Source organism: Lampetra planeri, chromosome 18 (assembly GCF_965212315.1).
Source record: "Lampetra planeri chromosome 18, kcLamPlan1.2.h2, whole genome shotgun sequence".
Lineage (NCBI taxonomy): Eukaryota > Metazoa > Chordata > Hyperoartia > Petromyzontiformes > Petromyzontidae > Lampetra > Lampetra planeri.
The window spans coordinates 9,684,111-9,756,199 of NC_136124.1; the positions used below are offsets into that span (position 1 = coordinate 9,684,111).

General features: G+C 49.6%; 1 protein-coding gene across 1 annotated transcript; it reads right to left on the reverse strand.

Moving 5' to 3' along the window:
• Nucleotides 1-463: 463 nt before the first annotated feature.
• Nucleotides 464-55,827, reverse strand: PROX2 (prospero homeobox 2). Its single transcript, XM_078602508.1, has 3 exons — nt 55,449-55,827; nt 32,690-32,884; nt 464-1,270 (listed from the first exon to the last, which is right to left on the reverse strand). The coding sequence occupies exons 1-3, from the start codon at nt 55,476-55,478 to the stop codon at nt 1,085-1,087; spliced, it is 411 nt and encodes a 136-aa protein (XP_078458634.1). The 5' UTR covers nt 55,479-55,827; the 3' UTR covers nt 464-1,084.
• Between the last annotated feature and the right edge of the window lie 16,262 nt (nt 55,828-72,089).

The following is a 72,089-nucleotide window of genomic DNA, read 5'->3' on the forward strand; positions in this document are numbered from 1 at the left end:
GGAGGTGAACGCAAAGAACACGGCTGGTTTAATTCATGAATCGCACAAAAAAACGACCTCCGCCCAATCAACGGCTCTTCCCCTGTTGTGCGTACGACGGGCGTAACTCGTACGGAGAAAGCCTCTCTGAAGCGTAAAACCCGCGAATGTTGCACGCAAGCCTTGCCACAGCCTGAGTGTACACGCACGGCCCATTCGCAACGACCGTAGGAATATATTTGTTTTCTTATCATCGTTTTAGTTTTTGCGTTTTTTTTAGTTTTCCATAATTGAGTACCAAATGTGTTTAAAAAACCCCCGCTGCTTTATGTATGTCGAGAGAGATATAAACTGCTGTGGACAGACGTCAATCGTAGTTTGAAACGTCGACCTTTTTTTGTCGATGCGGAAATTGACACCGCGAGAGCGTAGGAATGAACGACAATGGGGTGGACGGGGTGGGAGGGGTGGGAGGGGTGGGAGGGGTGGGGGGGGGGAATGGGAGGAATCAAAGGGAAATTCGCAAATTCAAAACTGACCCGTGATGCAATGCGGGACTGCAGGATTAATGATGCTTGAGCAGTTGGATTAAGATGCGGAATTTGGACATTTTATTCAATCCACGCGATGACGGCTAACTCATTATTATCACTATAATTCTCACTCTCTCTCTGATTTAAGTACTCGTAATCAGGGAAAATATGGTACGGTCGCACCCAGCAAGAGGGGGGTGGGGGGTGGCGGGGGCGTGGGGGAGAAACAAAAAACCCGAAGAAATGCTTAATTTATATCTATTCTCATCAAGAACCCCCGCAAACGGGAGTCAAGTCCATCGGTAGTGCTGGAACCGCCTCGCAGTGAGGGCCAAAGTCTCCCCCACCCTCGAAGCCCCGACCTTGCAGAGGCCTTCACAAACGTCATCCGATCTTCCGTCGGCTTCGACGAAGAGCTTCCCCCTCCGTGTCATCAAAAAGAGGCTCCGCTTGCCGGGCTGTTGGTGGTCGCGTCAGGAGATAATACGAGGCGGCGGTGGCGGCGGCGGTGGTGGTGGTGGCGGTGGTCGCGGTGGAGATTTTTTCCGCGGACGAAAAAAGCGAATGTTGTCTCAGTCGCCCAGAAGCTCGTGAAGGCAGCTGGGGGAGCGGAAAGCCTCGGGCACCTCGGCGTCCAGCTTGCAGATCACCTTGTAGATGGCCTTCTTCCACGACGGGTCCACGTCCTTACCTGCCTGGATCGCGGAGAAAAACTCGCGCAGGGTGATTTCCGCCACCTCCAGGAAACGCTCGGGAACCTGGCGAGAGACAGGGAGACACACGGAGAGAGAGAGAGAGGGAGAGACGGACGGCGACGAGGGGTGTCAGGATCGAAACGCAAGGATCGGCAGGGGTGTGTGCCCCCGGCTGGCTCTGTGAGCCTTGCGGCGTCGTCACAGAACCATGCGCCAATTATGCTGACACTGCGATCGAGTCTCTCACTCGGTTGCACCTCCGTTTTGCGCGGTTGGCTAAGTACGGTGTGAAAGAAGTTCCGCATGCGTACGTGCTGAAGAAACGTTATCGATCCCGGAAGATTTGTTGCGGTGCGTGGATCGGTCACGTGGACGATGACAAAAAGAGAATGGATCAAATTCGGAACTTCGCAAAGAAACGTTGGGAGGGGTGCGTGTTGGGAATTACACCGAGAGACTTGAAGAGGAAACAACGTGGACGGGACGGAAAACAGCGTTGAGTGTTTAAATGAAATGTAAGCGTGAATGGGCTGGACATCCAAAAGCAGCCAAAAATAAAGGGAAAATGTCCTAGATGACATCCGGCTGGGAGATGGAGCGATGAGATTATCTAGAGCCACGTGGAGTGTTGCTTCACGTGAGCCGTGAGGGAGGCCTTCATCCAGCAGTGGATAGGTCATGGCTGGCGATGGTGACGATAGGCTGTATATTCAATTAGTTGCTATAAAACTTTCAGCCACTGGATACTTTTCATATTCACCACAACGGCAAAAACGAAGTAGATTTTTGGATCAAATGAAGACCCTGAATCGGAACCATTGTGCACCCAATAACATCTCATATATATACAGGTGTGTGTATCTAGTGCTGTGTACAGACTTGCATAGAGATCCATAGACCCACGTATAAAATCATAGACTTGCAAAGAAACACAGAGTCTCACGTAGAAATGCATAGACATACATAGAGACCCATAGACTAACATATAAAATCATAGACAAACATGCTGGTTGCATGTGAAGATTTGTATTAGACATGTAAACATATATAGACCGCAGTTGCCAAGCTGAGCTCAGGCCCAAAGGCCGAACATCTCCAAGCTGCCAGCAACAAGCAGCACTTTCGAAGTTGTAATTAAGAGAGCGTCAACGATTTTCTTGCATCCGGCAAGGTTTTTATGTATGGTGTGTTGAACTTTTTTTGCACCGTACGTAGCCAACCGTGCTCATCGGAAGTGCAAGCTACAGAGGTAAAGACCTCACCCAGGGGAGCGCCCCCGTTACCCCCAAAGACAAAGATCCCCCGTATAGCCTCAAAAAACTGTTGGGGCAAGTGCTGTCAGCAAGCACGTCACACGAGTGTGCGAGTGACCAACACCACGCCGGGCCACCTTTGTCTCTCCAGTGCTGATATGAACACACCACACAAGGTACTCATCTGTGGCTGAGTAAACCTAGGAGAGTCTCAGGAACGGTTCAGATATTCGTCACCGACGTTGGCCATGAGTTGGGATCGAACTCGATGTCTCCGGGGTCTGTAGCGTAGCGCGCGATCCACTACGCTACCGCTCCCCCACCCCCCACCAACCACCCAACCAACCACCCAACCAACCACCCAACCAACCACCCAACCAACCACCCAACCAACCACCCAACCACCCAACCAACCACCCAACCAACCACCCAACCAACCACCCAACCAACCACCCAACCAACCAACCACTCGCACTTTTTGCTTTGAGTGCCGTCTCCTGCCGCGAGAAGCGTTGCACGCGGTCGGCGCTCTCGGCAAACTCTGGGCGGCTTTGCCTTGCTCGCCGCGTCCCCAGCGGCTCCCGAAGCCGACGCGTGTGGATGTCTTGTTATCACCGCCGCCGTGGCCGCTAGCACGGCCGGCGAGACTTTGATCCGGCATTATTCGCGGCGTTTCACACACTCGCTTTTTTTTGTGTTGCGCAGCGGCGTCGGGGGGCGATCAATAACGCGCTTAATCTTCACCATTAGCAGATTTGGTCAAAAGTGCCTGGGGTCATGTGTGGCCACACCTTCATTCGAAATCCCCCGACTAGTTACTGGAAACGCAAAAAGCCTTTTCCACTGAACTGAATAAATCAATCAGTCGCCCCCGAACCTGAGATGATAATCGCCCCAAAATCTCTAAACACAAACACGCACGAGGCACCAAAGCTTCCTGTAAATGGAATAAAGCTCGGGCGAGAAGACTGGGGCGCTGTGTGGTTAAGCACATGTGGTGTTAAACGATACAAACTTCCTGCTACGTACAAAAACAAACACCCAAGCGGGGTTCCATCCTGCCAGCCACGAATTAAAGTTGCAATGAAGAGAGGCGGGGGGGGGGGATGAAACCTTAACAGAAAACCTCACGGCAAACGAAAGCTGTGCCGAAGCTGCATTTCACCGTGTGATCTCGCTACCTGTGAGGTTTGTGGACTTGCTCGCGGCAAAGATCGGAGCGTCTGCGGTTCAGTGTTCGGCGATCACAGTCGTGGAGTCTGCGCCGTCACGCTCGATGCAATTTTTTTTGCAAAATCAAGCAAACTCTGTCATTTGCCGGTCCTTGTTGTTTTGTCACTCGAGATCACGAGATCAGTGTTCTTCATTGCAAGACCCGCAGCGACACCGGTGGGCCCCCTGACATGCAGGCCCCGACAAAAACACAAATTGTGAAAACACCCCCACATGGTGCTGCTGTCAAAACCTCCAATGGTTTCAAGTGTGTGGCGGTCCTCACTGATGATGTCTCATCCGTGAGAGTGCCCCCCCCCGCCCCCCACCCTCTGCAAATTCGTGAAGAACATTGCTCTGGAGATTCGTGCGAGGTGGCCAGGAGATGGCGGTGGTGAGTTTTCTCCGTGGAATCTCCGGGTTTTCTCCAGGTTTTCTCCAGGTTGTATTTATGCATGCATATTGGACTTCTTTCGAACTACCACCGTACTTAGCCAACAGTGCTAATCGGAGGTGCCATGGAAGGACAACAAACTAAACGCACAAAGCAGTTCTAAAGAAATTAGTTTTCAATCTCGATTTAAAAGTGCATAGATCCAGTGGTTTCCTAATACTAAACTATTTAACTATTTTTTATTATTTTACCAGATAAGGCGCACTGAACTATACAGCTCTTTTTCAGAAGCGACCTGGCCACAAATTATATCCCAACGAAGTGGCTTATCACATGGACATTTATCGTGGCCGAATACTCTAAACACGTGTGTCTAAATGCGGAGGGAAAAACCGGAGGACCCGGAGAAAAATCCACTTGACCACAGCGAGAACATCCCCTACGCCTGCAAATATACAGGCGTAGGGGATGGGATCAAACTCACGACCTCCTGTATACCAGGCGAGATAGTTAACATCTCGCCACCGTTAATGGAAATTTCCAAGCACTAATTGCAAAAAAAATAACTCTTGAAACTCAGCGAGGCTTCCCTGGGCAACTGCAGAATAACATTAGTTATTAATATTATTCTTATAATGACGCATACGACAATGTATTTCTATGAACCACTGAAATATGAGAAAACAAATCCCCAATTCTTCCCGAAATGAGATAAGAACAGAAAAGAAACAGATAAACCGGGGAGGAGGAAATGTTTTGAAAGTTTCGACGGCAGCGTACACAAGCCGAGGGCAGCTGAAAAAAAATGTTCACTTTAAAAAGTCGAAGGCAAGGCACCAACCCGTCGCGCCTCTCACCTGAGCGCATTAATTTGAACCCAATGCGCGCGGTGGACTTTCATTTAACGGTGGGAGAATCAGCCTGGCGAGCCAGGCAGCCAAGCCCACCCGCCCGCCCGCGGCTTTGTTATCCAGCTGCAAGTGTCGAAATCTTAACGTTTTTAAACATCGGCGTGCGCGCGTGTGAAAAAAATTGTGGGAGAGTGCCGAGCGATTGTGCACTCCCCGCAGTGACTCACTCTGGAAACCAAAGTCTCGGAAAAAGCCAAGAACCCTTCTCTTCACCCTTGACCAAGCCGAGATATTGATATAGTGTTTTGTTTTCGTGCTTCGGGGTGGGAGTGATCCACCCCCACTCCCACCACACCGACTACCCCCCACTCCGCTTAAAATGTTCCGGACACGCCGTGACCCCCCCGCCCCCCGTCTCTCTCTCTAAGTTACAACCTCAAAAATTAGCCAGCCAATAAATTGCAAACGGTTGGATCAAAAGGCAGAGTGGATTAAATGTGCTCTCCGTGTTGTGGGAGTGATGCTCCAATCAGTGAGTTACTTCATTTTTTGTACCCCCCCCCCCACACACCCCACACGCAGACCTTATATATTTAATGCTTCCCCCCGCAGACCCATGAAATGAGTTTGCAGGAATACCACAGACTCTTTGATTAAGTCGAGAAATCTTAAGTTCAAATTCCTTCTGCTTCTTTCCACCACCACCACCTCCTCCTCCCCTGTAATAAAATCCCCGCGCCTAACTAACTCCCACGCGGAACCCTCGCAGGCCATCCCGGTCCCACCCACGCCACCAGGCAGGCAACGGGGGACGAGGCCATAGAGAAGTCCTCTCTCTCTCTCTCTTCCTCGCCACCTTCAAAGGGATAGCGAGGGGACGGCGTTGAGGAGCGCGCGCGCGAGAGAGAGACATGTGAGGCCACCGCTGGCCTGTGAGGCCACAGCTCCGTGGTTTGAAATTATAAGTGTTGGGATCCACCGCGGTTGTTTGCGGCAAAGGCGCCGCCCGCTTTTGCCCCCGGGGGCCCTTTGATCACTCGTGGCCACGGTGTGCCCCTTGCCACGAGATAACTCGCCGCCCTTCGTGGCGAACGCCTCTTGAAAAGCTGCCCCACACTAAGGCGGTGCGCCTCCATAATTCGTATCAACTCTTAGCTATTCTAATCAATCGTTATTAGTAGTGGCGGTATATTATTCGGTATTTGTTGTTGTTAGTCTTATCGTTACGTGTCAAGGGAGAATTCTAAGTGCCGCGTTGTTAACTACCTCCGTGATATCCGTGTTCTGGGTTCTTGAATAAAAATAGATAAATATCAAAACTTTCTGGAACCTTCTGATTACGGGCAGCGTGCTGGCATCACAGCGCACCTCTGCCATTTCACTCGATTTTAATATTGACCGCTGCTGGCCGTTACGTCGGTCATTATATCTGTTACCGTGTCGATATAATTTGGGGCGGAGCGGTGCCGCATTGGCGGGTCCGTGTTCTTGTTGGCGAAATATCTGATATGGCCGAGGGTGCCACCTCTTCTCCCACCCACCCACAATGATGACCAGGATGGCGAAGTTTTGGTCTTACAGCCCCTCCTTGACGACCGACACAACAACGGCGTGGGGGAGATGCGAGAGATTAACAACGGGCTGAACATTATTATTATTAATGAATGACTCTTCATGGTCATCCAAGCAGCTATGCTGATGCAATATAGATCCACATTTGTATTGCAAAAACGTGGCGTGAAAGCTATCGTATAAAGTGTCTCGACGGGTTGATGTTGTAACACGCGCAATGCGTTGATCTCAGACTTTAAAAGTGTCGGAGTGTAAATCCCATTTTTGCGAAGCTCCAAGTGGCCTAATACGATGCACTCAATTATTGATGTATTTATAAAACATGTAGCCTTACTCACGAAGGTCCCAATGTGAATGCATTCGGCTAATGTACATATATAAAGCAGCGGGTTTTTAAATGTACGTGGGGAGTGGGGGGGTGGGAGAGGCCACAGGGTAGGCAGTTGCATTCACTCGAAAAACAAGTTGCTTACACCTGGACATTATAATAATCGTCATCATCCATTCCTCAATCATCATCACCATCATCACGTGCGTGCATTTTAGCTCTGTTTACACAAAGGCCACTGTCAAATGTAAAAACCTTGGAACAAGCTAATTTAGGTAAAACAAAAAGGCAAGATTGATGTCCTGCTCAAATGAGTACTGAAGCTGTGTGAAGCTCATCTCCTATTTACAGCCATTGAGCCATTGGTGGAAATTCCACATTCCTATGACGGGGGAGGGGGGGTCTACCCGATAGGACAACCACTACTGACTTCGTCACAAAGGTGGTACTCATTTTATTGACCCCGGAGGGATGATGGGGCTGGGTGAACCCCCAGTCTACTGTACATGTGAGAAAAAGGGCTTCACAGCTCATCGGATTTCTCCAGAATAAATAAAGATCAAAGATTGTGAACTTCGAACCTTCAACTCGCGACCTTCCGATTCTGAGCCTGCTTGCTCTGCCACCTTGGCTGGCTCTGTATCTTTAGGCGACTGTGCATAATGCAATGCGCGCGCGTGTGTGTGTGTACATGTGTGTTTGTTCGTCGGGAACATTGAGCTCATTTATAAAGTGTTCCACGTGGTGAGCTCATAGATCCACCTGCCTCTGTGCGCACCTGTGTGCTTGCGAGCACCTGGGCTAATTGTGCAGCTGACTTGGTTTAATTACAGCTGCCTCCCCCCCCCACAACTCCAAATAGCGCGACACTGATTTCCTCACCGAGTCCCTCAAGATTGCTTACCGGGAGTGGCTCTTTGGCCAATTTCTATTCTAATGGGTTGTTTTTCTCCGCACGCATGTACGTTGAACTTCTAGCCAACCGCGCTCATCGCAGGTGTGAGACAAACATCGGGCACAACGAGATAACGCGAGCGTTCAAGGAAGGAACGAAAGTGAGGAAGGAATAAACGTTAGAGCTGAAACAACTACATCGACTTACATTCGTATCGACTGCTCTTTTTGTGTTCCATTGCTCGGGCCCTTTTAAAAATAGCGCCCCCCCCTCCACATCCTGGCTCGTGAAAGCTGGAAACCCCCCTGCAAGCCACGCCCACAGTATGACGCGACCGACAATGCAAATGAAATCACCAAGTCCCACCCATCGCCACCCGTCCAGCGGCACACGTGCCAAACAGAAAGCGAGACTTGTTGTTTGCAACTATTTCCGTGTTATCCGATTTTAGCCGAGCGATCGAACCGACGATGGCAGGAGTAATCTATTTTATTAAATAATTATCGTACATATCCCGGTTCGGGTAAACGTACGAGGAAGGATCAACTGCACAGGGCAAAGTCGGAAAGCCTACTTTGCCCCGTCGGCAAACCGAGAGGCATTTGCTCCGATGTACACTTCGTTGACGCTCGTGCAATCTTTCTTGCGACGCGTAACCTTGGGAAATGCCAAAATTGAGCGTACTTTTTCGTGTGTAGTGCGATCATCGGCCAATCCTATTTTAAAGTTGTCGCTCATTAAAAAAACCAAAATCTAAAAACATCCCCGATTTGTTACATCTTTGCCTGTCCCTACACGTGGCGATGCTGCCTGTTTTCGCGCTTGCACAATGCCTTTCATCCCAGTGGGCGTTACGAAACTGTTACAACATTCTCATAACTCGCGTGTCTATCTCGCTCGCCCTCTCTCTCATCCTCGCCTGCGTCATTTGCTCCTCGCGACAACATTTGAACCTTTTTTGTTGTTTTGGGATACGACTTCGAGTGTGTTGTCTTATCGTATCGGTATTGGCATGTGACCCCACACCCCCCCGCCCCCGCTCCCGCTGGAGGGATTTGACCTCGTGCCAACCGTCGAAAGGCCCACGCTCGAAAATAAGATTCGTTTGCTTCGGAGCTGCGTGCCATCAAAGCGAGTTTTGTTCGAGTAAATGATCGACACGTGACACACACATCATGGCCATGTTGCCGGTCGTCGTGTGCGTCTAGGACACACGCGGATCAGAGAGCACGGACACTGACGAGAGAAAGCGCACGGAGCAAAAGCTGAACGTTGCGCGAAGAAACGTCGTAAGACTCCGTTTTTTTTTACAGAGCGCCATTCACACAAGGCCTCGCAGCGCTTTGCAACACAATCCCAGTAAAAAAAAAACTCTTAACATGAAAACGAAAAGTAAAAAAAGAAACCACACAGATGGATATGCAAGAGAAAATAAATGAGTTTTCGGACGAGCTTTAAAAACCTCGACTGACGGAGCATCCCTAACGGACATTCCACAAACGAGGCGCCTGACTACTGAAAGCTGTCACCCATTGAATGCAGATTTGTCCTCGATCCAATGGAGAGTTGCACGCTTGTAATTGCACTCGGAGGCAGGAAGGGAGACACGCGTATTAGGGTTTCATAGACATCGTGTTGAACGTCAAGTAAAGCACGTGCATGTGGGTGGGACACGTCTCCATGAGATATAATGACCGGTGGGCAGGACCAATTACGGAGTGGCAGCCGAAGGAGCGGAGACCGAGAGCACGTGCACTGTAGAGACGAAGTGATGACATCGGCTTGGGTACGTGCGGGAGTTGGATGGACGCCTGTATTGCGTGACTGCGAGGGATGGCGGCATCGTGGGGGGCCGACATCCAGCATCAGTGGATAGGTCATTGCTGCTGCTCATAATGATGGTGATCGATAAGTAAATTTTGTGCCTTTTTCCTTCGCTACAATAAATAATAGTTTTATAAGAGCCCATGTTTATCACTACACGTGTGTACAAAACATATATATGGAGGCACTGTGGTGGCTAGGCCCGCAAAGCAGAACTCCGTTTTTAAGTAGCAGCTTAAACTCTGGACGAAAAATTAAACTAATTCTCGGCCAAGTTTCTGTAACAGGCAACAACAACAACAACCACGAGTATGCGTCGTAGTAATACAAAGCATTGTAAAACACGGAACATCATCGGCAGATGCTTGTCCCCATGACTTAAGTTGGGATTTTTTTTTACGGCGAAAGGTCCACGCAGCCAAATTTTTTTTCAGTTCAAACATAAGCAAGCGGCAAGAGAGAAATAATGAAATTATAAGCAAATGCTCCGTTTGTTCGATAAGCAAAAACTGCAAGCCTCGGCAAAAGGTTCACGGCACACAAAAGGGGGCTGATAAAGCGAGCTGGGGCTTGAATGTTCAGTCCGAGGCCCTTGGCAGGCTGTCTGTCTGATGGCCCCCTTTTCATGTCCTTATCTGAGTGGGCAAACACTACGATCGAAACTTCGGGAACAAAAAAAAGGACCTCCGCTTATTTTTTTTTTATCATTATTCATGCACTTATTTATATATATGTTTTTTTTCTTCTCTCTCTCTCGCTCTATTTTTCCAGAAAAAAAACCCCGTGCCATTTGTGAAGCGGGCTCGAAGGACAATTACAATAATCATGTTTCAGGCAGACGGATGGCAGCGCCGTTTGTCCCGTTGGCAAAAAAAATATAGATATTGACCGTTTGTCTGAGATTCTTGCCAAGTGGCATCATTGAAATTCCCGACAGATTAAAAGTGACAACCCAATTAGGGCTTAATTAAAGGCCCTGTGATTCGGTAATTCAATGACGGGTGGCGGGGGGCTATTAAAGTACCGGAGCAAGATATGATAAAGAACTCATTTATCTGCCCTTAACGATTTGTGCTTACCAGTGACAAAGCCGTGGGATGTGTATCCAAAAGTGTACGCGGTTTATCATCGTGATCGCCCTGTGCGGTCAACTTCATTTATATCGGACCATAGGCAGGACTGTTTTGTCAGTGAGTTGGGGCAGCGGGTTTAGGGGTCCAGTGCCCCCCCCACTCCCCCCCCCCATCTCCCTCCCCAATCATCTATTCCATTGTCCATCCTCTTACACTCCCTAAACTTTACCCACACTGCCAGACGTTTTCAACTTCTGGCACAACTTCACGTTGCGATGTCTTCCAATTGTTTGTCGGAATTGAAATTAACAAGCTCAACTGCAGTTAAGGCAATAGGTAGTGAATGTAGTTATTTTTCCAAAAAGTTTTTCTTGAAATTATTATTATAATAATAATAACATTACAGTTGAATTGTAATTCTGCTACTATTGTCTGAATGAGCTGTCACTTAAACACTGTCGGACGAAGCCCCCCCCCCGCCCCCATGCGGGTTCGGTAAAGCAAGTTGTTTGATCATACTTCACTACGCTGGTCAGTGTTGGTTATGAAAAGGAAGGAGGGGGGGGTAGCCCACGACCGTGTTCAGACATCGCTTAGCACTAATGTTGGCCAGAATCGTGAAACAAACCCAGGTTGCCGCTTTCATATCGCGGTGCGCTGACTGCTGTGCTACCCCTCCCCTGCCCCATCAATATTAAATATAATATTATTATTACGACTACCATCACGGTGTTTACAGCCAGTCTGCAGCCCTTGGGTTGTATCTTTCTCCAGTTAATATTAAGAGACGAAAAAAAATCCCCCCCCAGCAGAGCAAACCCAACATCGCAGACGCCAAGGAATGAGCCGCCGTTTTATCTCTCTCTGTCAACTTTGCCTCTCGTCGTGAATTTTATAAAACGCTGCAGCAGCAGCGGCGACAGCGGCGGCGGCGGAGGAGAGATTACGGGACGGCTCCCACTCGGTATATTTATACAAAGCAGCCTCCTCCGGCACACGCATGGCACGCGCGTGAAGGGGCGCTTGTCACGGCGGTGGTGGACGTGGGTGAAGGCGACGGTGGCGGTGTGGTGAGCGTGGTGCGTGAAGAAGAGGTCACGTTGGTGATGGTGAATTGAGACGCCGGCAAATGACCAAAATCGCCGGTAGAAATGTGCGCGCCTGAGCTCGTCAGACGCAGCAAGCCGCCCTCTCGTAAGCAGGACTGAGCCTGGATGGCGATTTGATGGGCGACTGCCATGCATAATAGGTGTTATAGGCTGCGGGGGTTACATTGTGGGCAGAAGAGGGCAGTTCAGCAAGAAAGGTGTTGTCCTGTATTTATGAATTCCAGTTTCCTACGCTCTCCCCATGTCAATGCCGCCAGCATTCACCAACCGGCACTCATCATCGCGGTGAATGTTGGTCGAATAACCATCACAACCCACGAGCCGTCGCGAGGCCCCCACCCAGCAATGGATTGACAAAAGGGCTTTAAATTGTTATTTCTGTTATAATTTAACAAAGCAAGCAACTCTAGAACACAAACTATAAGAATTATAATAATACGTACAATCCAGGTACAGCTTGGCCTAGGCAGTGTGGCAGGAACTGGGTACATCACACGAGACCGGCTTGGGAGTGCCTTCATCTAGTAGTGGATAGATAATGGCTGATGATGATTACGATGTTAAATTTCGACTCATGGAGCAAACTGAACTGTACAAAGGAGTCCAAAAAACCCCAACAAACTGAGAAACAACACGCACGAGAGACGATACAAATGAGAAATGCGGTGGACGTGACGGCGGAGGGAGAGGAACACGTTTTGCTCCTGGAGGAAAAGTCACCGCGTAGCTGCTGCCACCAAACCCCACCGCTTTGGGGATTTAAGACGGCATTGTCCATCTCAAAATACACACATTCGAAGTACGGCGCTTCTTCTCGCGGAGGGGGGGTGGGCGTTGCTATTTACATTGGGATGGAAATTCCATCGTGAGCAGTGGCCAAATCTCCCCCCCCCCCCAATCCATCCCCCACCTCCCCCGTACGACGAACTTTATCGACTTCCCCCCCCTTACCCCTATGAAAGCAGTGCCAACTTGCAAAGATGAGAAGTTGGTACTGCTGCTGCACAACCAGGGTCCGGGTGCCAGAGAGGGCCCCAAGCACGCGGCCTAGAAAAACGTGTGGGAAGGCAGAGGGGGCGACAAGATGTCACCACACTGGTCAACAAAAAAAAAACATTTTTTTCTGGCCTGGACTTTTGCAGCTGTTTTAGACTAATTTCAGGGTGCTGATTCCAAATCTGATCTCAGATTTGCTCTATCACATCTCATTTTTATGCTATCGGCATACCCCATTTTCATTGATTTTACCCGAAATTAACTCTGTCACTTATTATTGCAAGTTGTTGCGAGTCAGTGACTGCTTTAGTGTTCAAATATGGTGCTGTGTTTTTCGGATAGTGTGTTTATAATATCATTTTATGTAGATATCCACATATATTTCATATTTTTCTTCTGCAGTTTTTATTGAAAATGCAATATTGAATTTCTCAAAATCCTGATATGATAGACAAAAACTGATTCCAGATTTGGAATCAGCGCCCAAAAATTACCTTAAAACCGCTGGAATACCTTATGCCAGAAAAAGTGTGTTGACCATTGTTATCCTCGTCGCAAAAGCAGCTACAAATGCTACGAGCCCCGCACTTTCAAGGGCCCCGCGCTAAATGCTTTCAAGCTAACAATTCCGGTTCAGTGATTCTGCACTTGCTCTATTACTATAGTACTATACCGCCTTCAACTTTTATGAACGACTGGGTGTTTAAGGTTAGCGATTTGTCGTTTTATCTGGCTGTATTGCAAATGAAAAAATACAATTACTGTACTGTGCAAGTAAAACATTTGTGTTTTAATATTTACGTGTTTTTATTTTATTTAGGGCCCCTTTATAACATCATGCTACAAGCCCCGCACGAGCTTTATCCGGCACTGGATGTCACGCCACGCACGAGGGGCCCCATGCCATCCACGCGTTGCGAGATGTTAACCACCTCGCCTGGTATGCAGGAGGTCGCGTTTAGAGTATTTGGCGGCTATACATTTCCACACGATAGCCACTTCGTTGCGCTATCATTTGCGGCCACGGGGCTTCTGCAACAGAGCTATATAGCTCAGTGGGCCTTACCTGGTAAAATAAAAATAATTTCATTCATAGTTTAGCTCAGGGGTCGGCAACCTACGGCTCCGGAGCCGCATGCGGCTCTTTACGGGCTGCTTCTTGACAATATGTACGTATGTACAGTATGTACTCAGATGCATTGCGGCTCTTGAAATACTGAATTTTGTACCGAATTGGAAATAAATAGCTCTTCTTGTTATTTTGGTTGCCGACCCCTGGTTTAGCTTCTATGCACCATTGCTCACTTGCACGCTCAACGGCAGCCCTGAAAATAGAATTATCTGGGCAAAAATCTTGCGTGGACCAACCGTTTGTCATAAGAACATTTATGACAGCAGAGGCCTCCCCTTGCATTAATTAATTGATTGATATCGGTTAATAAATTTGTGATACAGCGCATCAAGTCACTTGAAATAAAATGGAATGCTCTCCGATTAGTACACGTTGCATGTAATTGGTCTCCCTGACCTGCATCACCCACGATTGAAAAAAAAGTCACGTCCATTTCGAACGGAACCATGACACCCGATTCGTGACAATTCGTGGAATCCCTGGGGAGTGGCAGCAGGTGGGAGGGGGGGACAGGTGAAACATCGCACCTCCAACAGAAAGCTTCACAAAAGCAACTTGCGCGCGGCTCCCTTTCAACGGAAGCACTCGGCAGCACCTAAAAGGGGTTTAATGTCGGCGACGTCACGCCGATGCGCCGTCGTAAACCGGGCCGGAGGAGTTTGTTGAAAGAGTGGACGAGGCCTCCCCCGTCCTGTGCCACGACTGCCTGGGTATGTGTGGGTACTGCCTCGTCCTGTGCTGCTACTGCCTTGGCGAGTGTGAGTACTGCCTTGTCCCTACTGCCTTGCCGCCACTGCCTCGCCCACTACTGCCTTCTCCTGTGCCCCTACTGCCTTGCCCCTACTGCCTTGCCACTACTCACCCTGTGCCGCTACTGCCTCGTCCTGTGCTGCTACTGCCTTGGCGAGTGTGGGTACTGTCTTGCCCCTACTGCCTCGCCGCCACTGCCTCACCCACTACTGCCTTCTCCTGTGCCCCTACTGCCTTGGCGCATCCGCAGCCGTCTGCTGCACCTTCGCTCCCCGCGTGGCCCCCATCTCGGGCGCACGAGCCACTCCAATCGTGCGTGCCGAGTCAAAGTACCGTGCCAGCTTGCTAATGTGCGGTGGGACGGAGCGAGCGGTGGTGTGGCAAGGTCATGCGAGACGCTTTGCCGAACCCAGCCCTCGCGTCGGCGACACGAAACCAAGTCGGCGCACCTCTCTCGCTCCGCAGTTTGTTCTCATCCTCTGTTATTATCTTAATTATTATGGAAGTGCACGCCACGTCCATCGCTGATGTGTCCTCATTCTCTCGTCACCGATGGAAGGAAGCCTCGCTGCGCGGGCAGCCCTGCAACTGGCCGCTCATGCCACTGCTGGCGGAAAGGGGCTTCCACTGGACCCCTCTCGAACGAATTGGCCTGCTCTTCCCCGACATCTCGGCAGACGCGGGAGTACTCACACTTGACTGAACGACACGGGACCTACCGATTGAACCTACGACTGTGCTGTATTCACTTTTACTCGACAGAGGCTGAAGGGATTTTAGAAACTTGCCCCCGCATTGGGGGGATTGTTTGACTCATTTCACGAATGAAAGTTTGGCTTCGCGTGGGAGGAAACTCGAGGCGCTTGGAGAAAACCCGCCATGTGAACGCGGCGTTAACACTCAAAGCGCCACACAAATGGAGTTCGGGAATTCATCGCTGTGCAGCCATCTCCTGGCCGCCACGCAGCCCAAGCCTACAGCACCTTGGTAATCTGGGCAGTCACTCGTCCAATCGCTCACCAGCCTCAGCCGTTCATAGCCTCCGAGATCCGTCTTAGATCGCGTGCATTCGAGGTGATTTTGTCATACGTGCTGTTGGCGACCAGTAAGGGGGTTTGCTAAGATGCTAAGTGTAAAGATACGCAAATGCCTTCGGGAACTGAATCGCAACAAACGTGCAAGGTGACGTCTTGTTAAATTTCGATTTAAAGCTTTCGTGACTGCAAGAATTCATATTCTTGTTTTTTTTTTGGTAAAGTCACGTAGAAGGGAAACAATATTTTTTGTATGTGTTATTATTATTTTATTATTTCCCTTTTACGTGACTTTACCGAAAGAACCAAGAATGTGACATCTTGTTTTGTGAGCCTTTAGGAGGGGCGTGTAAGATGGCCAAGCCTTCACACCATGGCCCACTCTGCTAGGTGAGAAATCGCGACTCCTGCCATCGTCAACCCCAGCGACTGAATGATCAACGTCTTCCCGGTCTCCAAAGCGACGACCCAAGATCGTAGCCTACAAGCTCCAGTCCTCACATCCCCACTACATCATTGCGCCTCTCCACATTTACCAACAACCTGCTCCATTTCAAATACAATACGGAGCTACGCGCGGCGCACGCCTGATGATTGGCGAACACTGAGTGGACGATGGCAGCCTTCACGTGGCCCCACCCTTGTTGAGGGAAAAATCACGACGAACGCCATCAACGCGGCGACCGAACATCGATCATCGGTCTGCCGGCCTCCAGAGCAACAACAACACCGCAAGCCTCGCCAACGGCCCAATTCAGGGCCAAACAACAACAACGCGCTCGATAGTCCCCGGGACATGGATCCTTCAACTGAACATTGAGGGACTTTCCCGGGCAGAGTGCGAGTATCTCGTGAGCACAATGAACACGGATGAGACATCACAGCGATGCGGCTCAGCTACTCCTGACGCGGATATCTGGCTCGACCACCTGACCGTGAGAATTGTAGTTGTCGTTCTGCGTCTACACCAGCTGTACGAAAGGAGACGAAGATGGGCGAACACGAAGGCTGCTGCTGCTGCGTCATGGTGCGTGGCGAGGATTGGAGCTTCAGAAGCCAAGGCCCCAGATCCTCGGCTCACACGCACACGCACTAATTGGCACTTTAGCTGACGACTGACATTCGCCATAAGCTCTGGCCATCGGCCGCATCTGCCCGAGCAGCCGACGCAGCTCGCCGTGCACCTCGCTCCAGATGCAGCAAAGTGCCCAGAGCTCCGGAGCTCGATGTGCGCGCAGAGCCGGGCCGAAGTGCGGAGTCACCTTGTGGCAAGATCACCCACGCTTGTCCTCTCACGCACCCACCCACCCAACGGATGGACGGGCGATTGCGGGCAGACTGGCAGGGGGGGGGGCGTTTTGTGTCTGCATTCCGCCCCGGAGGGTGCGTGCGTTCGTTGAACGCATCGTTCGTTAAAGCCGCGGCGAACGACTGCGAACCAGCGGTCTTTTTGGGCGCTGTTGGGGGGGGGGGGGCGGGTTTGGTGAATCGTGCCGCAGCGGCTTCCGCGCGTGAGATTACGCGCAGCCTGCGTGGTGGCCACGAGGTTGTCCAGACGATGGCGGGTCGTGGCAAGTAGGTCACTCATCACCCTCTCTCGTACACGTGGAGCTCTCTCTTTCTCCCGTCTTTGCCCTCGCGGAATTGACCGAACATCTCGAGTAGCACACTCCGTGAAAAGACGTTGAGAATCTGCTAACCCTTTTCTTCAGTAAATTGACAAACTAGTAATAAGTCATACCCACGACTCAAAAGGCCAGCTGTAATCAAAATAAAGTATCAAGAAAAAAAAATGCTTGAGGAAGGAAGCGCTGGCTTTGGGGCAATTGTTGAAGTTGGTTAACTGTCCTGCATTGGCAAACATTTTAATTCCTTGTTGGTCTACCATCACCCGTCCGATTTCGCTTATCCTGTGACCTTCCAAGAGTCGTTACAGCTCTAATGAGACCACATCTGTTAATGCTCGGTAATATTTGCAAGGTAATATCTCTCCAGCGATATCTCTATAGGAAATACGCAGAGATAGAGAGAGAGACACTCACTTTGCACAAGTACACGTGCGAATAGTTGGTATCATCACGACTGACCAGTCGGTCGGTCAATCAGTCAGTCAGTTAGTCGATCAATCGGCCAGTCGGTCGGACAAACAGTCGGTTGGTCAATCGTTCAGTCAGTCGGTCGGTCGGTCAGTCGGTCAGTCGGATGACCGGCTGGCCAATCCGCTTAGCTGATTTGATGATTCACAGCGATACATCCCCCCCCCCCTCTTCTCATCGCTGCTCCCAGTGAAGGTGATGGAGCGGGCAAAGCGCTTAGCGCCCCATTCCCCGGGGCTCCATCGGGAAGGACCTGGCAGGGCTTTCGGACGCCGGCAACGCTGGCTTGGCACAAGCGTGCGCATCGCGCGAGGGCGTGGGGGACGCGCGGCAGTTGTCGCGCCACTTAGCGTAATGCCCGGAGCAGCACGTTAATGGAGATCTCGAATGCATCCGTCAAGCTGTTTTGCCTTCCAGCATTTCATTAGGGGACGGTGGGAAGTTAACTTGGTCGCCCTCCAACTCTCGTAAAGGAAAAAAATGAGAACGGGGGGGAGGGCGGGGGTGGGGGGGCGATGGATGGGTTCGATTTGTCGGAAGAATATATTTAAAATAAAAATAAGGACAGATATATTTGACCAAAAAAAAACACATTTTCAACCGGACGCATTCTGAAGCCACATTGTGTTGCTGACACTTATATGTCCCCCGTTGTAACGTTTTGCGGAAATGTAATTAATAGCTTTGCTTTCGTGCTGTCAAAACCCTCCGCTTTCTTGATCGGTCGAGAGCGAGCAGTTTTGATGTGCCGGAAAAGAGCGCGGTAAGCGAAGTTAAACAATGGGCTTATGATCTCCGAGCCCGTGAGTAACCGGGTAAAACTATCCGCGAGATTTAAGCACTTTTGTCCTGACAGCCTCAAGAAAATGGCCCCTTTGTGCGCCATGGCAGTGGGTCAGAATGAGGGTGATCCATCATAACATTCTACAAAGGGCGTCAGAAGTGGCAGCTCTAGTTGAGCGCGAGCTTGCGGGCGCTGTTAATACTAATGACTGTGGTATTGGCTGCCGGCTGCGGTGTGAACGGAGGATGTTGCCCAAGGCCCCGGAGGCCTTGCCCCCGTGATGTCGCCAAGCCGCCGCTTTGAAGGCCGAGACGAAGAGCGTGCCGAGGAGGTCACTGTCTAGGCCGCTGAACTTGTCAGGAAGCCGACAGCTACACAAAAGGCGGTCCACTCGGGGGGGCTGGGGGGGAGTAAAACCACTAACTTGGGTAGTTAAATAATAATGATGATGGTGGTGACGATGCTGAAGATAATAAGTTAGGAATGAAAACGGAACGGCGTCCAACAGGACGGAGTGTGAACAAATCAAATTCGTGCGCAGGTGCTTGGTGGGTATTGTTGTATCGTGGGGGTCATTCAGCCGTGGATGGACCATGGCTGATGAACAATAGTTTACACGCAAAAAAACTCACCGCACTCAACACGTTCGTCAATATATAACCGACAATGTTTTTTTTCGGGTCCTGGCCCTTCTTTATGGCATCGATATTGATCAACTGCAAAATTACAATCAACAACAGCCCTTTGTCAATCCAGCTCCTCCCCCATTAACGGTATTGTTAATTGGGGAGAAGCTGCTTGACCATACTTCACCATGCTGGTCAATGCAGGTTGGTGAAGGGAAAGAGGCCCAGGACTGGTTGAGATATCGCTCGCAACGGGAGTGAGCCCTGGCTGCAAATCGAATTAATGTTTGCCCGATTCGTTTGCGGAGTGTGCTCGCCACAAACTCCATCCACCCCCTCGGGGAAATGCGGAAACGAGAAATAAGGGCGAAAGTAGTAACGTGCGAAACGGAGCTTCGTTAAATTCCAAAATCAATTTCAACATCGTGATTATTTCGTTGAGGTTTTAACGGGGTCAAAAGTGCAAACGACGAGACAACCCACCGCGCATAGAAAAGATCGCGCGTGTGAATGAGGTTACAAAGTGTAGAAGTTCATCTTTGGTCACTGCTTCGCTCATTCCTTCCACCGCCGGTGCATGCCGAGGACGTTTTTGTCATCCGCACTGCGTTCTACCACCACCACCGCCACCACCGCCACCACCACCGCCACCACCACCACCACCACCACCGCCACCGCCGCCACCACCATCACCAACACCGCCACCACCGCCAACACCGCCACCACCACCACCGCCACCACCACCACCGCTACCACCGCCACCGCCACCACCGCCACCACCACCACAACCACGCTGCCGGTCTCCTCTCACTTCTCGATGTGCCGCCTCCCTCCCACTGCTGCACTCAGATCTCCGCCCACCGTCTCTTCTCCCAAGTTCTCACCATAGCGCTGCTTTGTTTGCGTGTCTTAGTTTGTTGTCCTTCCCCCCCGCGCCTCCGATTAGCACGGTTGGCTACGTACGGTGCAAAAGAAGTTCGAAATACATACACGGCCCACCGATGGAGTTGTACAGTCTGCACACTCAATAGCTACGCCGCCGCATAGCCAAACCTCTTCCTCAACTTCACGCCTTTGCCAGTTGTTCAAATACAACTTTCATCCCATGGGGTGTAATAACTGGTCCCTGCCATAGAAACGTGGAGCGACATCCCCTAATGGTTCTGAATTGCCAATGCAGATGAGTACAGGTCCTTGTGTATATATATATGAGCATACAGGACACTTTATATGGTAATCTGAGTTATCGAAAGATGTTCGCATTAAATTATTATTGCAAGAAGATCAACAATGACGACGTTAATTTATTAGCACGGTTGGCTACGTACGGTGCGAAAGAAGTTCAACACACCATACATAAAAACCTTGCAGGATGCAAGAAAAGCGTTAACTCTTTTATCAATTACAACTTCGAAAGTGCTGCTTGTTGCTGGCGGCTTGGCAATGTTGGGCCTTTAGGCCTGAGCTCAGCTTGGCAACTGCGATCTATATATGTTTACAAATGTCTACTACAAATCTTCACGTGGGCAACCAGAACTACTTTCCTGTATTATACGTACGTTTCCCATAAAATTTCCCAGACCACATTCCTGGAAATAATGGGTTGTGTTTTTTTTTTGCTTTCTGTGTTTCTGTTTTTTTTCCTCGTTTTTATACTTTCTTCCTCCTCGGGAAATTTTCCCGATTAAATTAAAATGAATGCCATTTTGGAGAGATCTTTATTTGAGAGAAATTTAATTGACGACAACAAAAGCAGGCGTGTGGAAATAATATCCACATTTTGGGGAATTTACTTGCAAACGTTTGGTTTCAAATATCTCGCTCAAATCAGCACGCAAGTTCCTGTGCCGATTAAGTATTAGTTTGGTGATTTTTTTTCTTCATATATTGAATGAAATAAGATTTCTTATTCAATTTTGCCATCAAAAGATCGCAGAAACGAGCTTAACGTTCTAGACTATATTATCACATCTATCGCATCTATACCAGTTCTCAGACAGTTTATTTTTTGATAGTGTGCCCGCATGAATAATCGGGGAACTGAGGTTTGATTTGTAACCAGCAAAACCCTGAGCTTGGTCAAGTGCAGTGACCGCTGATAATGTAATTCGTTTACCTTGCAAGCGAAAACACAACGTTTTAGAAAACTCCGCCTCTCCATTGCGTTGCTACAGAGCGTACACAACTTCACTCATTCCCCCCCAATTCAAATTCACTTATGGGTTTGCACCAACTTAATGCAAATTATGAATATGCCAGTGATGATGATGATACAATAATGCGAACAGATGATGATTATAGTCCTTAGCCATTCTCTAAAGAAGGGTCTGTGGTCGAAACATCAGCTATCATTTATTTTCCTTTTATGGCCATAGTGTTATTGACAAATGCGTTGAATAATAATTTATATTTTTTAAATATGTAAATATACGCTGGCAATAAACCTGGATGGTTTATAAGATGTATGATGATGATTTATTCATGGTAGTGATAATAACAATCCTAGGTGATTGATGATGATGGAAGATTGTTGACGATGATGACGATGTTGGAATATTGACAATCACGATGGCAATGATGTTACATCATAGCGATGGATTAACGTCAACTATACGATGGAAGATTAATAATTATTGCCACTGACAATGTTGACGAGCATACGACAGCAGTTCAACGCCAACAGCGACAACGACGACGATTTCATTTTAATCTTTACAACGACGATAACCCTGGCAATGAATGACACTAAGGCCCGATTGGCACGAAGATGAACAATTCATAATCAACATCTCCACAACAACAACAACGACACCACCACCCACCACCACAACAACAACAACGACACCACCACCCACCCACCCACCACAACAACAAAAACAACGCTCACAGGGGAAGGGGGTGGGGGTACAGCAAGCAACGACATCGCGTTCTTGTGGGAAAGGCCGCACGGGCATCGCGTGGGTCCATTTGGCAAAGATGGGGGGGCGGGGGGGGGGGCAGTGTGGTGGGGGAGGAGGAGTAGGAGGAGAAAGGGGGGGGGGTGGTGGAGAGGGCGTGGGAGGGGGGCGAGCAGATGGCACAACGTGCCCACACCGCGGAGCGATTGATCCGCGCCCCGCGCGAGCACGACGCACGGACAAACGCTCAATTGCCCGGCCCTGCGGGGTAGGTCGCCAACGACGGGTAAGGTCAGACGAGACATGATGTCTGCAGGAGGGGGGGGGGCGGGGGGAGGTTGAGGTGGGGGGGCGGGCGGGCAGAGTGTACGACTGTTGGGAGCGGAACCAAAGCTTTTGGGCATTGCCACTCCACATTCCTCCTCTTGTGTCGGATTATATTAACTATGAACAGTTTTTTTATGTAACCAAGCAAGGCCCACTGAGCTCTACAGCGTGATTTCAGAAGCGACCTGGCCACAAATGATAGCTCAACGAAGTGGGCTTGTCGTCGTGTGGACATTCATAGCAGCCCAATTACTCTAAACGCGTGATGTTCATTCTAAATGTGGAGGGGGGGGGGGGAAATCCCGAGGACCCGGAGAAAAATCCACTCGACCACGAGGGGAGAGACACGCAAACTCCAAATATACATCAGCAGGCGTCGGGGTAGGCAATCGAACCCACGAGCTCCTGCATACCAGGCGAGGGAGTTAACATCCCGCCACCACGGCACCCAAAATTAACAGCGAATGTTCGATTTTAATTCGTGTTACCCTGCACTCTCTGCCTCGCTCGATTGTTTTTCGTGCCTTACTTTGTTTTCCCTTCCCCGTGACGGGTGCTCACACTCAGGGAGTCAACCTCCGTGGTTGACGTCAACAATTGGACGTCTGCGCTCTGCACTGTGCTCACGATTGTTTGACGTAAGAATCGCCTTGCTTGTTAAATTACAACACGAAATAATGCAAATCTGAACAAATTTAAAAAACGAATCGCCGCTGGATGAACAGGAATCGAACTGTGGCCGTCAGCTTCGCAGCGAAGTGTGCTCACGACAAAGGCAAAGGCCCCCCATATAGCCTTTGCCAGACTACTGGGGCAAGTGCTGTTACTACTCCCGGGGGCCGCCTTTTGTCTCCACAGTTCTGATGCGCACACACACCGCACCAGGCACTACACTCATTTAAGGCTCAGTCAACCTAGGGACCAGCTCAAATATCCGTCACTGACGTTAGCCGTGAGCAGGGCGCCGAAGAGCGGTCGGCAGGCTCGGTGCGCTTCACCGCTGCGCCACCGCTCCCCGCACTTCACACGACTTGGCACGCACATGATTTGCAGTGACTTGGGGGGAAGAAATGTTCAAGGCTCTTCAAAAGGCTATTTTTTTGTTGTAAATTGAGCATTATCTTACAACCCTGGGCACTCCCGTGCCCAGGGGCGTGAAGAGAAATAACTGAGAGACGCGTTTCCCTTGAGGGGGAGGGGTGGAGGGCTGCAATCTTTCTTAGCTCGCGTCAAAGGAGGCTTGGGTTGCACGTCCAGCTGCTTGATCACAAGTCTGGTGTCGCGTTACAGCCGAACAATGCTCCTTAGCCGACATTGCCCCCATCCCCGTGTGCAAGTGGCGGTGGCGAGATGTTAACTACCTCGCCTGGTATACAGGAGGTCCTGATTTCGATCCCCGACCCTGACGACGCCTGTTGTATATTTGGAGTTTTATTGTCTATCTCTCTCTCCCCGTGGTCGCGTGGATTCTTTTTTCCGTGTCTTCCTTTTTTGGATTAAATCCTTTATATTAAGTTCACTTGCTTGCGCGCTTACGACCGTGCAAATCTTTCGGTCGTTTTTTAACCCACTTCCCGTGATCAAATCGAGCTGACATTTTGCACACAGACTCGTTGTGCGTGACAATCTATTTTCGTGAAATTTTTTTCCCAAAATTTTACACTTTTTAGGAAAAAATAAATTATATTTAATTACCAATTGCTTAATGGTGGCAGGCAATCATCTGACCCATAGGTGGCAGCCATCTCAAGCCAGAGGACGAGAGGACTCTAGCCGCCACGCATATAAAGGATTTATAGTGAAAAACTTTGTTTTTACGGGTTAATTTTTTTTCTTTCTCCCTCCACGTTTAGAGACACGCGTTTAGAGTATTTGCCTGCACTTGTTTACACTGTGAAGCCCGATGAGGATTTTTTTTAAAAATGTTTTCTGAAGACCGGTTTTTAAATTGGCTTATGAATAGATGCCTAATACTGTGATAGCTGTTGAGTAATAGACGAATTCTTCAATAATCAAAACAATTATTGCTAAATAATCTCATTGACATTAAAAGTCAAGCTATTACATCTTGCTATTGATGAACGAGTTTTTTTTCTGTTACTTATTCTCACGCACCACGCAGCAGCATCACCGAATAATTTACACAATTTAAGTTCAGCGTGGCGGGGTCAAGAGGCGCTACATCGTTTGGCGCGAATCAGCGAACCTGAGTTTAATTCCTGGCCAAGGTTAACATCAGTTGCTGAGTGAAATCTGAACTGGTCCTCTCGTGCCCCCCTTAACTAACCCGAGAATACATCTAAAGACCATTCCGTCATAGCCGTCGTTCAGTTGCCTCCCTGGTGTCACCAGCTACCGCCCTCCTCCTCCTCTAAAGACAAAGACTCCCCCCCGCCCGGTGTAGCCTTAACAGACTGTAGGGGCAAGTGCTGTTAGCGAGTACCCATGAAGGCCGGCACGACACACGAGGGGGTGGGTGGCCAGCACCACGCCCGGCCGCCTTTGCCTTCCCAGTGTCGATGTTTTTACGCACCGCACCAGGTACTCATTTGAGGCTGAGTCGACCTAGGGGAGGCCCAGGACCGTTTCATATTTTTTCACACGGGTATCGACCGTGAGCGCGAATCGAACTCGAATCGCGGGGTTCATAGTGCAGTACGCACGCCGCTACACGACCGCTCCGCGCCACCGCACCCAAGGGCATTGTGGGCGCGGGTTTTATTGTTGCGGAGGGATCGAGTCTTCTTGAAATGTAATCCGCCCCTTCCAGAAATATCATTGTGTGAGGATCATCCATCCATACCCAGACTATTGAGAACACGTATCCTGCCTCGGCACACTGAATAGATGGCTCAGAAGACAGGTGGAGGAGTCACACTGCCACTCTACCCCGCCACAGGTGATACGCAACTCAACCACTTTTCCAAGGCAACACCTGAGAAGTGCTTCCGCTCGAATGAGCCTTGGGCGGTGCTCATATTCACCGGTGAAACTTAGCCAGCGGTGGGTATTCCACATTGCAATGGTTGCGGGCAAGTACATCCACAGAACTATGGCTTACGACTTGACTCAAATTCATAAATACCCTCGTGGAGTGAGATTAGTGTCGAAAGGCAGCCGTGCGTGACCAAGATACACACACAAACACACGTGCACACTGATCACCAACGGGCTCAACATAATTGCTGCTCGAGTGACTGTGGGGCATTGATGGCTCCGACGCGTCACGGACTCGCGATTTGCGAGTCCGTGACGCCTGCGTTCGATTTCTTTGTTCATACTGGTAGGAACCTCCTGGTTACACCAGCCCACAGGGGATTATTGTGTCCGTCCGTCGTGCAGGGAGGGGCTGGGTGGGGAGGGAGGGGCTGGGTGGGGAGGGGAGGGTGGGGAGGGGCTGGGTGGGGAGGGTGGGGCTGGGTGGGGGGTGGGAGGGGTGAGGAGGGGCTGGGTGGGGAGGGGCTGCGTGTGGAGGGTGGGGCTGGGTGGGGGGTGGGAGGGGTGGGGCCGGGTGGGGAGGGGAGGATGGGGAGGGGCTGGGTGGGGAGGGTGGGGCTGGGTGGGGAGTGGTAGGGTGTGGCTGGGTGGGAAGGGGCTGGTCACCCTGTGGTACCCTTATAAAACTCAACGTTTAACCTACTCACGCCGCAGTCGGGCATATTTGCGGAATACACCACGCCGTCGTTGACCCTGGCCGTTGACCGAGCAACCCAACGTTCCTACCAGCTCCCTCCGCAGGAACGTGTTTTTCGCGTGGCGAACATCGGTGGCGAGTTACTTCTGCCATGATCCTGCCCCCACCCCCATCCCCCCGCCGCCCCTTCGCCAATCCACATTGACCAGTGGTTGTGAAGTACGATCAAACACCCCCCCCCCGTCCATAGCTGACATTGGTGGATTGACAAACGGCTGTAAATCATTGATGATCGTCGTCATGATCACGACGACGGTCATCGTCGTCATCATCACCATGATGATGACTTCTTTCACACCGTACAATTGGCCACGTACGGTGCCAAAGACATTCAACAAACATGCAGATACACTCGCTGCGTCCGCTTGAACTAAACTCTCCGGATTTAACAAGGATGTATATATATTCATTTTTTTTCTAATAATCCCAACGTTAGATTTGATGCGTCCTCGTTCGGGTTTATTTTTTTTGGGGGGGGGGGGGTACCTTGCGCTGGAAACACATTCCCTTCACACACGCGACGACGACGCCGAGTGTTTTGATTTCTACTCAATGTTTTATTTTATGACCGGCAAAGAATTCCGTTTGATCTGAGGAAAGCCGATTAAACGCGCGCGCGCGCACACACACACACAAAGAAATAGTATCCGCAAAAACCTTGATGAAGGTTGCGACAGGCCTGCCATTGTTCCCGCGCACACACTTTGAGGACTCTGAATGGAAATGTGCTTCTGTGGGAAGGCTGTCAGATAGAGCCTCTGCCCTCGATACGAACGTCTCCAGAGGATAATTTTACAGCCTCTGCCACTTCCATCACCCCCCCACCACCCCCCTCCAGCCCGCCCCAAAACTCTCCATCTCTCCCACATTACTTGGTGTTGCCACCTGTCCCGATTTTGACCTGGAGGGTCCGGAAAATTGGCTTCCGTGCGTTCGCGCGGTGGGAACCGAAGCGATTCGTGCCGAGATGTGCCGGTGGCGTTGTGTTGAACTCTGCTATGGTATCAATCTTGATTTGTTATGGTAATGCTGCTGCACTGTGGCGTTCGGTGACAGACGCAGGCTGGCTGAGAACTACGTCTGGCTTTGGCCTACAGTGGAAAAGGTGGCAACCCTCCACTGGAGTCCTCTTCCTGAGTCCTGAGCCGTCTATGTGAAAATGAGGAGGAGGGGGATAGAGGCAGCAGGTGAGAGAAGATTGCGTGTGGAGGCCTAGAGAGCAACACAAGAAACCTGTACACTGTTCACGGTCGTGCCGCGTGGCTCACTGGACTGTTTTTTTCGGTAAAGTCACGTAGGTAAAACAATAAAATAAAATAAATGAAAACAACTAAATTCAATCACGACGTTTCGGAGGCAACACAAGCCTCCCTCATCAGGTGGAAAGAGGCACAGCAAAATAACTGTTTTCGTTTATTTTATTTTATTGTTTTCTACCTACGTGACTTTACCGAAAAAACCCAAAGAGTATGAATCCTTGCAGTCACGAAAGCTTCAAATCTAGAATCGCTGGACTGTGTTCACGGTTGCTTTTTTCCAACGCGTGTTTGTATCGGAACGACGCACCGAGTGTTTCGCTCCGCGCTACCCGGGTCGATCCTGCATTTGGCTCCTGAACCAGAAGAATAAGAAGGAGCTTCTTCAGTGCGCGGCACGCGGTGCGAAACATCGGACGCGCTACGTCGCAACACGCACGGCGACAACCGGGAAGGGGGGGGGGGGAACAAAAAACATCGGAGAGCTGTTTCGAAGATACGTGCGCACTTCACCGAAATTTGACGGAAGGAAAAAAATGTAGATTCCGGGGCAGCGAAGGTTGCGGTGAGTTTTCGATCGAAGAACAAACCAAGCAGATAAATGGTTATACTGAGATGAAAGCAATTTAGGAGGTTTTTTTTCTTTTGTTACAAGAACACCAACAACAAAAACATTCCTTTACTTTTTGGAGGGGGGGGGGGCTAGGCAGCCCCGTGCGATGGCAGGGGACTGAAGCTATCTGACAGACGATCCCCTCTCGTCTTTCGGAATCAAACGCTCGCGGGAGAAATTTTTTTTTTCTTCTTTCAAAGCGCCTGTTTTTGCGATCACAAGCGGGCCACGGAGACAGTGCGAGCGTGTTGTAACCCGACTACAAAGCGGAGACTTCAGGATTATTACAGGATTGCAGCCTCTGGATGGAGAGGGGGAAAAAAAAAAGACTTTTATTTTATTAACTGTACTTTTCTTCAACGTCGTCGTGAAGATTAAAGTGTTGAATGGATGATAGCCAATACCGTGGCCACTTTAAATCGGAACGTTGTTTGATATTTTTAAACGCTACTTATTGTAGAGTTGCTTGAAATATATATTTTGTGTTTGTGGCGTTAGCTCGAAGCTTAGATTGCGTCCTTTTTTGTTTAAAGGGCTTTGCCAAACCACCAACAACAAAGTAACTGTGCTGCATCACATTACGCCAATAAAACGTACGATAAATGATTCCCTATATTGTTGGTCTATGCCAGGGGTCGGCAACCAAAATAACAAGAACAGCCATTTCTTTCCAATTCGGTACAAAATTCAGTATTTCAAGAGCCGCAATGCATCTATGTACATACGTACATATCGTCAAGAAGCAGCCCGTAAAGAGCCGCATGCGGCTCCGGAGCCGTAGGTTGCCGACCCCTGGTCTATGCTGACTATATTCCACTGATGATTCCTAACAAGGATGAAACCGTGTAATGCGGTTGTCTCGCCCTTCCACCGCTGCCGCCAAAATCAATACCGCTACACTTTTGTGTCTCATGCGTTGGTGGTCTAAACAAGGCTGTGTGGGCTATACCGCTGCACTGTGGCGATGTCATGCGACACGCAAGGCATGAAGGGAGGACGCAGCTTCTGGTCATAATCTCAAAATTTACACTTTAGCAGCCGTAGACAAAGCCGTACGCTTGGGTACTGTTTCTGTATGAACACGCTTGTGTGTTTTAGAATTAAACTTTAACAACAACAACAACAATAGTTGTTGTTCATAGCTGCTTGGTCAATCCACTGCTGGATAAAGTCCCTCCCCAGGCTGTGGGCCTTTCTTGACTATACTTCACCATCCTTGCCAGTGGAGGGACGGGGTGTGTGTGTGTGGGGGGGGGCTTGGTGAGGGGTGGGGTGGCCTAAGACTGATTCGGATATCGCCACTAGCGGTTAGCATCGGCCCGGAGTTGAACTCAGGTGCCCGGGGGTTCACAGCGCACAGTTACAACCTCTACCCCACCGCTCCACACGTTACGCTTTACATACAAACACATTGCACTCGCATGTTCTATGCAGTATGGATATTTTCAGTGCCCTTGGAATGGTTTGCTATACTACAGCACTATAAAAAGTGTCACTACTATTAATGCCATTGCATTGTGTGTTGCATGTGTAGGTCTGAACATTTGTCATCGCACACTCTTACGAATCCAGTCCATCACGGGTGCGCCGCGCTCATCACGCAGAGCCGCTGTTTTAGGCCGGCCACAAAACTGGCTCCGACTCCAGGATGGAGTTGGTATTCATGTGTACACATACATATATTTTTACGTTACAGGTATACATCCACACAGCGTATACCGGAGATACGAACGCATCCAGGGCTGTTGGCTCCCTGACCCCGGTTCAAGTCCAGGCTCCAGACCTTTCTTTTCTCTGCCGATGACTGCCTCGTTCTCTCTCTATACGCATATTGATGCTTATACGACATGGATACGGCCGCAGCACCTCGAGATGCGGTCACATTTACACGCTGTAGAAATCCACCTTTCAACCGCGTTGCACGATGATCACAAGCGAAACGCTCATCGCGGTTTCTCAGCCCACTTTAGAACGCGTTCATCAACCAAGACTCCCCCACCCTCTCCCGTTGCGTCACCGATACAGGGCAGCTCGGGGGGATTCTCCGCAATAAACACATTCCTCCTGCGGAGGGAGCTGGTAGGAACGTTGGGTTGCTCAGTCAATGGCCAGGGTCAACGGCGGCGTGGTGTATTCCGCAAATATGCCCGACTGTGAGGGTGGGCACACGCCGGCGTGAGTAGGTTAAACGTTGAGTTTTATAAGGGCACCACGGGGTGACCAGCCCCTCCCCACCCAGCCCCAGCCCTCCCACCCCCCACCCAGCCCCACCCTCCCCACGCAGCCCCTCCCCACCCGAGCCCCTCCCCTCCCCACCCTCCCCACCCAGCCCCTCCCCACCATCCCCTCCCCACCCCCTCCCCACCCTCCCCTCCCCACCAAGCCCCTCCCCACCCAGCCCCTCCCTGCATGACGGACGGACGGACACAATAATCCCCTGTGGGCTGGTGTAACCAGGAGGTTCCTACCAGTATAAAGGGGTCACCTGCGTGGCACTTGCCGTCAACGCGTGCACAGGTGTGTGGGCTTAGCTGACGACGCAACGACACGTGACCAGAGAGCTATTATGGACGTGCAGGTGTGCGCGGTCGTAAGCGTGTGCGTGTGTGTCAAGCACAGTTGTGCACCCTTGCACCTGTGTAACCCAAGGGGGTGGTAAGGTAGCGGTAAGCGCGCTGCCCTACAAACCCGGCCAACGCCAGTGAGGATTATCTGAGCCTCCCCTAGGTCGATTCAGCCTCAAATGAGTACCTGGAGCGGTGTGTCAACATCGCCACTAGGGAGACAAAGGCGGCCGAGCGTGGCGCTGACCACGCACCCCCTCGTGTGCCGTGCCGGCCGTCATCGGTGCTCGCTAAAAGCACTTGCCCCAAACAGTCTGTTAGTGCTGTACGGGGGGATCTTTGTCTTTGTGTCAAGCACACTTTGTGCACCCTTGCACCCGTGTAACCCTGCACACGCAGCGCTAAAAGCTGAAAATACCCACCCTGGTGCTACCGTGTAAGGATCCGTTCCGGTTGATGTTCACGGCTCTTATTTTACTTTGCGATGTTGTGACATTGTGTTGCTGCGTAAACTCGACGAGTTTGCGCGCGAGACTCGCTGGGTGGTTGGAGGCGTTGTGGTTACCGTTGCATTCCCAGACGCCTCGGGAAAAGATTTCCCAGCTGGTGTATCTACGTTGTGTTGAACTTGTAAGTAGCCAACAGTGCTAATTGGATGTGCAGGGGAAGGACAAAGACCTAAACACAAAAAGTAGTTTTCAAGAAATGAGTTTTCAATCTCGATTTAAAAGTGCAGAGCTCCAGCGGCCTCCTAACATCGGAAGGAAGAGCGTTCCAGACGGCCGCTGCTCATGACCCCCACACACCCGCTGGCTTTCTACTGAGACGGAATTAACCCGAACCGATTAAAATGTTACGATTTGAGGAACTCACTTTTTTTTCTACTTCAAAGAATTGTTTCTCCATAGTAGAGTTTTTTTTTTGGGGTTAGATCGTGTAAATATATAAATGTGTCGTTAAAACCCGCCACCACCGACACAGCCAACTAGTAAGGGTTGTCACGTAAACAGAACGTGGCCAATTAGTCACTAGTACAGCACACCGGTGCGTTGGAGAGCCAAGCCACCACATTTACAATGTAAAAGGAAGAGAGTTGCAGACAGGAAGAGAGTTGCAATGTAAATGCAGATGAGCACATTCAGAATTAGAAGAGTATTTCCCACCGACTAAAGCCCATTGAGATAAGGAGGTATTTTTTTGAAGGGGCGACTTGACCGGCAGACAGACAATCTCAATGGATCTCACGTGGTTACATGAAGCGCATCAACAGCTGTAACATGATTAAAAGTGACGTCTGTTCCTCTTATACGTGTTGTCTCTGTGCACAAACATCACTCAAAAGTGTTCGATCACACAACAACCGCCATTCGCTACAAAGTGGCGGTGACGTCACCACGGCGCTTGTGCCAGGCCATGTGCACGTCGATCACACACACACACACACATGCGCGTGCCACTGTTCACGTCGGAGCCGTCTCGTTTGTATCGGAAATGAATCCTCGCTCTGTTTAGTTTGACCCTTTAAAAAAATCCACAACACATTGGTCAAGAAGCAAACCGCTCGTGTAAATGCACCACATCGCCTGCTGGAAGCGTCGCGCAAGCGTGTGTCTGTCTGCCTGGCGGGAGCACATCTCTGAGTGTGTACCGTACGTACGTACATGCGTGTGCGCGTGTGTGTTGAAGTTCTTTGGCAAACTACGTCTCAAAAGTGCCGGCACTACCACAAAAACGCGCGCGCTCTCTTTGTGTGTTTCATCGTCCCGTAGAGTCCCTAGGCCAGAGCAGAAATCGGTGCCACCCACGGTGGAAAAAACAATGGTCTCGCCGATTCGTATCTACGGCCCACACGAGTGTGAATTGCTTGAAAGTGCAATAGGTATGATCCCTGTGTCTGTAAACTGCCGTTTATTTGATCGAACCCAAGTCGTTAAAACATTGGTCACAGCACCCTGCAGGGCGGCTCGTGGTGGGGTGAAGTGTGGGTACTCCCCATCGCTTCCAAGTCATTTGTCCAGCATGGAAGAATAGGCAAAACACCTCCCTTAGCACACGTGGCATGAGCAAGCAATTGCAGCGCTGCGCCGTTAAAATGTTAAGGCCACGTTGCTGATTGTGATTCATTGTAAGACATCATTGGGTATTCATGGCCTGATTTTGTTGATTTATTACCCCTGACCCCCGTGCCGCTGTGGCCCTCACCTGAAAGTCATTGGCCTTGTTGTAGTGGAGGTTGAGCGCGCGGAAGAGCTCCGAGTCGCGAGTGACCGTCAGCTCCTCGGGGTTGGACACGCCGTCGGCCAGCGACTGCCGAGCGAACTTTTCCATCTGGATGTAGTAGAACTCGCGGAAGTTGCTGAACCACTTGATCAGCTGCGACGTGATGCACCGGTTGAACTGCGGGCCACGCGGAAAAAACGCGCACCAAGCAATCGATCGTCAGGATTTTTATGCCATGCAAGTATTGTTCGTGGATAAACTACCAGTGGATGGCGGCATCGACGATGAGAAACTGATCGTCAGAATGATACCATCCAACTCGATTTTTTTAAAAGAACGAGGCATCAATCCCTGTTCAAAATGTGCATGAAGGTGGTGCTCACCATCTGCTCACATGCCTGAAAAGCAAGTGGTGGAAATTCCACATCCCTGGTGCAGTGGTGAGTCTTTCCCCATTGAAAGCGCTACCAATTTTATTGACCCCGCAGAAGATGATGGGCCGAGTCAACCACCGAAGCAGGATTTGAACTCGCAACCTTTAGATTCTCTGCGCCGCTCGATCTGCCGCTGAACCGCTTTGTCCAGATTTATCCGAGAAACAAAGTCACAGCAGTCAAGCCGAGCTCGGGCACTCTGCAGCACTTGCCATGAGGAAGACTGCTGTCGTAGTTGGGGCAGACCACCCAGCTCCTACCTCGTTGTCTTTCACAGAACGTAACTTGGAGCAGTCAGATTGATTGATTGAGCCAGCACTCATCGATTCACTCTGGTCACTGGCTCACCCAGCGGTCAGTCACCTCCTTGTCACCTCTTCTAGCTCGACTAACACGGTGACTGGTTCCCGTAAACTTTGCTCATTGTTTCCTCCGCCCGTGTTGAGAACGCGATCTAGCGGACTGACTGTAGTTTAATCCACATTGCCTTTATTTTTTGGTCTTTAGTTTGTTGTCCTTCCCCCCACCGCATCGCCGATTAGCACGGTTGGCTATGTACGGTGCGAAAGAAGTTCAACATATATGCGTATTGAGCCACCACACTGCAGGTCACAACACTTCGATATCTGCGACTCATCTTGCACTTAGACTGTGGAATTCCCTCCCATTATCTGTTTATTCAAGTTCGTATAACCTTGCTCGATTCAAGAAATATATTGAACTCTTGCCTATTATACCCTGGTTATTCGGCATTTGGGGCCAATGTGCCAATGTTAGGCAAATATTATCTCAAAAGATGTAACTGTTACTTTATATAGCTGGAACATCATGGCATCACGATCAGTCATTCATTTAACCCTGTAAGTACTTATTAATTAAGATACTTAACTCTTTCGCCAACAAGACCTTGGAACCAATGGTTGTGTTAAAAAAACTAACTTTGTTTATTTTGATTCTAATTCAGTTAAGTAACTTTCAAATGTGTGATGCATGTGTGCACAGTTTATTTTACTATACATTTTTAGAAAAGTCTCGAACACAGACGTGTATCTCCAGCATGAAAGGAAAATTTTACTTCGAGGATTTCACGAAAAGTTGGGGTGCAGTGACACTCGAAAATCTTTGCATTAGAATTTGTTTTACGTAAACAGTCTTCAAGGTAGTAAGTGGTACATGTTTGTTTCCAGGAATTATAACGTTTTGTGACATGCGTAATTAACGTTTGGACAGCTTTAGTGTGCAATAATTTGCTCGAGCAAAGAATGTTGATGGGAGGGGGTTGTTTAATGTCCTCTGTACGTCGATAAAAAAAACGCACATGTCGGCGTGAGGTCCGTTGAAGAAAACGGTGCCCTCTGACTGGGCGTTTAGCAGCCTTTTTTTTATTCGGAGTCTTAAATCAGGAAACTAGCCACGGGAGAATTATCAGTACCGCTCATACCACGAAACATTCTTGAGTAAACATATGTCGACAAATGTAGCTGTAAAAAAGAAAGACATTTATCTGACTTTTTTTTCTTTTACAAAGAGGCGTATAATTTAAGATTTTAGACATGACATACTTTGGTAGTGTTTATGAAATGCGCAGTAATTTATTGTAAGTCACAATCATCATCCTCAGCCATGACCAATCCACTGCTAGATTAAAGCCAGCCCCCCCCCACCCCCTCAAAGCCATTGCCATCTCTGAAGAATAAAACAATGCGAATAAATGCTGTCACAAAATGGGACATTTTTTCCAATATCAAAGAAGTATGAAAAAATAGGTTTTACCCTATCTGGCAATAAAACAGGTGCAAAGATGAATTGGTTTTTTACCTATTCTCATTTTTTTCAAACGCTGTCACGTTTTCCAAACATCTTTTTTCGTCACAAATTGCGATTGTATTCGTGCCTGGTTGTTTGTTTCGTGACGAAAAATCGCGGCGCCGGTGCGTTTTCAACGGTTCGCGTCAATGCCGAAACTGAACGCAAAAAAATTAAATCTCCCCAGCACGTCGCCTTCGGTCGGATGGGCCGCGTGAAGCCACAATGCATCTGCTCGTTGTTGTTGCTGCTGCCGCTGCTGCTGCTGCTGTTGCTGTCCAGCGCACAGCCACGCCACAGATTTCAGACCCGATACAGGACGGGGTGGAGGGGGGGACAGCTTTCTGTTGTGGAAACTCGTCCCGTTTGTAAACACGCCGCGTGAGTGTGGCCATCGATACGTCCCACAGAGCCCCAATGCTCAATTTCTCGGGCTTGCAAAGTATCACCGCGGCAGATCTTGCACGTTGTGACTCATGCACGGCCTCTCTCTTCCTCCACACCGAGCTATTTACAAAGCGCCTTTCCGCAACACGCCGACCGACTGCGTCGTACTGTATCTCTTGGGAGCCGTGCTATCGGCTAAAGGCGCAGCCCTACAATGGCTTGCTCTCGCCGCTGCCGCTGGAAGGGGGACTCCACCAAGCGGGTGCTTCAGAGGGGGCCCTCCTTGTCGGAGGGTTTCGTGGCCGTGGAAGAGGTGGCATTAGCCACACTTCACCCCGCCATGCGTGAACCCTGCCGAGCGACTATCTGCGGTGCTACCCATTCTCACACTCCTAGGTTATAGTTGACTGAGGTGGTTTTGGGGGGGGGGGTAAGTTGGTGGGGGGGCGAATTTAAGAAACTTGCCCCATTCTTCCGACTGCCGCGCCAGATGATCAAACCAAACCGGTGACCATCGGAGATGTGCGGACCATTGCAGCCACTGTTGGCGTCATCCCAAATAGCCACCGGACATAATTCGGATCCTCCACTTCGGCGCCGTTCACAGCTTGCACGACGCTCATAACCCACAGACCGTGCCCTTTCGGGCCGAAGTTTATTATAAGAAGTGTGCTTAATCTTAGGCTTACGTTGAAAAGGCAATAATGACGGATTTCGCAAACCAGTGACTCCCACTACAAACCATGGCTTCCCACACAGCTCTAATTGTTTTTTGAAGATAGTAGGAATGTATTTTTTTTTTACTTTACCCCGACATTAGCCGTAGCACATTTTCCGATCGGCTGAAACGCTCTGAACTGAGAGCGATCCTGACGATGTACAGGCAGTCCCCTCGCTTTAACGACGACCCAACGCGTTCCTGGAAACCCGCCATCGTAAACCGGACCACTATTTTGCCATAGACCGGAGAAACGGTCGGAAAATCACTTGCCGATGTATTTTTTTTACATTATCGGCCGTAGGTAACGGGGTTTGAAAGGTAAAAATCCACAAAAACACTCGACAATAACAAAAAGCTCCCACGCCAAGTGACATCGAGAACCAGACCGACTGTTCAAATATATTCGGGATCGTGTTATATAAAAGTTGTAATTGTGGGTCGTTGCAAGTTGATCTTCTAGCAATAATAATGATAATAATATAATGCAAACATATTTTAATTACTCAGATTACTATCGAAAGTGTCCTGCATGCTCATATACACAAGGACCTGTACTCATCTACATTGTCAGTCCAGAACCAGTAGGGGATTTCGCTCCACGTTTCTATGGCAGGGACCAGTTATTCCACCCCATGGGATAAAAGATTTATTGGAACAACTGGCAAAGGCGTGAAGTTGAGGAAGAGGTTTGGCTATGCGGCGGCGTAGCTATTGAGTGTGCAGACTGTACAACTCTATCGGTGGGCCGTGTATGTATTTCGAACTTCTTTTGCACCGTACTTAGCCAACCGTGCTAATCGGAGGCGCGGGGGGGAAGGACAACAAACTAAGACACGCAAAAAAAGCAGCGCTATGGTGAGAACTTGGGAGAAAAGACGGTGGGCGGAGATCTCAGAGTGCAGCAGTGGGAGGGAGGCGGCACATCGAGAAGTGAGAGGAGACCGGCAGCGTGGTGGTGGTGGTGGCGGTGGCGGTGGTGGTGGTGGTGGCGGTGGCGGTGGTGGTGGTGGTGGTGGTGGTAGCGGTGGTGGTGGTGGCGGTGGTGGTGGTGGCGGTGTTGGCGGTGGCGGTGGCGGCGGTGGTTGTGGTAGAACGCAGTGCAGATGACGAAAAAGTCACAAAAACACAAAAAGCAGTTCGAAAGAAATGAGTTTTCAATCTGGATGATTTAAAAGTGCGTAGCTCCAGTGGCTTCCTAATATCGAAAGGAAGAGCGTTCCAGACGGCCGCAGAAGCGCATCTGAAAGAGCGCGATGCGGTGACCATCTTTGTATGATGGTTAGCCAAAAGCCGCTGCGAGGATGACCGGAGTTCGCGTGATGGTTTATGCTTCTTAACGAGACCAGCAAGGTACTGCGGTTCATTTGTGGCAAGGACTTTGTATGCGATGAGTGTGACCTCAACCGAAATACAATGCAGCTCGGCTAGCACTGGACGGACACGGTCGGATCTTGCAGTACCCGTCACGACACGTGCCAGAAAATGTTGTACACAGGCTGCAGCCTGGTAATGTTTTTGCCAGACGCCCCATAGAGCAGTGAGTTGCCTTGACCGAGCCTTGTCGATACTACGCCACCGTGTTGGCAATGTCACGACCATGGACCGCAGGGCACGGGGCTACAAAGAGGGGCGGGCGGTGGGGGGAGGCGGGAGCGGAATTGGTCAGGGGACACCATTTAAATAATAATATCTTGCGCCAGGGCTCACGCGAAACCAAGCTAGGGCACCGCGGCCAGAAATGAGACCTTTCACTGAGTGTCTCTCAGAGCCAAAGAAAACAATGGCAGTAGATCTCGCGGCCGATTTCAAACATCGTTGTCCTTGCTGGAACGGGCAGGGAATGCACCAGCAACGTGAGCGATGAACGGTGGCTCCGATAATTTATAAGCAGTTACTGCGGCTACTGCTGCTGCTCGAAAAACCATCATGTCATTTAAGCGTCAACAATTGGTTACATACTTTTGTCAATTCACGCCGCATCGATACTTTTAGGAGCTGCTATGCCATACTTCGCCAAGCTGGTCGGCCAGTGTTGGTCGGCGATATGGTGAGGTCCGAGGACTGGTTCCGATATTCACTCTCCACTGACGCTAAACCGTTGTCGGAAATTGAAATTTGGACCGCGGGGTTGGGAGTGCAACACGCCAGTTCGTACGCCAACGTTGCCTTAAATTGAAGTTGCGCTTCTGTTACTTCTCATAGCACTCAAAACAACGTTGCTATTATCTCACGTGAATCGCTGTCATTGACGCTGCGTTTTGCTGCGTATCTGCGTACGATATTCAAATCGTTGGCTGTGTAACGTCACCTTTCACATTTACATATGAGTGCGGGCGTGTGCGTGCGCGTACGCACCCGTTTAACCGCCGAAAAGGGTCCGCGATTTGTAATGCTTCCGATGACAAACGTGATGAGAGTCACACTGGTTTGGGGATAAGCAAAACTTTCAGCAATCAGCGGTCAGAGTGCGGCAGAAAGCGTTATCCGAGCCCGCGAGCTGAAGCCAATCTCAATTGGTGACCGTGCCCCGTAACGAAACATTGACATTCGGCTCACAATGGAACCTTCCGCAGTAATCTGCGGGCGGGGGAACGAAAGAAAGTGTTAAATATAGAGAAGGGGGGAAATAACACACTGGCGTCCTTATGTCATCGCTGCGTTGCTTTTTTTTTGCATTTTTTTTGCGTTTGAGATGACCAACGCAGTTGTACCGTGCGTAAGTCATTCCGGATTTGTGAAAGTTGGCAAATCATTGGCACGCATGGAATGGGTGTGACAGTGGCGTTCTGGAAAGTGTAGGAAGGGTTGTGTAATGCCACACAAACAGAGTTTTAACGGGTACGTCATGCCAGCCCGCAAGGTTCGTAATAAGCGGGTAGGTAAAAAAGAGTTCACGCCCGAGTACGAACACACAGTCGTGTCAGACAGACTTCAAACGAATGTTAAACGCGAATAAATAGAACGGGTGACGATATGATCCGATTTTGGCGACTCGTAAATTCTGCCGTGGCACTCACCCTCCTGCGGATATGTGGGAACGGCTCCACGACCGTGGCATCATTGTCCCAACATTTAATTGACAATAAGAATTTCGAAGTGGGGCTGAGTCTTCCACAAGAGGAGGTGGGGGGGAGATGGAGGTGGCTTAGACCCATCCAGTCCCTCTCGACAACACTACGGGGCTGGTACTAACTAAACTACTCACAACAGTGTAACGAAAAAAGTCAAAGATCTCCCCGCTAGCGTTAACCGACTGTTTGGGCAAGTGCTGTTAGCGAGCACCTATGAAGGCCGGCACGGCACACGAGGGGGTGGGTGGCCAGCACCACGCCCGACCGCCTTTGTCTCCCGAGTGGCGATGTTTACACACCGCACCAGGTACTCATTTGAGGCTGAGTCGACCTGGTGTTGGCCGTGAGCGAGAATCAAACTCGAGTCGCCCGGTCCGTAGCGCAGCGCGCTAACCACCACACTGCCGCTCCCCCCACGCACACACACGCACGTACACGCACACACACGCACGTACACGCACGTACACGCACGTACACGCACGTACACGCTATTTACCTTAATTTACTTCATTATTTATCCCGATTGAAATGCACCTCGTAACCTTTCCGGCACGAGAAAAACGCGCGGATTTCTTTTTTAGTTTTGCGTCAGCCTCGTGCAAGCACCACTAAGCGAAAAAATATAGAGGGGCGACGATGGAACATTGGCGAACGATTGAAGGAACGGGCGAACGCGTTTATCGCCGGTCGGGAGGTCGGAACGGATGACCTGGCGGCCTGGCCCCGCGCACAAGGTGGGTGGGCGGCAGCGTCCTTGTGGTGGGACGGCGAGCACGCAAACCTCTCGGGCGACATTACTGCCAGTCGCCTCGCCTCGCCAGGCCGCCGCCGCCGCCGCCGATGACGATAAACATCTCGCTCGACGACGATCTTCGACTCCCGTGTGTTAATGTATGCATTTGTAACAAACAAACAAATGTGTGAAAATGCATACAGCCCGCACGCGCTTGGGGCAGCGCGGGCGGTGACTCCACTCCACCACCACCATCTCCTCCCCCTGTCTATAAACTCAGGTGCACAGCGTACGGGCAGTTTCTGTAGCGACCCCCCCCCCACACACACACTTGCATCACGGTTTGTGTTCTGTACCGGGTTCCGATTGAAATGTAATAATATACAAATATATGGTCTTTGGTTCTTTCGGTATAGTCACGTAGGTAGAAAAATAAAATAAAACAAAAAATATATATATCACGACGTTTCGATCGCAACACAAGCGGTCGTCCTCGGGTGGAAAAAATAATCCAGTAGTAATATGGTTCAGTAGTAATATGATTTAGTAGTAATATGGTTCAGTAGTAATATGGTTAAGTAGTAATATGGTTTAGTAGTAATATGGTTTAGTAGTAATATGGTTCAGTAGTAATATGGTTTAGTAGTAATATGGTTCAGTAGTAATATGGTTCAGTAGTAATCGAAACGTCGTGATATATTATAATTTTGTTTCATTTCATTTTTCTACCTACGTGACTTTACCGAAAGAACCAAAGAGTATGGATTCCTGCAGTGACGAAAGCTTCAAATCAAGATACAAATATATATTTGTTCGTTTTGAATCATAGAGCTGTACAGTCACGTTTCCAAATTTTGATTACAAAATTTTGTACGTAATTTTTTTTAAAATAAATGCGTATTTAGGGATGCTGGCACAGTGGCGGTAATGGCTGGCACACTCGGGGCTTGAGTTCCAAAAGTCGCCGATTCGACACGATTCTATCTCCCGGCGTGGCAATTGAAACAACGGTGCCAGTTTCACCATCCCCTCCCTCGCCGCCCCCACCTCTCTCTGTCCGCCCAGCAGTAGAAATTGATAACAGCGAAGTTAGTCGACCGGCAGGTCGCGTCTGCTGGGGGTAAAGTGTGGGGACCTGTTTCAAGATGTTTGGCCACTTTTAAAAGAGTGGCAATATTTACACACCACACCAGGTACTCATTTCAGGCTGAGTCGACCTAAGGTAAAGCCCAGGGCTGGTTCAAATCATCGTCACTGGTGTTGGTAACCGTGAATTGGGGTTGATGAAGTTTGTATCGAACTTTCGAGCTCAGTGGGCCTTAGATGGTAACATACAAATAGTTGATAGTAGTTAATAGTCAACTCTGGTCACCGTGATCATGGCGCAGCGCATGAACCACTGCACTACCGCCGCTCTCGTGTACAGATAAGACAAAGATCTCCCGTATAGCCTTAACAGACTGTAGGGGCAAGTGCTGTTAGCGAGCATCTATGAAGGCCAGAACGGTACACGAAGGGGTGGGTAACCAGCACCATGCCCGACCGCCTTTGTCTCCCCAATGGCGATGTTTACACACAGCACCAGGTACTCATTTGAGGCCGAGTCGACCTAGGGGAGGCTCGGGACCGGTTCAGATAATCGCCACTGGTGTTGGCCGTGAGCAGGAATCCAACCCGTGTCGCCGGGTTCGTAGCGCAGCGCGCTAACCGCTACACTACCGCTCTCCATGTACAGATACACATCTACACACATACACAAATATTTACAAATGCAAAAAAAAACAACGGATATCCAATGTGCATACGACTCGATATATTTTTTACTCTATATATTTTACGACTAATAAATTTAAACGTATTTAAAAAAAAAAAATAGGTTTATTTTGGCCATGACTTTGATAACCAATGTAAAAACACCTACACACGAAGATACTTAATAAAATAAAAAATATATATATTTGTTTTTCTACCACTGAAGCTAGAAAGCTCCTTTTCAGAAGCAACCTAGAAACAAATGATAGCTCAACGAAGTGGTTTATCATCGTGTGGAAATTTATAGCAGCCAAATACTCCAAACGCATGCTTTTAAATGTGGAGGGAAAAACCGGAGCACCCGGAGAAAAGTCAACGCGACCACGGGGACAGAGACACGCAGCACTCCAAATATACAGGAGTCAGGGTTGGGATCGAACCCACGACCGCCTGCATACAAGGCGAGGTAGTTAACATCTCACCACCGTGGCACCCCAAAACATTCTGAACAGGAATCATTTTTTACGGAAAGCCTCAACACAGTCGTAGACAACACTGCGGCCTTAAAGTAAGAAAACATATTAAACAGGCGACGTTTCAGGCAATAGCCCTTCTTCACAGCGCATCGAGAGCCCAGAGAGGCAGAGTGGCGAAGTGTTAGAAACAGCACTTTAAATACGACGGCGCCTGATAAGACTGTGCTGTGAAGGAGGGTAATTTACCAACGTAGACTTTTATATACTTTTCCTTTTAAAGTCCACAGTGTTATTGACTTAATGTATTGAGTTGTTTCCTTCTCTCTATTTGTGCTTGTGCCACCACTTCCTATTGCAGCAGCATCACCGAATGATTTCTCAACAGAATCAAGAGTTGGGGGTGGTCTCAGCTCGGTCACCGATGACTGCAAAAATAAAAAAAGGAATGAAAAAAAAAGAAATCCACCAAATAAAATTTGATTTTTCACATAATTTGACTTATTCCAGCTCTAAGAATGAAACGTTCAGTTGGAGTGACACGTGATGAATGCTTTTTGCAGAGAAATATAAAGAACGTTCTCCCCAGTTAATACAAAAAGGTCCACTGAAGGTGACTTTAGAAGCAGTCTGATGGCGAGTTATCTCCTGGGGCCCATGTCCCGCACCAAGGTGATGCACTGCTGGCGTGTGCCGAGGCTTGTGAATGTATACATCATCTCATAACATGACCACAGCGCGACTGGGAAAAGAGAAATGTTACTGTGAAAATAAAAAAGTACTGACGCTCCGTTTAGGTGTTTCTGAGTAAACTAAGGAGTACCCGTATCATAAGTGCACAATGAGGTAACTATGAATGTGTCGGGGAAATGATTGCCGGGGATAAGGTTAACATCTCATTAAAGGCTAAAAATAATCAAGGACTTCTCAAACTGCGGTTCCGTTCGCCGCTCGCCCCCGCGACGACGACGCTCACCTTTCCACGTTTAGCAATCCTCTCCATTCGGATGCAAATTAGCTAAATCCACATTGCACCACGTCTGATAGTTGATTTAAACAAATCCAGTTGCCCGTGCCGAAGTTGGGGTGGAGGAACCAGGATTTGAGAAACCCTGAGCTGAGCAGCGAACCGACACGCCCAGCCTAGCCAGATGCTCTGATGCTTCGCTCAACGTGGGTTTGCTGGGAGGATTGATCTTTTTCTAGAAGTGGGAGCTGAACCGAATCCGTTCGCTCGAAAAAGCTCCTGCCAGGGTTGGCTACGTACGGTGTGAAAGAAGTTCAACACCCGTACACGTGAACAGCAGCACGTGGAGCGGAACGCCGGACATTGTGCTGAACAACGAGTGGGGGACGACCCGAAACCGCATCGGAGTACTCGCACCGCACCGCACAACCGGAAATGCTTACGGCGAGAGCCAGGTTCGTAGGGCGGTGCGCTAACCACTGCGCCACCACTCTCCACATACGTATCCACGCGCACAACCAGGGCTGTAAACAGGAGGTGAGCAGCGCCCTCGGTGAAACTAAACTTCTTTTTCATTTTATCAGGTAAGGCCCACTGAGCTATGTAGCTTTTCTTTCAGAAGCGACCTGGCCACAAGTGATAGCTCAACGAAGTGGTGTATCACGTGGTCATTTCTAGCAGCAGTCAAATACACTAAACGCACGTTGATTCTAAGTGTGGAGCGAAAAAAAAACCAGAAGACTTGGAGAAAATTCCACGTGACCACGGGTAGAGAGACATGCAAACTCCAAACATATATAGGCATCTGGGTCGGAATCGAACCCACGACCTCCTGTATGCCTGGCGAGGTAGTTAACATCTCTCCACCGTGGCACCCAATGTTTAAAATGCATGTGAAGATAAATCCAACGTTGCACCTCACGGACACTCAGTCGGATGCGTTTGGTCACGACTGCCGCCCCCAGACAGACGTGTCAGAGGAGGTGCCCCCCATCATTTCTCAACTCGTTCGTAAAGACGTTTGAAAGTTTTAGCGTAGCGCGCATAACATCGCAAGGTCAGACGTGTGAATCGGCGAGCAATATGTGTCAATCAATAATTGTTGCTGGACGGCATCAACCTTGCCTTGAGCTGCTAATCTAGAGTCCCCATAAGGAAGCTGTCGATGATGTTATTTCAATCAGCCGCAATTATTTATTACATTTACTCAATAAATTAATTATATGTGGCCCAAACGCACTGGCGCATTCAATTACGTAACGTTATGCAATATGCACACACAATGGATGGCAATGCCGATTGATTGGTTGGTAATGGGTTCGCTGTAACCTAAATAAGAAGTGGCACACGCCGGTAATCCGGCACTTTGGAGGCAGCGCCGGTTAAAATCGCGCTGGCAGGCCTCATCGTGCGCGAGGTGGTGTACAGCAAATAGGTTGCTGTGCAGATTTGATTGATGTCTTTTGTTCCTATATACCGCTATCCGCCTTCTTGCGTTTCTTCCCGCGTGCTACTCCTCCCCACACTGGGAATTGCTGATTGGTGAAGGGCGGGGAGCGTGGGGCGGGGGGTTGGTGCCACAGGCTCGGTTCGGATGTCACTCACCGTTGATGTTCGCCGCGGCCGGGAATTATCAACTCCACATCGCTGGGATCAGGCAGAGGTTCAACTAACGCGCACGCAACGTGCAAACGCGCTCACGATAGCGCCCACCGTTCCGCACCGATACATCGAGGAGCGCCACTGCAACTTTTCGAGCACGTGAAGATTACAGGGAGAGAAAAAAATGCTCCATCGAGCTTCATCTGGGTCAATAGGTTGATTACTATCAAGACTCGTGTGAGTGACATTACAGACTTTAAATAAAGAGCGAGGGGATGCAGCGGGGTTTGGGCAAGGGGCGGGGAGGAGGAAGGAAATAATGGGGGGAAGCAAATTCCCAATCTGTGTATGTTGCATGTTGAACTTCTTTCGCACCGTACGTAGCCAACCATGCTAATCGGAGATGCGGGGGGGGGGGGGGGAAAGGACATCAAACTAAAAACAAAAAAGCACTTCTAAATCAATGAGCTTACCGTTTTGATCTAAAAGTGCATAGCTCCAGTGGCTTCCTAACATCGGAAGGAAGAGCGTTCCAGACGGCCGCAGAAGCGCATCTGAAAGCGCGCGATGCGGTGAGACCGTCTTTGTTCGATGGCCGGCCAAAAGCCGCCGCTGCGAGGACGACCGGAGTTCACGTGATGGTGGTGTATGATCCCAAGTATGTGAGAAAGTGTAACATTAATCCAGAAAAATCTGCACATCAAAATTATTCCGGCCTCCCACCGCCAACTCCATTCCGGCCGCCCCCCCCCCATCTCCCATAGGCCTCTGTCCTTTAAACCCCCGTATTCCTCTGACCCCACCTCTCACCCCTGAGCGATTCCCGTTGTTGAGCACAACTCAAAGCAAACAAGGCCGGCCGGAAAAAGCGTATGCTCGCCTACGGAGAAAAGACAAAAAAAACAAACAGGGCTTGCGATCAACCGCTGATGGGTGAAACGCGCTCGGACGGGAGGATTACAGGCCAAACCGCGGCGAGACATTGTCTGGACCGTGCCCCCCCCCCCGCCCCCCCCCATAGCTCATCCCGTGCCCTGGCCACGCAGAGCCCGGACTGGGCCAGTGCTGGGATGGGAATAGAAAAGGGAGGAGGGGCACACGAGGTGGTGGAGCGGCGCTGCTCGTAACATGTATATATAAAAAAAAACATAAGTAAGGAGATTTTGCGAAGCCCCCGTTGAATGCCCTACGAGTGAGCTAATTGCGAGCGAATTTTTCTTTTTTGCTCTCGGACGAACGGACTTGTTTGGATTACGGACGGATGTGAGTGGATTGTGGGGTGGTGGGAGGCGGGTGGGGGGGGATGGAGAATGGAGGGGAGAGATGAGAGGATGCAGTGGTGGGGCGATGTACTGAGAGTGTACAAAGCCGGGCGCGGAATAGAGCACCCGGACACCGAGGAGGGGGCTGTGTATACAGCGGTGAAGCGAATAAAGGGGGGGGAGGTGGTGGGTGGAGGGGGGTGCGGGTGGTGAGCGGTGGCGGAGCGGTTAGCGCGCTGCGCTACCAACCCGGCGGGCCGGCTTCTATTCCCGATCACGGCCGACGGCGGTGACAATTTATCTGAACCGGTCCTGGACCTCCGCTAGGTAGGCTCAGCCTCAAATGAGTACCTGGTGCGGTGTGTAAATATCGCAACGAGGAGGACAAAGGCGGTCAGGCGTGGTGCTAGCCACCCACCACCTCATGTGCCGTGCCGGCCTTCATAGGTGTTCGCTAACAGCACTCGCCTCAACAGCCTGTTAAGGCTATACGGGGGATCTTTGTCTTTGTCTGCGGGCGGGAAGGTAGTGGGGGGGGGGCAGTGGTACGGATGAAATGGAGGGAATACGGGAGAGGAGCTTTCGGATTTCAAAAAGCTTCGTCCTCTGAGCATATTGGATTCCAGCGCCGGCTCACAGCTGGCCAAATGGCCTGGAAATATTTGCTTGGAGTTGTAGATTTGCTCACGCGAATTGCAAAGTGTTTGTTTGTTAGACGCCTGACGGCAAACATCCATGAAAGAAAGATAACATCGACGCTTCTGTAAGATCACAACGTCGTGGTCGTTGCTATTAGGATACAAAGCTGAGAAGGAATAACTGTGGCGTGCGCACTTGATGTCTTTTATCCTTGCTCACAAACAATAACAATATCAGAATTATTATTCACCCTATAATTTGCAATTAATTGTTATACCATAAAAAAAACAATATGCCAGAAATTTTGCTTCGATTTCGAAAGAGCACTTGCGTGTTACTTTAAACCAATTTGCGGAATACAGCACTGAGTGGAAAATAAGAATATTCTACAAACAAATATAAAGACCACCCCCTCCCAACCATTAGCATGAAAACTAAACAGAAGTTGTGCGCGTACTCTGCTACGAACAACTGCTACCGGAATTCAGTTCCCTGCGCACGGATAGAACATTTGAGCCGGTGCTAGGCTGTATACACACTTCACCCACCAGCGTTGACCAGTGCGGTGAAGTATGGCCATCCACCCCCCCCTCTCCCCCTACCCAGACCGATACGGCATGGGCAGGCCTTCATCCGGTAGTGATTGGACAAAGGACCCTAAATTATGATTATAATTATCATTATTAATAATAATGATGACTAACATCACACCACGTTGTAATGTAACCTTAGCAAATATGCAATGTTGCAAGTAAAATTTTTTTTGTGCAGCAATGTCGTGAATTCATTTGCATGACTCGAGGCCGTGCGGGCCCTTCGGCTTCGAGCGAGAAGCGGGCGACTCATCTGCGCGTGTCACACTTCTTCACGTCGTCGTCGACGGAGGAGAGGGAGGGAGGCCGAGCTGAGAGCGTTTGTGTGCGTGTGTGTGTTTTTGTGTTGTTGCCCTGTCCTAAAAGCAGCAGCAGCGGCGGTAGTAGTAGCGGCGGCAACAGCGGCAGCAGCAGCCTCTATCTTATCAGCTGCGTCCCCGTGGTCAGCGACAGCTGCGCCTCATGATAGCACGCATCTCACCCCCGCAATTTAAAACAAAAAAAAACCCAACAACAAAAAATCGTAACGCCCCCCCCCCGAAAAAAAACCAATGCTTCGTTAAACAAACAAAAGGCATTGGGCGGGGGGGCGGTTGGTGGGAGGCTGTATTGGTGCAGTGGGGGGGAATGAGATTGTTGTAGGGATGGTGACGGTTATGATGATGACCACGACGACGACGATGATGATGGAGAGAAGGGAATTGGCTTGGGTCGACCTACAGATTTTAGCCCGCCCCGCGGGCACAAGCCGTGCTCTCCCAACGTCGCTCTGTCCACGGATTTCGCTGCGGTTGATTCCTTCATCCGTGGCCGACGGCCGATGTTCGCCGGTGATCACTGTCCTAACCCAAGGCCCATCATTTCTGCCACTCCCCAGGCACCAACAATCAGTAGTGCCCCCCACCCCACCTAACCTCCCTTCCTTTCCGCCCCCCCCACCCCCCAGAGACCTCTGCCCCTCGTTTCTTGCACGTCTTCCCATGATTAAAAATTTCCCCATCGTTCAGCAAGCATTGTCAAAGGGCGCATTAAGTCGTCACGGGTGACATCTCAATCTGACGGACGCGGCCGGTTGCTCCAACAAAAGGGCCGATTGTTTGCCGTTATGCGCTGAGCCAGCTCTAAAGGAGCAACACACACACACGCGCGCGCACGCATGTGTGTGCGTGCGTGTGTGTGCGCGTGTGTATGTGCATGCACGCGCGCACACACACACTAGCGGTAATCTACTGTACGTCCGCCTAATCTATTCAAACACAACCGTACACAATATTCGGTGCAAGTTCACAGATACAAACACTAAGAGCGGTTGGCGATCGTGAAGCTGATTGTCCTTTTTCTGTTTGGTACGTGCCTTGACATCGCTCGGCGTTTGCCACCAAAAAAAAACCACACAAGGTGCCAATTAGCTCCGCGACGATTGTAAATGTTGCTTACAATATGCAGGTGATGCTGCTGCTGCTGCGTTGGCAATGGTGCACAAGCACAAATGACAACATCGGCGACATCTAAAGAACTCAACACGTTCGTCAATAACACAGCGTGGCCTTAAAAGGAAAAATAGATAATAGGAGACGTTTCAGGCACGCACGCAGAGAGGCTAGATAGACAGAGTTGACGAGAGTCTTTGCACTTTACACCATGGGGGCTTGATGAGCATTAAATTAATTTAAACAAAAATTAAATCCTTCCATGTTTTATCATCAATGCGCAATGTGTCGACCCAACTTGTGTGGCTAATTCTCTGAGCCCACTTACTGTTAATTTAATTTTTGTTTCCAAGAATACAATATTAAGATCACACAACGCCAGTTGAATGATAGCAGAGATCGCAGCTGAATTAATGAAATGGATAGCTTACAGATATTTAAATGGTCAATTCGAGTTTTCCATTTAAAATATCGACAACACGTGATAAACATCACACAGGTACTGAAAATCACTACATCGTCAACGATGATAATAACAATCCTAAAATAAGATTCGTTATCTCAAATAACAATAGAAATCTACGTCTACAAACGGTTACAAGTCTCTGATACTATTTTTTCTATTTTACCAGGTAAGGCCCACTGAGCCCTATAACTTTTTTTCACAGGCAACCTGGCGATCATAAATGATAGCTCAACGAAGCGGCTTATCATCATCATCACGTGGACATTTACAGCGGCCAAACACTCCAAACGCGTGACGTTGATTCTAAGTGCGGAGAGAAAAACCCCATAGGAGCCGGAGAAAAATCCACGCTACGGCGGGGAGAGAGACACGCAAATTCCAAATATACAGGCGTCAGGGTCGGGATCGAACCCACTAATAGGTGCGCTCGTGCCCGATCTGTTACCACATGCAGAGTGAATGTAAATTCTTGACCTTTAACAAAGCACCGCCGTACACGTCCTCTGTCAGTGCTCACGTAATGAATGTAAAGCCCCTCACTAAGCCTCAAACTGCCCTCTCTGCAGTCTCGAAAGTGCGAACGCGCGCGCTCGCTCGCTCACTCGCTCGCCCCCTTTCGCTCCCTCGCTCGCGATCGCGATCACGAGGGGTCCCGCCTGCGTTGGCAAAATGCGGAGCTTCGGAACCCCCGTTGGCCCAAAATCTGCTGCTTTTTATTTCTCCTCTTTTCTAAAGAGGAGGAATAATGGTTGTGCTGAGATGGGTCGCGCGAGTGCGGACCGTGATTGCTAACGCAGCGTGCGTGGTCAGGGCCCAGGGAGAGGATGGAGACACCCGTTGCCCCCTCTAGAGCAACAAGTTTCCTTTGTCTCTCTCTCTCTCTACGCCGTCGAGGGGTTGTGTGTGTGTGTGTGAATGCGTGTGTGTGTGAATGCGTGTGTGTGTGAATGTGTGTGTGTGAATCTGTGTATGTGAATGCATGTGTGCGTGTAGGGGTTAGCGCTACGCTGCGCTACGAACCCGGCGACCCGAGTTCGATTCTCGCTCAGGGCCAACACCGGTGACGATTGCCTGAACCGGTCCTGTTTCTCCCCTAGGTCGACTCAGCCTCAAATGGGTACCTGGTGCGATGTGTAAACATCGCCACTAGGGAGATAAAGGCGGCCGGGCGTGGTGTTGGCCACCCACCCCCTCGTGTGCCGTGCCGGCCTTCATAGGTGCTCGCTAACAGCACTTGCCCCTACAGTTTGCTAAGGCTACACGGGGGATCTTTTTTCGTTATCGTTTTTTGTATTCCGGCCGGTGATGGTCTTCTTTCATTTTAACGTGATGAGAATGAAAGTGAGCAGTGGCACGCATTTGGGTGGGGCAAAGTAAAGCGATCACCATCATCTCCATGGACCTGTCCCATTTCATGGACGATTGTGGTGATGCAGGGCAGATAGCGTTAGGGCCAACGGGTCCTCTTACAATGATAATGGTTGATCGTTAGCTGCCAGATAATAGTGGTCTGGACAGCAAATAGGCTGATGGAACCAAAACATTTTTGTATTTATATGCTCATGTGTATATACTTGTACACCTAATGACGTCACGCAATTTTGGACGATTTTTTACCCCCCCCCCCCAACACACACAAAAGTCAGACCCCCCCTCAAATATGACGTCACAAAGCTCTGCCCCCCCCCCTTCCTCCAAAAATAAAACATTCTTCAAATCGCTTTAAACTATTGTCAATGTAGTGCGTAATTAATGTGGTGCTGCACTCTGATGCTGTATGAGAAAACATTTATCAAAAAGTCTATTTAATTAAGTATTTATTTAAAGTTGCGCATTTTGATGTGACGTCACATTTCTCAACCCCCCCCTTCGTCACACATCGTCACAAATGTCTGACCCCCCCCCCCCCAGGCCCCCAATTCAAGAGCAAATTTTACATTGTCGTTTCCAGAACAGACAAGAGAGATTTATGAGGAAGTGTACGTCTGAAGAAAGTTGGCGTTTAGACAGTTGTTGTTTTATCATCCATTAGCCGACATCGGCTGTAGCCTCCAATCATTGACACTGTTAAATATGAATGCTACCAAGTACATCAATTGATCTGAATGAAAACAAAACAGACCCATTTGATTGTGGAAAACGTCAACGCGGAGAGACGGTTGGTGGCCTCTGTTTGTTAAAGAGTGGCAGTTGGAAGCACAAATAGGTGCCACATCAGCCAGCTGTCGATGTATATTCCAAAAGTATTCGGGCAGTTTTGGGGTGGCGGCAGTGATTTGCACAGCGTGCTATAGACCCTACGACCCGGGTTCGATTCTCGGCTGGAGCTAACGTCTCTAGCGAGTGATGTCAGAGCTGGGCCTTGGAAGAAGGGCTTCCCTACGCTGCGTCAGTTGTGGGCGCTTGTTTGACCATACTTCATCACGCCGGCCAGTGTGGGTTCCCTGAAAGCACGTGGGCTGGGCCCGAACCTGTTCAGATATTACTCGCCACTAACGCTCGCTGCGGTCGGGAATCAAGCTCGGCTTGTCGGGTTTGTCGCAGTGAGCAAACCGCTGTGCCACCGCTCCTCCCGTGGTAGGTCAATATGTGTTGATATTTTGTAAACATCCATGACACAATAAACAAAAAAAACACTCTTTCACCGTAATGACAAGTGTGTGTTTATCAAGGGGTATCGAAACTAGAGATACTGCAATTGGGCCATACGAAATGCCCTTTTGATGGCTGCGATACACACAGAAGTGCCCTTAATAGGATTTGATAGGGGGAACAGCTCTCCAATTGGCTCTGATTGATGGACAAGCCCTGCGATAGACCGAGATAGGGAGAGCGGCTTTCTCCGATGGGCCAGAGCGACGGCCTCCGCGTGTGATCAATGCGGCTGTGAGGCCATATTGTCAGCCGTCTTTTCATCTGCAACAACCAGATGGTCGCGCCATCCCCACCAAACAGGTACGTCACTTGCGCAAAGGCCACAATGTGCGATGCGGAATCCCCTCGTAGCGAAGTGAGATATACACGTGTGTGTGTGTGTGTGTGATTGGTTGCCTTCATTTTGCCCCTGAGATGATAAGCGATGGAGCGATGTTAACTACCTCGCCTGGTATACAGGAGATCGTGGGTTTGATCTCGAGCCTGATGCCTGTTTATTTGGAGTTTGCTTGTTGTCCCCGTGGTCGCGTGGATTATTCTCCGGGTCCTCCAGTTTTATAGGTTTTCCCCTTTTTTTGCCAAAAAACAGGTGTTAAGATGTTAAAATACCAAACTGAAACCTTTTACAAGGAATCATGTCCGCATTAACCACAATATTTGTGGTCAGAATGCAAACAAAAAAAATATTCTGATAATACATGCATTGTCTTTGAAACTGATTGGTCCACGCCAGAGACAGCTTTCTTTTGAGCCTCGTCTACAAACGGTGTTAGACCAGAGGACGCCAAAAGGCGTACGTTTAGAAAATGCATCGGCTATAAATTTCCACGTGATAAGCCACTTCATTGGGCTATCATTTGTGGCAGCTCAGTGGGCCTTACCTGGTAAAAATAAAACAGTTTTATTTGTTTAGTTTATCGTTTCTATTTTGTAAGGGAGGAGAGCTAGGATGAATAAAGCGAGCTCCGATCCACCATCTTTATGTGGCCTGACCTGACAATAGATGATGAATCATGATGCTGGCAGCGAGCACCGATTGTGCATTTAGTCATTGCTCGTTTCTAAATTTCAACTGGCCAAGTTGACCAGCCTAATTATCGGGAGTGGTGGCAAAGTGGTTAGATCGCTGCGCTACGTACGTGTGTTGAACTTCTTTCGCACCATACACAGCACAGTTGTCTATGTATGGTGCGAAAGAAGTTCAACGTACATACACGTTCAATTCAAATTATCGCATATACGTCGATGCATTAATCGATACGTTTGTTGAATAGTATAGAGGTACATTTTATGCATTGCAGAATGTTTGCGTTCAAGTCTCTGTAAAATTGGCATGTTAACCAGCATTGTTTCAAGCGAGCCTGACTGCTGATGAGAGACTGAATGTCAAAACTGGTCTTCCTGAGTCATGGAGATCACAAGGGGGAGAGGAACCAGCGGTGTGGACAATCGTGGGGGAAACAATTCTCGAATAACAAAGGCAGCAGTAGCAGCAGCAGAAACGGAGTGAGCTCAAGGGGTTTAGAAGTTAATTCTGGGTTTATCCAAGGAGCCCGAGGCTGCTTCGAGTCAAGTTTACAAACGGAGGAGTGGAAGCGGGACGAGCAGAGAGATACATGCCACCGCGAGACCACAATCCGGTTTCGTTTAGAGGGCTGAAATTTTCTGTTGTGCAGCGCTCTGTGATCTTCCGATGAAAGGCGCTATATAAAGATGAAGAATTATTTTCACAAAAATAGTACGTACGTATAGCTATATTTACGTCGAAACGCGCATTCTGCACAACGCCCCGAGTGATTCGCCCAGTGTTTGTTACACTGCACCAACTGTGTGCACGCCAGTGGAGCGGCGGTGCAGCGGTTAGGGCGCGGCGCTACTGAACCCGGTGAACCGGGTTCAATTCCCGGCCACGGCTGACATCGGTGATGAGTTAATATCAGAACCGGTGTGAGCCTCCCCCACCATTCACCAACTCTCACTGTGACCAGCATGATGCAGGATCTTAAAACAAAAAAACTCTCAGAACTGACATGGCAATGTCGAGACCTTGATCTATATGCTGTGAGCGTAGAAAGTAAACATTTACCAAACATAATTGAGCCACGTTTGCAGCGATGGTACTTTCATTCCCTTTAATATTACTCGAGCACGGTATATATATGTTCCTAAATTAACGACGAACGTCAAAAATAAAATGGTAAATATATATGTTTGTGCTCATTGCTACTGGCAATGCAATCGCTTAATATTTTTTACGTGAGCACGACTGCCGGTTAATCTGAAATGCTGATCAGCCTGCCAATAGAGAGTCCACTGATCTTGCGTCACAGACCACATTTTGACCAACGAAGACGCACATTGCAGCCCACCGCGGTGAATGAGATTTTTCCATCGGAATCCCACGTGTATTTCGAAGTAAAATTGGGTGGAACAAAAAGGAGGTCGGCAGGAGAACGACACTTGGGTGGGTCGACTCCGAAAACGACCGCGGCGTCAGATTTTGAGTGGCGACGCTACTGGGATAAAAAAAATGCAGTGATTTTTTATTGAATTGGAAAAAATAATCGGACGTAAAACAATGGATTTCGGCGGTACTAATACTGATGTAAGTTTCATGTTATTTTTTTGTTTGAAAATTGATTTCCAGTAAACATGGACATGTTCTCCGATTAGTGCGGTTGGCTACATATGCTGTCAAAGAAGTTCAACATACATACAACATTTTTTCTTTTTTTACAAAATGTCTCCATGCTCAATTAATTTCAGCTGCGCATAGAGCGGTGTAAATTTTACATTACCGGTGCAGAGACCGATCTCTCCAGAGTACAACCACTGTTGCTCCCTCCCACAAAAGAAGTGCTCGTTTCATGGACCCTGGAGGGCATTATTGGCCAAGTCACATCCCATCTTGAATTCGAACTCGGAGACCTTCTGACCGTGTCAAGTTGCGCTCACCAAAGAGCCACCCTGCCAGGCGTCATCAATGGGTCTCGAGTGCGGGTCAATGTGAACGTAGAGAGGTTTGCTTACAGCTCGCGAATGGAGTTGGCCAAAAATACAAATAGAGGATCGCAAAGCTCGGGCAAAGGTTTCGTGCCGGTTCTGGCCTGCCATCACACTTTTCTGTGGTTTTCCAGCACCTCCGTGCCACAACATCCTACAGTGTTTTGAGATGCAATTTGCAAGACCGATACTGCTACAAATAAAACATAATTGTTATGGTATGCAAGCGTGGGCGGGTGTGTTGATTGAGGATCCGAGCTTGCGCAGAGGCGAGCGCTCAATTGCATCATCGGTGAGCGCAGGTGAGGGAGCAGGTGAGTATGCAGGTGAGGGAGCAAGTGAGGATGCAGGTGAGGGAGCAGGTGAGGGAGCAGGTGAGGGAGCAGGTGAGGGAGCAGGTGAGGGAGCAGGTGAGGATGCAGGTGAGGGAGCAGGTGAGGATGTAGGTGAGGGAGCAGGTGAGGGAGCAGGTGAGGATGCAGGTGAGGGAGCAGGTGAGGGAGCAGGTGAGGGAGCAGGTGAGGATGCAGGTGAGGATGCAGGTGAGGGAGCAGGTGAGGAGAGAAGGTGAGGGAGCAGGTGAGGATGCAGGTGAGGATGCAGGTGAGGATGCAGGTGAGGATGCAGGTGAGGGAGCAGGTGAGGATGCAGGTGAGGATGCAGGTGAGGGAGCAGGTGAGGGAGCAGGTGAGGGAGCAGGTGAGGATGCAGGTGAGGATGCAGGTGAGGATGCAGGTGAGTTCTCACCTTGACGTCGGGAAAGTAGAGCTTGAGCATGTTGGAGCTGGGGTAGCGAGTGTAGAAGAAGATGAGCTTCGCCTTCTTGAGGTGCGTGGGTGTGAGCCCATCCTGGATGTGCACCGATGGTTAAGGACCACGGACAAGAAGCCAATGAAGACCAGAGTTGCTATGCCTCCTAATGCAGCAGAAGTCGGGTATCAGCACACCGAATGTAAGCATGGAATCAAAAGGCAGGCGATGCACGCTCCTCCGCACAATGTTTGTCTCTCTGAATAATTTGTTGAGTTTTTTTAATTTCACACATCCCGCCAGCCACACGGCCCACCTACTGGGAGGGCAAAGTTTCAGCAGAATTGATTCAACGGAAGCCAAAGCTCCGGACCGGGTTCGACACTCAGAGTCGGGCTCGCTTGAAGCCACGCTCGGTGGGAACTGCCGGGTTCTTGTTGGCAAGGAGCGCTCTCTGCTTCGATGTGGGTCCCTCGCTCGACGCGAAACAATGCAATGCGCGACGCAGCAACAGCCGTTAGCCTCGTTGTGGAGAATACAAGGAGCAGAATGTACAAGCAGGCAAAGCGTCTCCTTCACACGCATGTCCCTCCACGTAAAAATATAAATGTTGTTTTTACACAACCCACATGAGCACAGTTCTGATGAAGGCGACTCATGCTGACATTACACTGGTGGCTGGGGGGGATATAAGCACACACACTTCGGATATAAGAACAACTGGCCTTGCTCCCTATATCTAGGTTCAATTGTCAAACTAATAATAATAATGATGACCAAACAGATGTATATTGTGCCAGCTGTTAAAGAGCCACACTCATTACCTTGTAACACACACAGGGTGCTACATCAATTCATTCCATGCTCACCAGCCAAGTCTTGCACGTTAACCCAGGTGGTGCCTTCAGAAACAGTGACATTCGCAGTGCTCACAATAATAAGATTCCTGATACTAAAAGCCAGGAATTAGGGCCAGACTTAAAATCAGACGCACAAGTGGCTTCAAACTGAGACCTGGAAAGCACATGGCCCATGATTGTACTGGGAAAACAGATTTAGCTTCACGTACGTGTGCAAAACCTCTGCACTCAAGAACAATGGGATGGACATTTAATCAGTGGCCGCAGTGGTAACACCCGCGCCTCACAGCAAGGGAGGCCCTGGGTTCGAATCCCGGCGGCTCGGACGCCTTTCATTGCGGAGTGTGTTTGTTGTGCCCCATGTTCTGCAGAGTGCGAGTGGAGTGTGAGTGGAGTGTATGGAAGTGTGTGAGAGTGTGAGCGTGTGAGTGGAGTGTGTGGGAGAGTGTGAGAGTGTGAGTGCGTGTGTGAGTGCGTGTGTGAGAGTGTGAGTGGAGTGTGTGAGTGTGAGAGTGTGAGTGCGTGCGTGTGTGAGTGAGTGAGTGGAGTGTGTGAGTGTGTGAGAGTGAGTGGAGTGTGAGGGGAGTGTGAGTGGAGTCTGAAAACGAGTCGAGACTCGGTGAAACATTTCTCGGTAAACAAACGTAAATATAATAAAGTAATTAATGCACAACTATTCACGCATCGATTCCATGTCCTCGGGCATCACGGTGTAAAGTGTGATCTCTACACTCCACCCCTCTCTGCTCTGGAGAAGTTATGTTGCTCAACACTTTAATAATATAAATATATGAGAATAGGTTTTCACTCTTTTTTCTGGCAACAAACAGTTGTTGAGATGTTAAAACACCAAACTGAAACCTTTTACAAGGAATCATGTCTGCGTTAACCACAATGCTTGTGGTCAGAATGCAAAGAAAAAACACACTGATAATATATGCATTGTCTTTGAAACTGATTGGTCCACACCAGAGACAGCTTTCTTTTGAGCCTAGTCCCAAACGGTGTTAGACCAACACCTGTTTTGTTGCCATGAAAAAAAAGGGGGAAAACCTATTCTCATATTTTGGTACTGGCAAAGTAGGTCGCATGAAATATTAATTTCTATACAAATAATACAATGTACAACCACTTGCCAATCCAGTGCATGATCGCGTGTTAAATTGTCAACGAAGGTTGTTTGACTTCACTTCCCCATGCTGATCGCGGTGCCAGTTGGCAAAGAGAGGCCCCAATGTCAGTATATCACTCGCCACCGACGGTCTCGCCGTGGCCGGGAATCGAACTCAGGTCGCCAGGGTTCACAGCTTAGTGCCACTACCCACTGCGCTACTGCCCGGCGACAAAGCCCCACGGGTGTTTGAGATTGTTCTGCTGCGAGGCAATATCAATGATGAAAGCAGCGAGTTTTGTATCTCTCTTTACTGTTCATACTTCACGTGGCAAAATGTTAGCACGAGCACTTGCGTACGGATTTTCAGTTACATGACCGCACTGGAATTCTTCGCAAATGATTAAGCGCGATTTATCCACAATGCACTCTGCCAGACAGGATGCTATTCCCAGGATTCAGTGGGTGCATCTGTGTATTTTTTTTTTGGTTATTCAAAATAAAATGTTGGGAAAAAACCCACAAGGAAACGGTGAGCAGATTGAAATCAAACTTCACATGAGGACTGTGAAATATGTTCCCCAACCCCCAACCCGCCCCCCCCTCCTTGAACTCGTGAGTTCCGTAATGCTCTTTCCAACGTCAAGCGAACTTGTTGGCCGAGTGACTTTCCGAAGCGACACACACAAATCCCTCTTTTGCAGCCACCGCGTCACGCTTTTTTTTTACTGGCGACGTAATATCTTTATTTTTTTTCTCTCTCCAACTATCACGTTAGTTATTCAGTTTTCTCGGGAGCCCGGTCTGACGTTTTTCCGAATTCTGTCATCGGCATTGTGGTCTCGTGTAGCGTCCCGCAAGCTTTTGCTTTAAAAAAATCAAAAAAATCCACGTGGACGTATGAACACCTCTCAGAGGAGTAGGTGGGATGCGGAAATGTTAGAAGCTGCGCGCAACGCACGTGTAACGAAATTACGCGGCCGCGTGGAAAATTGGGGGAGTTGAATGGTGGTGGTGAATCACTAGGGGGGGGGGGTGGGGGAAACGTCAAATAAAATTTGTACTTAACCATCGCCGATGCGATAGAAGCGATTATTCCGTCAGGTTTATTGGGTTAACGTGCACGAGGAGAGGTTGCCTGAACGTTAACAACGTCGAGAAACACGGAGGGAAGCCAAAGTTGTGTTTTTTTGTTCAATGGAGATCTGGATATACAACAACAACAACAACCGGCGATTGGTTTGACATTAAGCGATACTTTTTTTGTAGCAACCTTGCAGAAATGGTGATGATGGTGGGCTGAGTCGACCTCATGCCGGGATTCAAATCATCTGTAAGGCTACAGCACCGATTCGACCGGACAAGTTTAAATAAACGGCGAGGAATATAATCACGTTTTTTTTGTAAAGCAAGAGTTCATTAACCCGTAGAATATATCTATATATATAGAGAGAGACTTTGATAGCGCTCAGATGAATGATAGGTCATCAGAAAACTTTTTTGTTACATTTATTTGCAATTATAACGTATCTCTTGATATAACCATTACCGCGTAGATGTGAGGTGTCTAGAGAAAGGATAATCATACTTTGTGGGGGTAAAAAAAAAAAGTTTGGTTCCATCTGTAATAAGATTGTTTTTCTTGTCAGTGTTCACAGCTTCACCTGCAAGGTGCAGCGTTAATTAATCAAGACACCTCGTGTGTACGTGGGCACGCGCACAATCACGATAGCACGTAAACACGAGCTGTCTATCGGCGCACACACACAAAACACAAAAAACACATTATATTCAGAAATAATTGTCTTTTACAGATCCCCGCTTAAGTTGGCAGATATCCGTCAGATGTGCGACATCAAAGAGTCGGGATATCTGCAAAGGAAGCAGCTGAGCTTTTTCTTTATCTTACCAATCTTTAGTAATTTCAGACTTGCACCTGATGGCCTTAAAGAACGCTGCCGATATGAAGGGCACAATGCACCTCTCTAATGTACGGCTGGGTGAGCAACTCATGAAGACAGCCGAATGAATGAATGAATGTCAAATGAAACAGCGAAGAGTATAATATGACAGTCCGAGCGGTTTCCTACTGGAATGAACACGTGTGGCGGGGGAACCCTTTGGCTGTTTGCAGCCTTGAGCCAGCAACGGGCATTTCACGTTCCTATGACAGGGGTATGACTCTCCATAGAACAGCCACTGCGTGACCCTACCAAGAAAGTGATACTCAGTTTATCGTGACTAAGTAATTGAATTGCTCCACCTATACTTACAGGATGCTGCAGAGTATGTGCAATGACTTGATTTGACATACCAACAGCATTCTGTTTCAAGGCTGCAATTTCATCCAAACATGAATTCTATTTTTAATACTGCGGTAAATGTAGTGGCCTCTAGTGGCTGCAAGAGATCATGTAGGCCCCATTACCTGCACCATATATGAATCGTTACACTGCTGATGTATAGCAGTCGAGTTTCGTAAGGGCCCCGTGGATTTAAACTGTCCAAACGAACCACTGGAAAGTTGCCAGTTCTAAACCACGTAAGGTGGTTGATCCAGCCCATCACCCCTACTGGTTGATAACATTTTTACCATAATAGATGTTGTCGGGTTAGATCGCCTAAATATAAATGTGTCGTTAAACCGATAAGTAAGGTTTTTCACGTAAACAAAACGTGCCAATTATTGAATAGTACTAGTACAGCACACCGGTTTGTTGGAGAGTAAACCCACAACACGGAGAGTAAACCCACAACAGAACCCACGGGTTTAACGACGCATTTATATTTACGCGATCCAACCCAAAAACCTCTACGACGGATAATATTGGTCGCGAAAGCACCACTTTGTGGAAAGTAAAAAGTGGTAATCCAACAGACGCACTTGCAACTGTGTGACACCAGCTGGCACCATGCCATGGGAATGTGGAATTGGCACTCCTGGCTCAGAGCCACCAAAGATGAGCACCGCCACGTGGTGCTTCGAGCGGGGAGACGGCGCAAGGAGTTGACGCTGAGCGCTATCTCAGAGTTCATCGGGTTTCATGTTCTGTTTTTTTTTATAATTAGATCATTAAAAAACATCTACGGTTTTCATCGTCAACATTGACGAATGAAAAAAAAACAATGAAAGTCCCGATTTTTAAATGGTTTAAAATAGTCTGGATAAAAGTGTGTAGTGCAGTAACGTTCGCCGTGTGCTTGTTACCGGCTCTACAATCGCAATTGCTGCAGAGAGCCACATTCTCTCGCCCTTTTGTCTTTTGTTTGAATGCAGACCCACCGAGTGTATCGCTCAGCAAGAACAATCAACATCGGCAGCGGCCACGGTCAACCCACTGCTGGATTAAGGGGCCTGCCGGAGCCACTGCACAGCTCGCAATGGTCACTGCGATGTAACAATGATCAACCGACGGACCCAGCACACACTCAACAGCTGATCGCATCGCTCCCGTCTCTCCTCCTCTTAACGCAATACAGCCCCGTAATGTGATTGTGCTGTGTCGCTTGTGATCCCCACATTTACTGGTGGCCCCGCGGTGAACGCTCTGCACTATCAACGCTGCCCCGACCTCGGTTCAATTCCTGGTCAGTGGCGAGTGACACCTCGACGCGTGTTCGAGGCCTCCCCGCGAGGTCGACTCAGCCTTAAATGAGTACACGGTACAATGTGTAAACATCAGCACTGGAGGGACAAAGGTGGCTGGGTGTGGAGCTGGCAACACATGACCCTCCTCCTTGTGCTGTTACGGGCTTCATAGGTGCTCGGTGGCAGAGCCGGTTAGCAACAGTCTTAAAGGCCATATAGTGTGTAATGGGTATATATTGAACATGCGCAGCTGATAAAATTCCCCCCCACCCCCATCGGAATAACGGGGACAATTTTGGGTGTATAAAGCATCTGCGGATGCTACACAAATAGTGGGCATTTAACCACTGATGGGGATGGGGTTTTTGTTTAAGAGCAAGCAAGGCAACACCGGCACAACTCAAAGTTAGGCTGAGAGAGGTGAAGACGATGTCCTTCAGAAATGGACTTGGACTCGAGAAAGGTCTCTGCAGAGGGTGGGGGATGGTGGCATTCCAGACAGTGGGGGCAGCTGTGGAGAAGGAGCAACCTCCCACTGAACGGCGGTTGGAAACAGGAGGCCTTCCTAGCCAAGGCACATTAGGAGTGGCTTGCTGGCCCCATCCATATTTCAGACATTGGGGGCAGCTGTGGAGAAGGAGCGACCTCCCACTTGAACGGCGGTTGGAAACAGGAGGCCTTCCTGGCCAAGGCACATTAGGAGTGGCTTGCCGGCCCCATCCATATTCCAGACAGTGAGGGCAGCTGTGGAGAAGGAGCGACCTCCCACTGAACGGCGGTTGGAAACAGGAGACCTTCCTAGCCAAGGCACATTAGGAGTGGCTTGCTGGCCCCATCCATATTCCAGACATTGGGGGCAGCTGTGGAGAAGGAGCGACCTCCCACTTGAACGGCGGTTGGAAACAGGAGGCCTTCCTGGCCAAGGCGCATTAGGAATGGCCAGCTAGCCCAATCCAAGCTAGTTGCAATTTCGTCATTTCGCCCAACCCGACGGCATCTCCTTGCAATTACAACTCGCAAACAAGGGTCAGTCTGGGTTGGGTTCACCGTGCTCCGTCGTTGCCGTCGTCCGCCTGTTCACGCGACGGCACACAATGACACCACGGCACGGCGAATCTGCATATATTATCAGAGTTATGTTTTTTGTTTGCATTATGGCTGCAGGTATTGTCGTCTATGCAAACATGACTCCTTGTAAAAAAGGTGTCAGTTTTGTTGCCAGATAGAAGGGTAAAAAACCCATTATCATATTTTTTTACTGGCAAATGAGGTTCCAATGGTGGTGAATCTGCCGTCCACAAATCGTTGCTCCCGCATCTCGACGCGTGACCACAACGAGATCGACAACAACCACCGACAGCACGCGCCAAAGCGGGATGCGCGCGCGCGCACAACGCTCGAGTCGACGACGAACACAAAAAAATTAACCCGTAAAAACAAAGTTTTTCACTATAAATCTTTTATATGCGTGGCGGCTAGAGTCCTCTCGTCCTCTGGCTTGAGATGGCTGCCACCTATGGGTCAGATGATTGCCTGCCACCATTAAGCAATTGGTAATTAAATATATTAATTTTTTTCCTAAAAAGTGTAAAATTTGGGAAAGAAATTTTCACGAAAATAAATTGTCACGCACAACGAGTCTGTGTGCAAAATGTCAGCTCGATTGGATCACGGGAAGTGGGTTAAAAAACGACCGAAAGATTTCCACGGTCGTAAGCGCGCAAGCAAGCAAGCAAGTGAACTTAATATAAAGGATTTAATAAAAAGCGCCGCAATTTCATAACCGCGGGCTGCGGAGCGCTCTCGATGTGCGCAGCCGCAGGGAGTCAAACAGGCAGCGTAGCGCACAGGCAGTAGGCACCGAGGCAGCACGGAGGGTGGCACCACACGGAGGGGTCACTCGAAATCCGTAAATTCGAATAATCGCTCTGCGCGCGCCCCGTGACTCACGCGGTGCGGCCGAAAAGGCGCGCACACAAATAGCGCAGCGCCGTGAAGAGCGACTGAGCTAGGAGGAGGGAGGGAGGGTGGGTGGGTGCGGGGGAGCGACGGCTCTGGACAATGGGAGAGAATGCCCGTGGCAGCAGCAGCAGCAGAACTTGAGCGTCTGGGACCCCCCCCCCTGCCCGAGACCGCACGCACCACCCCACCCCACCCACAACCACCACCCCCGCAATGGTTCTAAATTTAGCGCGCGGCGCTATATTTACTTGTGGCACACGCGAGCACGCGTGTCGTGTGCCACAAGCTGCGAACACGGCGAGCGACGTGGACTTGCGGGGGGGGGGGCACCATCTAGGCCGCAAATGTTTCCCAACAGCGCGGTCGCTCGGCGGGACCCCCACCTCACCCCCGCCCCCAAACCCCAGGCTCGCAGGTCCCACTCAATCACCCACTCACTCACCCACCCGCTCACCGACTCACTCACTCACCCAGCCGCACACTCATCCATTCATTCACCCACCCGCTCAACCACTCACCCACCCGCTCACTCACCCACTCACTCACCCGCTCACCCACTCACTCACTCACTCACACAGCCGCACACTCACCCATTAATTCACCCACCCGCTCACCCACTCACTCACTCACTCACCCAGCCGCACACTCACCCACTCACTCACCCGCTCACTCACTCACTCACCCAGCCGCACACTCACCCATTCACTCACCCACCCGCTCACCCACTCACTCACTCACTCACCCAGCCGCACACTCACCCACTCACTCACCCACCCGCTCACCCACTCACTCACCCACCGGCTCACCCACTCACTCACCCAGCCGCACACTCACCCACCCGCTTACTAAGCCACCCACTCACTCACCCACCCACCCACCCTCCCACACACTCACCAACCCACTCACACAGTCACTCACCAACGCACACACTCACCCAACCATCCCCACCTCCAACCCCACCGCTTCCTCCGCCACGCCGTGTCGTCCCCTCCTCCTGCTGCTGCCGCTGCCCCGCGTGTCATCGGCTGCCACTGTACACAGCATTTAAAGAGACTCAATTTAACGCTATAAAGATCGCCTTCAACGTGCTCCCCCTTTGTGCACCGAGAGCGCTAAGCTACAATTGCCCCTTCGCCTGCCTCGCCCCTGCCTCTCTCCCCCTGCCCTCAATCTCCACATTCCGTGCTCTCCTGGAGCCGACGCGATAAGGGCCCCGTGGCTAAATAAATGGGACATTCGTCTTCGGCGGAGCTGAGCGACGGATGGCGGAGTTGGTGGTGGTGGGTGGATGGGGGGAGGGAGGGAGGGAGGAGGGTGGCTATGCCGGGCACTTGTTTGGCCTCTTGAGAACCTTCAGCCATCGATTATCGCCCCCACCCCCCCACCGCACGCTCACGGCGTCGCAGGCGCAGTATCTGCTACCTGCAAACGCGATTACGAGAAGCGGGGAGTGCGCTGGGTGAGCTGTTAAGAGGCAGCGTCTGCACCCCCCCCACCCCCCGATCTCTCCCCCCCCCCCCGATCCCCCGCACCCCACTCCAGCAGGCTTCCCCCATTCAATTCGACCGCTCTTCATGAAGAATTCGATTTCTCAATGATTTTCAAATGTTCGTATTATGATTCCTATCCATTATTGCGTATGGCAGCAATGATGATCAGGCGCTAAAGGCAAATGCCGTGGTCTGATTTTCCACTGCGAGAGGGCTTCAGGAGAGAGAGAGAGTTCCTGTAGTTTTTCTGTTCCCTCCTTTGAAGGAGCGTAGACTACAGTGGTTAATGAGCATGATGAAAGGAATAAGTAAATTCCTTGCTGTACGTAAGTTTAACTTCTTTCGCACCGTACGTAGCCAACCGTGTTAATCGGAGGTGCGGGGAAGGACAACAAACTAAACACAAAAATTTGCTCTAAAGAAATGAGTTTTAAATCTGGATGATTTAGAATTGCATAGCTCCAGTGACTTCCTAATATCGGAAGGAAGAGCATTCCAGACGGCCGCAGAAGCGCATCTGAAAACGCGTGATGCGGCATCGTCTTTATTCAATGGCTAGCCAGTGAACGACTGTGTGTGTGTTAGAAATTCATATCTATTTTTTTTGTATAGAAGTAGAACAAGGAATGTACCACATGAGGTCACGAATGTAAATATTCTGACCCTACCATCTTTAATCTGCATCGAAGACGCTGCTTGGTAACTCCTACTGAAACACATGTGAGTGCCAAGAATTTAAGTCATTCGTGACTGAAACTCGAGAAAGCCACTTATTGGAAAAATTTAATTAAAATTTGAGAAATGCTATTGTAATTTTTGCGGTTAAAAATGCCATTTTAAAAACGCCATATGTGGGTTCCTCTCACTCGTGCCATGCATAACTTGGTTATTTTGGATTGCTTACTAGACATACATTATACGCAGTTGTCCTTCATTATTGTTTTTCTCGTGTGCCATCATTGACGAGACACGTTTAGAAAATGTCTCAGCTTCTGTTCCACGTAACCCCGGCATCAACCCTTCCTTCTCATGCAACAAGCCCAGCCGTGTCTGCCCGGCTCGTTATTGTACAACCGCTTCTGAGCTCAATGGGCCTTACCCGAAATAAACCGACCGACCGACCGACTGACTGCACATTATTGTAATTGTTGGGTTCGGTTAGCAGCCAACTTGCTCATCGCCGAGCTGCTCCTCGTGGTGTCGAAACATCCGACTCCTTCGTACCTCCCCCGATAATTGCTGCGGTGAACGACTAAAAGAATGCCGCGAAACACCGGGTGGCCGTCATCACTGGGGGCGGGGAAGCGGGGAGCAGCGGAGTAGTGGTTAGCGCCCTCCGTTGCAAGCCCCGTCGCGCCGGAGTTGGATTGCCAACCGTGGCTAACATCGGCGACTGGTGACACCTGATCCAGGAACCGGATTGGATGCCAGAATTATTATACTCGAGAAATCTGATGAGCTGTAAAGCTCTTGTTCACAGATATCCAGTAGGAGCGAGTGAGAACGTTAACACCAACGAACAATACAAAAATTATGACAGACAAATCACCCCAAAAAACATACGAATTAAAACTAAACCATTCCCCATCCTACGAGGCCAAACCGACTTAGGTACAAATGATAGCTCAACAAAGTGGCTTGATCACGTGGGAATTCATAGCGGCAATATAATCGAAATAATCTCAATTCGTGTCTGCTCCCACACTTCACTTGAGCCATTCCCCCCCACCACCACCCACCTCCCCACAAAGCGCCCAATTCGCATGTACGAAGCCGCCCACGGACGCAAGTCGATAAACATCTCACTGTCGCCGATCGTCCGGCCGATCCCGGCACGGAGCGCAGAGAAGGAGGGGAGGGGAGGGTAGTGCGTGGTGCGTTGCGTGACTATTTGATGTCTGCTCGCCAGCACAGAATCGTCGGGGGTAGAGGATGTAAGAGGAGGCGTGCTGCGGAGGGAAGTGGTCCTCTATAAAGTCGCAAAGCGCGGGCCCCCTCTCCTCCGAGCCACCTGTGTTATTCTCCCCCCCCCCTTGCACTTTCCAGTAAAGTCCCACAGCTTCCAGATGTTGATAAAAAAACGCCCCACGGCCACTGTTATAATGTTTACGGTATCGCGCCGTGCACTGTTGTGTAGCCTGATTAATATGACCGCTTGCCGCAAGCTTGAAATTGATATCCAGAGCCGGTGTGTGTGTGTGTGGAAGCACAGCGGTGCAGCGGGAAGCGAACAATGAGCTCGTAAACACTTCTTAGCCAGGTTCGATGCCTGGTCAGTGGCTAACGGAGGTGCTAAACAATATCGACACTCGCACGGTGTGTGTGGTAGGGGGGGGGGATGAAACATCGACACTCGGCAGACAGCGAGCAAGATGGGCACGTGCCATGCACACGCTGCCCTCAAAAGGGGCTCGCTAACATCCATCACTCACCCGAAAAGTTTAAAAGGCTCCACGGGGGGATCTTTGTCTCCGTGTGGCGCTGTAGGAGTTTGCGAACTACGTTACGGTACCCGCGGCGACATCAGTCACAGGTACTATCTGAACCTGCACTGGGCCTTCCCCCTATGGTCAACGTCAATTTCAGTTATTAGGTATAGCCCTGTGAGCCATGCAGCTATTGAATCGGTTGCAACCGCAACAAACAAAAACACGAACAAGGAACATCTTAAAGTGACTACGCGCAACAGAAACAATTAAGGAAAAAACAGCAAAGTCTTCCAAAAAAAGCACCGTATATCAACGCTGCCAATCTAAAATGCTCGCTAACACGACACTCCGAGGCTATACCAGCAGTCTCCAAGGCGACATCGGAGCATCTTCGTCTGGTGCGCTGTGCGATCTGCGCAAGTGAGAACTCGACGTACACAAGCGCGTCCGTCGTCTTGCGTGAGCCTGGCGGATTGTTCCGTCTTTGTGGAACCAATGGGAACAGGGAGGAGGAGGAGGAGGAGACAGACGGAGTGATGAGCCGAGTTCACACGGAGCCCTGCCAAGGTGTGGATTTCACCCGCTAAAGTTTAACACTGAGCATTTGCCTACTGTGCCAGCATAAGTTCAATTATTGTGGAGTATGGTGAAAACCCTACACACGACCTGCACCGGTCCTGCTCCCCCCCCTCTCACTCCCCCCCCACTCCCCTCGCCACCACCCGCTCTTCAACCTGCACTGACCTGCATGGTTAATTACGGTTAAACAGAAACCCATCAAGGTTGTAGGTCTCCCTATCAATGCGTGATAGGGAGACCTACAACCAGAAGTGGAATGATCACGGGCGATAAATTATGATTGTTGTTAGCATTATTTTCAAATTAAAATCCAGACGGGGTTCAACTTTAACCGTTGACAAACGTTGTTCAACAACTGCCAGGGTATTAATTTTCAACAAATGAAAGTGAATTATAAAAAAAACCCACACAATCAAAATAACAGCAATAATAAAATAAATTATTGCGCATCAGCAATAATCGGTGGCCGAGGCGTTTCACTGCTTGTGCACGTCGCGGAACAAACAGCGGGCTCCGTTCGCTAATGCAACGCGCTGTTTTCGCCAGATTGTGTCTGTTTGTTCTGATAACTGCCGAGGGTCCCTTTCCTTTTAGAAAAGAGGACTTCTGGGAAGGCGTGGAATCTTGTGCCCGCTGACCCTCCGCCACCAGCCCTTTGCGCAGTGGCTCGCGCGTCGCTCCAAGTCCCACCGCGAAGAATTCCGGAGCAAATGGAGCTGGCAAATGCGATTTTGAGAATCTGGGCCAGTAAAATTGCCAAATCCCCAACACTTGAAATAGAGCCACTTGGCGCTTGTTTTTTTTCCTCTAAAACGAGCATTGAACAATCACATTTAATTTGACGTTTCCCCACTTGTGGCCACCAGTGGCCACCAGGGGCTGCGGGTTTAGAATAAGTAAATAAATAAATGAAGGTCGGGCGACGAAGCCGACTAAAACCTGTCCAGTTGGCGAGCTGCAAAACCGCGAATGGCACGCCCAAATATAGAAATATGGGGGATCTTTGGAAATTAAGCAGAAGTAGCAACGCGTAATGTTACGATGTCACTTGTTAATGCCAGTCTACCAAACGTGTACGATTGATAGAAAAAGAAACTCAACACATTTGTCAACAGCAATGCCGTTAAAGAAAAAAACAACAACTGATGACGTTTCATAGCACATAGGCCCAAGCGGATATTAAGAGTCGGACGAGACTTACATTTTAAATTGGCACATTAATCGTGATCAAATAGTAGTTACTGAGTACCAGACAAAACCCTTCAATAATCAACAGTGTTCCTAATAAATAAACACATTTTTACTTCATCAAATTATAATATTTGCTGGCACCATGCATTGTGTGTGAAGGTGTGTTCTTATGACGACACACAAGACGCGACAGCTCTGCTTTTCTGTAAAACTGCTTTGTGTGTCTAGTTTGCTGTCCTGCCTCCGCACCTCTGATTGGCACGGTTGCCTATTACGGTGCGAAAGAAGTTAAACATACACGCACACAAGTTCATACGTGCACCAGTGCTATTTTAAATCACAAAGGCTCACCAAATACACCCAAAATGACCCATCAATAACAACAACAAGAATAATAATAATAGCCACTTTGTCTACTTTGTTGGATGAACTCCTGTGCCGGGTCGGGGTTCGTAGGGGTTTGGTGCCTGACCAAACTTTCACCACTCTGGTCCGTGTGGGTTGATGACATGGCAGGCACCCAGCGCTGGTTCAAATATCACTCGCCGCTCTCCGTTGGCCAAACAGCCACTACTTATCGTGGCAAACGATTGTTATGATTCAAATTCTACATTATCGGCGATGAATCGCGTTAAAAATGAAAAAAAAGAAAATTGTGGGCTTTAATTATGATTCATAATTTATTATCATATCAACGGTGCGGCGATAACGGCCTGCCTGGTGTTTAGCGAAGCTCAGAGGCTTCGTTCTCGGAAAAAAATAATCTAGCAGCGGACAAACGCAGCTTCTAGAAGCTCACGTGGACATCACAGCAGATGCTACATGTGCCCACAAACACATCGCCATCACTCCCTTCCCTCTGCCAGCTCCCGCAACTGCCGCGCAGTAGATAACAAACTCGGCGCCATGGTGGAAAGATGTCAACTACCTCGCCATGTAATCAGGAGGGCATGGGTTCGATCCCGACCCTGACGCCTGCTGTATATTTTCAGTTTACATGTTCTCCCTCTTTCTCTCTCTCTCTCTCTCCCCGTGGTCACGTGGATTTTTCTCCGGGTCCTGCGGTTATTCCCTCCACATTTAGAATGAAAATGCGTTTAGATAATTTGGTTGCTATACATTTCCACATGATAAGCCACTTCGTTGAGCTATCATTTCTGGCCAGGTCGCTTCTGAAAAAGAGCTACATAGCTTAATGAGCCTTACCTGGTAAAACAAAAAATAGTTCAGTTTAATCATATTTCTCGTTTCTGTCTATTCTCAATCCACCAATGGATGGAGACCTCCCCCGGCCGTCTCACTCGTGGGACGTTTTGACCACCCCTCATCGCGCTCATCAATGTGGGTCCGTTGGAAGGCTGCAGACAGGAATCAAACTGGGGACACGGGGTTGACGGGGCAGCGCGTTAATCACCCATGCTACCGCAGCGCGCACGGACTGCAGCGTTAATCCTGTGCCCCTTTATTATATTTGGATAACGTTAAAACTGCAACAAATATCTGTAGACATTGGCTTCGCCCCGTTCTTGCTAAGGATTTCAACGCTCCGATAACACGACCCAACCTTTGCTCTGGGGCAAAGGTTGGGATTAGAGCTGCAAAGAACCCCTTGCGATCTCCCGCCTCAGTGGGAAAAGCTCGATGCGTGCGGCACTTTTCAGCGTCTTCCCCCCTGGCACGCGTGGGGGTTTCTCCCTTGGGTGCTCCCGGTCTGGCCTTTTCATCCCGCATAGCCAGCCATCCCATCAGTGGCACTGGCCAAAAACATCCTTAGTGCAGGACCATCCTAAAAATGTGTAAAGGAGATTCGGTGAAGTTTTCGTGGATATATCAAAAAATAAAACTGAAGAGCATGATTATGTTTACATCGCAGCAGGAGATGGAAATATACAGCGCAACCTTGGGAGTGTGCCCAGCTGCTCTTATATACGAAGTATGTGTGCTTATATCCGAAGTTGCCCTTTGCCTTCCCCTCCACCAGTGCAATGTCAGCATGAGTCGCCTATATGGGTTGTGTTGAAAAAAACAACGTGTATATTTTTACGTGGAGGGACATGCGTGTGAAGGAGGCGCTTTGCCTGCTTGTACATTTTGCTCCTTGTATTCTCCACAACGAGGCTAACGGATGTTGCTGCGTCGCGCATTGCATTGTTTCGCGTCGAACGAGGGACCCACATCGAAGCAGAGAGCGCTCCTTGCCAACAAGAACCCGGCAGTTCCCACCGAGCGTGGCTTCAAGCGAGCCCGACTCTGAGTGTCGACGCCGGTTCGGTGCTTTGGCTTCCGTTGAACCAATTCTGCTGAAACTTTTCCCTCCCGGTAGGTGGGCCGTGTGGCTGGCGGGATGTGTGAAATAAAAAAAAAACTAACAAAAAATATTGTGAAGAGGAGTGTTTATCGCCCGCCTTTTGATTTCATGCTTACATTCGGTGTGCTGATGCCCGACTCCTGCTGGATTAGGAGTTTGGCGAGCAACGAAGACCCACATCTAACAGAGAGGGGCCCTTGCCAACAAGCATCCGACAGATTCACACTGAGCGTGGCTTCAAGCGAGCGCGACTCTTAATGTCCACCCGGGTCAGGGATTGTGCTTGTGCTGAACGAATGCTGCTGAAACTACACACTTCCCAGACGGACGGTGTGGCTGTCGGGATGCGTTAAAAATTGTGTATTTACCTATCAGAAGTTGCCCTTTGATTTTTTTCCCTCCCCACCAGCGTAATGTGAGCATGTTTTGCCTTTATCATAACCGTGCTGATATCCAGCTTCCACTCGACTAATTCTGGCAGTCCTTTACTCATGATAAAGCGAGAACATCATATACCACGATTCAAAAGAGAACCTGGAAAAGCATCTACTGGGGCTCTGCCGGTTACAGCCCAATTAATAAATTAGGAAAACAATGATTAATGCAACCGGCAGATTGCATGCGTCTGTACTCGCGCGCGCGTGTGCGTTTGTGTGTGTGCGTGTGTGTGTGCGTGTGTGCGTGCGTGTGTGTGTGCGTGTGTGCGTGTGCGTGCGTGTGTGTGCGTGTGTGTGCGCGTGTGTGCGTGCGTGTGTGCGTGTGTGTGTGCGTGCGTGTGTGTGTGCGTGTGTGCGTGCGTGTGTGTGTGCGTGTGTGTGTGCGTGCATGTGTGTGCGTGTGTGTGTGTGTGCGTGTGTGCGTGCGTGTGTGTGTGCGTGTGTGTGTGCGTGTGTGTGCGAGCGCGCTCGCTGGCTCACGCCCGTCTCTGCTCCATATCTTAACAACCTAACAGATGATCAGACACAATGGTACTCCGAGTGGAGTGCATAGTTAACCGGAGCCTATTAAAACGTTCATGTGAGGAACGCTTTGTAAAGAATATCAAGGAATGGAGTCCCAATATTTTTTTAAAGTGCAATCCGTGTTTGCGCGTCATTAATCTCCCCGCTCAATGGGTGT

What these genes read in the sequence shown, in the direction of transcription:
- PROX2 (XM_078602508.1), bottom strand. Translation starts at nt 55,478, where the DNA reads ATGCTCAAGCTCTACTTTCCCGACGTCAAG. An exon ending in TCTACTTTCCCGACGTCAAG is followed by an intron (nt 32,885 to 55,448) that starts GTGAGAACTCAC and finishes CGTGGCCCGCAG; the next exon opens with TTCAACCGGTGCATCACGTC. An exon ending in ACAAGGCCAATGACTTTCAG is followed by an intron (nt 1,271 to 32,689) that starts GTGAGGGCCACA and finishes GTCTCTCGCCAG; the next exon opens with GTTCCCGAGCGTTTCCTGGA.